Below are 72,089 nucleotides of genomic sequence, written 5' to 3'. Positions count from 1 at the left end.
GCTGCCTCCCCAGCACACCACCGCATAGAAGAGGGAGCTTGCCACAACCGTCTGGTAGAACATCTGCAGCCTCTTATTTCAGATGTTGAAGGACGCCAGCCTTCTAAGGAAGTACAATCGGCTCTGTCCTTTCTTACACAGAGCATCAGTATTGGCAGTCCAGTCCAATTTATCATCCAGCTGCACTCCCAGGTATTTATAGGTCTGCACCCTCTGCAAACAGTCACCTCTGATGATCACAGGGTCCATGAGGGGCCTGGGCCTCCTAAAATCCACCACCAGCTCCTTGGTTTTGCTGGTGTTCAGTTGTAGGTGGTTTGAGTCGCACCATTTAACAAAATCCTAGATTAGGTTCCAGTACTCCTCCTCCTGCCCACTCCTAATGCAGCCCACGATAGCAGTGTCGTCAGCGTACTTTTGCACGTGGCAGGACTCGGAGTTGTATTGGAAGTCCGATGTATATAGGCTGAACAGGACCGGAGAAAGTACAGTCCCCTGCGGCGCTCCTGTGTTGCTGACCACAATGTCAGACCTGCAGTTCCCAAGACAGACATACTGAGGTCTGTCTTTAAGATAGTCCACAATCCATGCTACCAGGTATGAATCTACTCCCATCTCTGTCAGCTTGACTCTAAGGAGCAGAGATTGTTTTGTTTTGTTACATTTGTTACATGTCTTGTACTATATAGTGTGAATTCTTTGCGTTCGGTCATCCACTTCTTTTGCAACCATATTCACCAACTGTCACCAGCACTAGTATGCTTGAGAATAGTGGCATACATAGACATACGTCAAAGTGGGCCTCACACGGCAGTCTCTTTTAGAAAAGACCTTTGTTCACTACCACGTGCTCTGTATCCCCAGAGGCCAGTATGCCAGGGTCAGTTGAGAGAGCATTACTGAATCACCACAGAAGTATCACATTGTCATTCTATGAATTAGCCCACATCAAGAACAAATATTCCTCTCATTGGAAAATGAAAGTTTTTACCCCAAGGCAAAAATGATGTAAATCTCAGAAAACCATTAATGTGGTATAAAATGGGATTTACTTGAAAATCAAGTGAAAGTAAAGGTTACTTTGAGGTATTATTTATTTTGAGGTAATTTTTTGAGCATTTGCACCAACTATGTTTAAGGATTCCCAGGTGTTTATCAGAGGTCACTCATAACTTTGTGCTCACCCAAATAACAAGGCCTGAATGAGTACTGTAGTGTCATCCTAGCAGAAACATGCAGAAAGAACGGTCACAGAATATAAGAGGAAAAATTAAGCAAATATCTAACAGCAGACAAATCCCTCAAGCAAAGCTGTATTATATAAAGGTGAAAAAGCATGTACATTTATGACTTGATGCCCCAGGGTGCTCATATCCCGAGTTGTGCATAGGAGAGCACAAGACTTGCATAACCACAGGCTTAACAAAGAGTTCCCTGTGTGTTAAGACAATATAACCATCAGCTAGCAGAGTATTCCTGACTAATATAACTGAAGGTCTAAGAATGGATGATGTTTGGGGATATTCAGATACAATTCCAAAGATAAAATGTAAAATAAGGTACAAATATACTTCTCTATGAAAATATAAACCCATTGAAAATACAAATACTACAAACCCAAAAGACAAACAACACAGAAACTCCTACCATTTCAGCAAAGATGCATCCCAGACTCCAGATATCGACGGCTGTGGAGTAGTATTTACAACCCAACAGGATCTCAGGGGGTCGGTACCATAGTGTCACCACCTGTGCAGAGAAGGAACAACAGATGTGTATTTCATACAAGGAGGTCGGGTGCAGTGTGAGTTGGGTGGTGGCCGAAGGCGGGGACCTTGGCGGTCCGATCCTCGGCTACAGAAACTGGCTCTTGGGACGTGGAATGTCACCTCTCTGAAGGGGAAGGAGCCTGAGCTAGTGCGCGAAGTTGAGAGGTTCCGGCTAGATATAGTCGGGCTCACCTCGACGCACAGCTTGGACTCTGGAACCAATCTCCTTGAGAGGGGCTGGACTCTCTACCACTCTGGAGTTGCCCCCGGTGAGAGGCGCCGAGCAGGTGTGGGTATACTTATTGCCCCCCAACTTGGAGCCTGTACATTGGGGTTTACCCCGGTGGACGAGAGGGTAGCCTCCCTTCGCCTTCGGGTGGGGGGACGGGTCCTAACTGTTGTTTGTGCGTATGCACCGAACAGCAGTTCGGAGTACCCACCCTTTTTGGAGTCCCTGGAGGGGGTGCTAGAGGGCATACCTTCTGGGGACTCCCTCGTTCTGCTGGGAGACTTCAATGCTCACGTGGGCAATGACAGTGAGACCTGGAAGGGCGTGATTGGGAGGAATGGCCCCCCTGATCTGAACCCGAGCGGTGTTTTGTTATTGGACTTCTGTGCTCGTCACGGATTGTCCATAACGAACACCATGTTCAAGCATAGGGGTGTTCATATGTGCACTTGGCACCAGGACACCCTAGGCCTCAGTTCGATGATCGACTTTGTGGTCGTGTCGTCGGACTTGCGGCCACATGTCTTGGACACTCGGGTGAAGAGAGGGGCGGAGCTGTCAACTGATCACCACCCGGTGGTGAGTTGGCTTCGATGGTGGGGGAGGATGCCGGTCAGGCGTGGTAGGCCCAAACGTGTTGTGAGGGTCTGCTGGGAACGTCTGGCAGAGCCCCCTGTCAGAAGTAGCTTCAACTCCCACCTCCGGCAGAACTTCGACCACATCCCGAGGGAGGTGGGGGACATTGAGTCCGAATGGGCCATGTTCCGTGCCTCTATTGTTGAGGCAGCTGACCGGAGCTGTGGCCGTAAGGTGGTCGGTGCCTGTCGTGGCGGCAATCCCCGAACCCGCTGGTGGACACCGGCGGTGAAGGATGCCGTCAAGCTGAAGAAGGAGTCCTACAGGACCCTTTTGTCCTGTGGGACCCCGGAGGCAGCTGATAGGTACCGGCAGGCCAAGCGGAATGCGGCTTTGGTGGTTGCTGAGGCAAAAACTCGGGCGTGGGAGGAGTTTGGGGAGGCCATGGAGAATGACTTTCGGACGGCTTCGAGGAGATTCTGGTCCACCATCCGGCGTCTCAGGAAGGGGAAGCAGTGCAGTGTCAACACTGTATATGGTGGGGATGGTGCGCTGCTGACCTCGACTCGGGACGTTGTGGGTCGGTGGGGGGAATACTTCGAAGACCTCCTCAATCCCATTAACATGCCTTCCAATGAGGAAGCAGAGCCTGGGGACTCAGAGGTGGGCTCCCCCATCTCTGGGACTGAGGTCACCGAGGTGGTCAAAAAACTCCTTGGTGGCAGGGCCCCGGGGGTGGATGAGATACGCCCGGAGTTCCTCAAGGCTCTGGATGTTGTAGGACTGTCTTGGCTGACACGCCTCTGCAACATCGCATGGACATCAGGGACAGTGCCTCTGGATTGGCAGACCGGGGTGGTGGTCCCCCTCTTTAAGAAGGGGGACCGGAGGGTGTGTTCCAACTACAGAGGGATCACACTCCTCAGCCTCCCTGGAAAAGTCTATTCAGGGGTCCTGGAGAGGAGGGTCCGTCGGATAGTCGAGCCTCGGATTCAGGAGGAACAGTGTGGTTTTCGTCCTGATCGCGGAACAGTGGACCAGCTCTATACCCTTAGCAGGGTCCTGGAGGGTGCATGGGAGTTTGCCCAACCAGTCTACATGTGTTTTGTGGACTTAGAAAAGACATTCGACCGTGTCCCTCGGGGAATCCTGTGGGGGGTACTCCGAGAGTATGGGGTACCGGCCTCCCTGATAAGGGCTGTTCAGTCCCTGTACGATCAGTGCCAGAGCTTGGTCCGCATTGCCGGCAGTAAGTCGAACCCGTTTCCAGTGAGAGTTGGACTCCGCCAAGGCTGCCCTTTGTCACCGATTCTGTTCATAACTTTTATGGACAGAATTTCTAGGCGCAGCCAGGGTGTTGAGGGGGTCCGGTTTGGTGGGCTCAGGATTGGGTCACTGCTTTTTGCAGATGATGTTGTCCTGTTTGCTTCATCAGGCCGTGATCTTCAGCTCTCTCTGGATCGGTTCGCAGCCGAGTGTTAAGCGGCTGGGATGAGAATCAGCACCTCCAAATCCGAGACCATGGTCCTCAACCGGAAAAGGGTGGAGTGCCCTCTCAGGGTTGGTAGCGAGATCCTGCCCCAAGTGGAGGAGTTCAAGTATCTCGGGGTCTTGTTCACGAGTGAGGGAAGAATGGAGCGTGAGATCGACAGGCGGATCGGTGCGGCATCCGCAGTAATGCGGGCGTTGCATCGGTCTGTCGTGGTGAAAAAGGAGCTGAGCCGCAAGGCGAAGCTCTCAATTTACCAGTCGATCTATGTTCCTACCCTCACCTATGGTCATGAGCTATGGGTAGTGACCGAAAGAATGAGATCGCGAATACAAGCGGCTGAAATGAGTTTCCTCCGCAGGGTGTCTGGGCTTTCCCTTAAAGATAGGGTGAGAAGCTCAGTCATCCGGGAGGGGCTCAGAGTAGAGCCGCTGCTCCTCCGCATCGAGAGGAGTCAGATGAGGTGGCTCGGGCATCTGATCAGGATGCCTCCTGGACGCCTCCCTGGTGAGGTGTTCCAGGCACGTCCAACCGGGAGGAGGCCCCGGGGAAGACCCAGGACACGCTGGAGGGACTATGTCTCTCGACTGGCCTGGGAACGCCTTGGGATTCTCCCGGAAGAGCTAGAAGAAGTGGCCGGGGAGAGGGAAGTCTGGGCATCTCTGCTCAAGCTGCTGCCCCCGCGACCCGACCTCGGATAAGCGGGAGACAATGGATGGATGGATGGATGGAGTTTTACTATTTGCCATAGTTTTCTATTTTATATTTTCCATCATCTGAACTAGTCAAGTGATAAGAAGATCTACCTTGGATGGCCCCTTACGAGTGTAGGTGTGTGTTTGAAAGTGGCCTGGGATGGTCATTATTCTATGCTGGATTGATTTAAGGCTTGCGCCTAGTTTTTAAACTGACTGGTCTGAATACACAATGATTAAATTAATGAAATCAAAGTCATTATCAACTATACACATCACAGGTTTAAACACTTCTAATACCACATTTGTAGACTCCCAAACTTGCATTATGAGCCACCCCAACCAAAACTGCAACATATTCCTAAGTATCTAATACCACAGTTGCCTACAGTAAACATTATCCAACTAACACTGAATACATCAGGAAATATTATCAAACTGGCATGGAATACAGCATATTGTAGATTCAATAAATAATAACTGGTCTGGTATAGAGAGGCGTTCACATCTAAAAGTCCTTAGCTGAGAAATTGAAGCTAAGTTGCTACAGTAAAAAACTTTGCTAGAAACAGCAGTTCTCAGATGCATACCCTTTACTACTATATACTGTAGCTCTTTGAACAGGCACTGCTGAAGTACCTAACAATGCACAACTGTCACACTTTGTGAGGGAGGGTTTTTCTGTTCAGCCACATATGGGCTACAGTTAGTTTATAAAACTGTCTTGTACCATTTTCATGCTGCCATCAACTTTCCCTGTCTTGCAGTAAAGCCACACACTACTGGCGACTACTCATTAAATTTTCCTTACCTCATGGGTGTAGGTGCGAACAGGAACTCCAAATGCCCTGGCCAAGCCGAAATCCGCCAGCTTGATGGCACCTTCAGCATTGATAAGTAAATTTTGTGGTTTGAGATCACGATGCAAGACACGATGAGAGTGGCAAAAGGCAAGACCCTGCAACAGCTGCCACAGGTAACTCTGCAGACAGAAGACAGTGTTGAGAAAATGTTATAAACAGACAATAAGCTGGAGCCTTGGGGCTAGAGAATAGCTCCACCATGGCATAATATTATAAGCCCAGAATTAGGAGAACAGAAAAAAAAATCATGACTGTTAAATATCCTCACATAAATTGTTATGTAGCACAGTGATCTCTCTCCTTAGTGATATCTTTTTTACACAGTGCCCCTTCTCACAGTTAAAATGCTAACAAAATTTTTAAATATCCAATTATACAAAAAAGGAGTAAAACCATGTGGTTAAATTAATGAGTGTGGACAAAAATAGCATAACACATCTCATCTGGGCAAAAATAAATAAATAACATTACGGTGTCACTAATATACAGATATTATATTATATATATATATATATATAAAAAAAAAAATTATATATATATATATATATATATATATATATATATATATATATATATATATCTTTGGTCAATCCATCTGTTTGTGACATTTATGAAAAATTTTAGGGAGGAGAGAGAGAGAGAGAGAAACTTTCATTCTTTTTAGTCTCCTTAGTATTACAATGGCATAGTTAAGATGTTAAGACTTGCACTGGGTGTGACCAGGATGGACAGTATTAGAAATGAGTACATTAGAGGGTCAGCTTAGGTTGGACAGTTTGGGGACCAAGTCAGAGGGGCAATATTGCGTTGGTTTGAGCACGTACAGAGGACAGATGCTGGGTATATTGAAAACAGAATTCTAAGGATGGAGCTGCCAGGCAATAGGAAAAGAGGAAGGCCTAAGAAAAGGTTTATGGATGTGGTGAGAGAGGACATGCAGGTGATGGGTGTAACAGAGCAGGATGCAGAAGACAGGAAGATATGGAAAAAGATGATCTGCTGTGGCAACCCTTAATGGAAGCAGCTGAAAGAAGAAGTATTACAATGCGTGTGAACTCTTCTGAATAGAATGATTCAGCTAAATGATTTCCACAACCACATCAATGCAATATTCCCTGCAATCCAGTTTGCTATGGAAAAAGAAATAAACTGACGTATCAATTTCCTCGACATATCCACTGAAAGAGATAACGACGCAAACCTGATTACAGATGTTTATCGTAAGGAATGTTATGCAGACAAAATATTACGCTTTGCTAGCATTCACCCATCATTGCATAAATAGAGCTATGTTAAGACTATATTCAGAAAAGTTCACTCCCATTCTAATACTAATGAGACTAAAAAGAATGAAAGGAGCTATCTTTTCCAACTGTTCACATCAAACAGCTACCCAAAGACATTCATCAGACAATGCTTACATAGGAAGTGCCAGAGACCACAACAATCAACACCAACCTGACCCCTCATCCCACCTGGCACACATATACCGGCACTTAGTATCACAGGGTATCAGAAGGTACAGCACGTATCCTGTCCAGATCAGGCATCAAAACAGCACACAAGCCTACAAACACTCTGTGCACAGTCCTTTTTAATGCTAAAAGCAAGAAATCGGCAACAGAGACACACAACGTGGTTTACAGCATACCATCTCATTCATGCCTGGCTGTATACGTGGAACAAACATCCAAAACACTCGCCACACGAATATTGGAAAATCGCAATGCAGTCAGAAGAAAGGACTCATGGTCACTGATTTACACATATACAAGTTCGACCAAGCACATATATAAATGGGACTAAGAGAAAATAAAATTCAAGGCTAATACTAAAAGTGCCAGAGAACTGGCTGAAACATGGCAATACAATGAAAATGCCATTAACAGACATTTGACATGAGCCCAGCATATGCAGGCTTGAAAAGAAGAACATGTGTATAATAAATAAGACTTTAATACCAACACCCAATGAACCCTACTTCATGAATCATACCCCCCCCCCCCCCCCCCCCCCCCCCCCCCCCCCCCCCCCCCCCCCCCCCCCCCCCCAGCCCCAATCCATCTACCATCCCATCCTTGTTATAAATTGCCTTGAATTCCTGTAAGTCTAATCACATTCCTCTGATGTTATTCCTGAGAAGAGTCGAAAGCTTAGGAATAAAAAACTATTTTAAGATACATGATTCATTTTCTCCCTTTGCGGATTTCCAACTACAAATATGCAAACTGCATCACAGGCCTTCACTTACTCTCACACACACACAAATATTATATACTGTATATATTATATATATATATATTCATAGCATTTGAAGTCTGAAACACAATCTGGTGGTTTTTATTATATATATATACACACACACGTATATAGTGGTCTGCAGGGGGCATCTCAAAACCTCAAACCCCAAACAGTCCTGGGTTAAACTCACCTTTTATTGAAGAGAATGCCTTACAACAGCTTCTGACTAATCTTGAGGGTTACATTAATACACCTATCAATAACTAACAATAAGCTTTTCTTAATATCTTCCATACTTCTATTACCACCTCTGGCTCTTCTTCCATTTAGCAGTTAAGCAGTTGCTACCACTGGACCACCCAGCTCCAAGCTCACAGGCATTATATCCTACAGTTGCTTTTAGACACCACCCTGTAACCACTTCTAGTTACCCCAGAAGCACTTCCAGGCATGGAGCCAGTCTTTCAATTGATGAAAGGCACCTCTGCCTACTGGAACTTCCTGTCCCTGCCTATCCACAGGGGTCTCCCTATAATGTAAATCATTACTTGCATGTAAAATTCAGGTCCTTGGGTTGCTTCCCCCAACCATGCTGAATTTCTCACTGTACTACCAGCAAAACTGCACAATTTAAATTTTTTGACCAGCTCTTGAACTCTAACTTTTGTCACGTTGCCCAAAGTGTCTAGATTTTCGTTGCAGCTACATTATACCTATCTGTATAACACTGGCATCCAATTTCAACTTATTCATATAGTTGTAGGGTGTTATACCATATTAGCCATTAATGGAAGCAATGAGAAGTAAAACGAAATTACACCTTTTTTGGCTAACTGAACAGATTACAATATGCAAGTTTTCGAAGCAGTTCAGGCCCGTGTAGCCAATAAATGGTATCATTTTGCTTTGACTTAAGGGTGGGCGGTATGGCCAAAATTCTGTATCACGGTATTTATCTAAATTATCCCGGTTTCACGGTATTCAACGGTATTTTTTTCCCCATGCATGAGTGGATGTTAACCACATTTTCCACTGCAATTACTGGCTAAGAATAACCTATTCCACTGTCAAGAGTATTGTACATTGTACAAAAAAAACATTTTAATGTGCACACAAGTATTAAGACAGGTTTGCATTGGCCCATAAAGTGATAGTTTTCAAGGGGGTGGCACTAATGGAGAAGGTATCACATTGCATGACAGATGCAGTCAAAATATAGAACCTTTTTATTGAACAAATTTTGCAAAAACAAACTATAATTTTGACAACATATTTTCAACCATACAAAGAGGCATTTAGACTTAGTAAAATATCCAGATGTGCTTGTCAAAAGTTTTATTGCACTGAATATGTCTTAGAAAAGGAATAAATAAAATATTTTTTGTAAACCAACTACACTTTCTGTTAATGTTAGCAATCTCTGTCCACTGACACGTTAAAGTGACTTTTTAAACAACTTTATCATCATTAAATTGCATAATATTTAAACTAATAAATAATAACAATAAAATAAATAATAGTATTATTACTGATATCCATCCATCCATCCATTTTCCAACCAGCTGAATCCGAACACAGGGTCACGGGGGTCTGCTGGAGCCAATCCCAGCCAACACAGGGCACAAGGCAGGGAACCAATCCCGGGCAGGGTGCCAACCCACCGCAGGACACATACAAACACACCAAGCACACACTAGGGCCAATTTAGAAATTATTACTGATAGTTGCACTATTACTTCAAGACTTCAAGCCCAGGTGCATTACACAGTATTCACCAAATTAAAATAAAATAAAACAAGTACAACTTGGTGATGACATCTTTACCAACTGAACCATCATTTAGGCAAACTGCATTAATATGGACCTTGCTTCAAGCTAAGCTATATGCATAAATAATAAACCTGCAACTTGCATTTATAATGCTATTTGTGGTATAGCCCTACGGAATCGTATTAGGGCCATGGTGAAGAACAATACGCACACAGGGAAGAAAAAAACAAACTATATGTCGAGAATAAAGTCAACATTTCCACTTTATTCTCGCCGTTTATGTCGAGATTAAAGTCAACATTTCCACTTTATTCTCGTCGTTTATGTTGAGATTAAAGTCGACATTTCCACTTTATTCTCATAGTTTACTTCATAATTAAAGTAGAATGTCGTAAACTAAACTTCTTCCTAAAATCAATGTTTAATTTACTAGATTTTGTCAAACCCTGTCATAAATTAATGCAGCACGTTAAATGCTTTGTGTTGCGTTCCCCGACCCAGTTGTTAATCACACACTTCTTAAACTGACTTCCTCCGCACTAAGAGGAGACAGCGATCACCATACAGAATCCATTCACTTCATGATATTCCTGCTTTCTGAAAATTTAGAATGCTACGATAAATACTTGATATCATTTTCATGATGAAATGCATTAAAGCAGGTATTACACATGCATGGTAGTGAGGCGGTAGTGCTGCTCCCTCGCAGTAAGGGGTCCCCAGGTGTATGTTCAGTGTAGAGAACTTTATGGCAGGTGTGACGAGGCTCCAAAAAACTGGATGTATGAATGGCTATTGCACAGGTTTAACTTAAATATTGTGTAAATGTTGGGTTTGTGATCTGGTGGTCCGAGACACGAACACAGAATTCAATGCATGTTCTTCTGAGCGGGCTATCTTTATTGCATGCATGCTGTCTCTATCTGACGTACCAAAACCCCAGTTCCTATCCTTCCTTTTTCATTTACCACATAACCAATCACCACACGATAAACGTCTTTGTGAAATTAAAACTAGTTACAAAATTAGCCCACGGAGTGTTCAGAACTTTATCTTTAACTTTATCTTAGCATTCTAAATGTTCAGAGAGCAGGAAGATCATGAAGTGAATGTATTCTGTGCAGCGATCGCTGCCGGCGCCTCCAAAAAGAAGTCAGTTTAAGAATCTCAGAGAACACTTAACACAAAGCATTTAATGTGCTATATAACTTATGACGGGGTTTGAGAAAATCTAGTAAATTAAATATTCATTTTACGATGAAGTTTAGTTTACGATGTTCTATTTTAATGACAAATTACGAGAATAAAGTCAACATGTCGACTTTATTCTCGTCATTTAACAGTTATTAAAGTGTGATAGTGATTAAAAGTTGAAGTAAATCTGACTATTATTATTTTGGAGAAAAACGCTTATGGAAATTAAGTAGATACACTAATTGACTTAACACTGTTTGATAAAGTGACATATGTGAAGCTGGAGAATTTTAAGTTTGAAAGTTTTAGCCAAGGTGTATGCAAACTTTGGGTCCAAACTACAGGCAAAATAGGCAATTAGCTTGGTTGTCAAAGTTTTGAGAAAGCAGCATTTTGTTGACACAAAATCCCCCTTACCCATACACACACTAATACATTTTTAATAGAATACCTGTGTAACATTGTGCTGCTGTAAACTCTAAAGAGGAAGCAAATTGAACGCCCCCACCCCTTCACTCTTCGATATAATTTGTGCGTACCAATGCATTCAGAACAACAAGGGGATTCCCTCCATTAACATCTGTACAGGAAAAACCTTCAGGACTATATTATTTGGGTGCAATATCTTCACCTTAGCCTAGGGCAGCAAGAAAGATAGAGCCGGCCCTACCTGCATACCTCCCAATCCTTGTCAGGACAGCGAGTCATAAAGGCAACAACAAAATGCATTTTAAACCCTCACATGCCTTTCACTACATTATTATTTTTACTTTTCTAATTGCATTGCATCTACAAAGCATGAACCACTTATGACAATGTTGCACAGGTCCTCTTTGTAGCACTCAGCTGGTGTCCTGCTACAAACGTATTGTGACATGTCTTGATGCTGCAAAGATGGCTGTGATGAAGCAGGGTTGAGAAAGAGCCAAGGGGAAACCACTTTTTGTTAAGGCACAGGGCACATAACATAGAAGAGTTAGTGACAGGGATCACTGATAAAGGTTTCTCACCAAACATGCTAAACAGATTTTGTTGGTGCTTCTATATTTAAATAACACTTGCCTGAGTACCACTAAGATTTTTTTTCCCCACTGTTGCTGTTTGATCTTGTTGTGGCTGCTACTGCAGTTGTTACCATAATAAGAAAGTATAGGAAAAGCAGGTATAAACATACTTGTAATGCACAGAATCATTAATCTGAGTTAAAGTGTATTTGAATACTTGTTTTTAATTTGAATATTCAGACCTTAGTTTTTGGCAAATTTGACAGCCCTACTATAGTGTTCATATGGAATTATTTTGGTGTAGAAACTTTGGCATCAGGCCTTAAAATCATGCCAAAACCTCTATTGGAGAACTCTAGTCAAAAACAAAAGTGCCCTGTGACCAGCTGAATTATTCACACTCACCTTGATGAGAGGCAGAGGGATACCTCTGACATTAGATGAATCCATGAATTTCTTCAAGTCCTGATGGAGGAACTCGAAGACAAGGTAAAGTTTATTCTCTGTGTGAATGACATCATGCAGCCTAGGGAGAGACACATGCAAACTATAATTAAAAGATTAACATTTAATGGGAGTGAAAAGGAGACATAATATCAGTCAGTACAGCACAGCAGACATCCTGAGCTGAGATAGGAAGATGCTGTATCAGAAGGCTATACATGCAGGTACAATACTTCTTAGACTTGCTGTATTAAAAAAAGAGCAGGCTGGACTTTCACCTGACAATATTGGGGTGATTCAGTTCCTTCAGTAGCGAGATTTCTCTGATAGCGGTACTTGGAACTCCCTCTGTCTCCCTGTGACAAAGAAAACAGCGTGGAGATTTAAGATAACCTATATAAAGATGAAGAACATGGTGGTCACTTCTGTTCTCTCTCTTATCAACCAGTTCGTATGATGTTTTTATGATAACCTGAACTTGTAAGTCTTTTAAAGTTTCTAACACCAATACCAACATAAGTCAAACCATTGCTTTGAGGTTCACAAACTTTGGCATATGCATTTAAGACACTGAAAGTAAGACTACTGTGAATTTTTAGTTTTATCCAAAGCTCAGGCTTTGATATTTTAAAGTAGAAAGTGTTCCAGTGCAATAATGATATTGAATCTTGCATACGCTTTAGCAAATTCACACCATACTTTACTCATGATGTAAATATGATACATGCTGGCCACATCAGGTTGTTTAAATAAATTTGTAGCAACTATGCATTCCATAAGTAAAAACTGCACTGGTCTAAATAAAATATAACATAATTGTAATACAAAGAAGTGCTTTTTTTGTCAAGTAATACTTAATATTTATTGAGGAAAAAACACAGGATAAATGAGATTTTGAGGATGATGTGTATTTTCTGATAACAGAAACATTTTCATAACTCTTGAAAGAAAAAATATTTGGAACTCTTTTACCAAAAATTGAATTTGCTTAATTTTTTTCTGGTCACCATGAGATGGTAGCACAGTATAAAAAGGCAGCAACAGTGTATGATGCTCCCTTACCAGATATGACATGCAGGGGGGCAGGTTGATTAGCAACTCTTAACTGATCCTCAAAATGTGCGTGAAAGGAAACTATACAACATTTATATAAAATTTAAATTGTAGTCCAAAGCTGTGTCCCGACCAACAACTGGAACATGCTGGCCTCGCTCAACGTTTCAAAGGGATGCCCCTCCCTCCCCAACAACATTGATGGACTGATGAATGAATACCACTCTCAAAAAGAGACAAACACCCCCTCCTTTCAAAAGACAAGTAGACAGATGTAATCTTTACAACAACGGAGGACAGAGGCAGATGGAAAACTCTTAACAGCAAGGACATATGTTCGCCCCCCTCTCCGCCGCCACCACCACCACCACCAACAACTGAAGCATATTCATACTAAGGCACATCCGCAATTCAAACACAAGAGCGAAGCGACACTGGCAGACACCGCTTAAACAGTGGAAAAACCGCGACATCAAAGGCAGAAAAGACCGTAGGCGCAGGTAGAAGGACACGCAAGCACAGAAGGCTGTCCGAAGTATTGCAGCAGCTCAAGTTTAGAGACAGGCGTCTGCTAAGCAGCGAGTAATGCAAGTGTTTACTGTGACGCGCTTGCGTGTTGTATTTTTTTTTTTTTTTTTGTCTAGAAAGCTCGCTCTCGCGGGCTTTCTAGCGCTAACTAAGAGGCACTCACGCGTCCAAGCGAATCTTCTTCAGCGCCACCGTCTCGCCCGTCACTTTGTTTTTGGCCTTGTACACCACTCCGTAAGTCCCCTCACCGATCTTCTCAACTTTATGAAAAGCCTCCATCACCCCCAGAGGTCGCCAGCTGACGGGCGGAGTTCTTACTCAAACTTTTCGTTTACGCCGGAGGCAGTGAGTGCGCAGCGGGATCTGACTCAAAACTTTTTACTTTGATAAACACAAGGCTGTCCCGCCGTAACAAAGTGGAAGCGTCCGTTTGTTCCCGCGTTCGCGAGACCACACCTCCCGGCGAGAATCTTCAAAAGCCACTCCCGATTAGTTTAGCGATTGGACAAAATCCGGCTGTAATTACAGGGGAAGACTGAAGAAGACCCTACCATTGGCCGTTGTTCCATAAACTCGCCTCTCGTAGGTCGTTTGACGTGTGGTATTTACATAGCTCCACCTTTATTGAGTCCTTATGTGCGGAGACCTCTGTCTGGATACATTCATAAGTGTTTCGATGCCAGCCTGGTCAATTTTATTAGAGTAAGCTAGCTAGCTAGAGCTACATACTTTATTAATCCCAAGGGGAAATTCGCATACTCCAGCAGCAGCATACTGATAAAAAAAACAATATTAAATTAAAGAGTGATAAAAATAATGACACCAGACAGAAGAAATTCGTTTAAATATGTATGGTCAAGTTATTCTTTCAGTCCCAAAGCAAGAACAGAATACCTGTTTTCCTTCAACGTGCAGTTTATTGGAAACACCATTATGATTTTTAATAGCGTGTTAATAAAAAAACGTCTTTAGGGTATTAACAGTATTGTAATGCATGGAATTGCAACACAAAGTCAGTGTTGATCGGGGCACTTTTAAACTGGTTATGTTACTTATATAACGGATGAAAATTTCCAGTGTGACTTAAAATTCTTTATTTAATAAATACTGTATTGTTGTATTATCAACATTTCTCACTACTCCTTTCTGACAAACGGCAGAGTACCATTGCCACTAGCACCAGTGATTCCTGATAAATGGCCACAAGCAGTAAGTTTGCTGAACAAATTTAAGCACAAACATAATAACATACCAAACTGTGTGTATATTTATAATACGTGCAAATACATATATATATAATTACAGTATATAAATATATGCTGCTCAAAAAAATTAAAGGAATACTTTTTAATCAGAGTATAGCATGAAGTCAATGAAACTTCTGGGATATTGATCTGGTCAGTTAAGTAGCAGAGGGAGTTGTTAATCAGTTTCAGCTACTCTGGCGTTAATGAAATTAACAACAGGTGTACTAAAGGGGCAACAATGAGACGACCCCCAAAACAGGAATGGTTTAACAGGTGGAGGCCACTGACATTTTTCCCCTCCTCATCTTTTCTGACTGTTTTTTCACTAGTTTTGCATTTGGCTACGGTCAGTGACACTACTGGTAGCATGAGGTGATACCTGGACCCTAACAGAGGTTACACAGGTAGTCCAACTTCTCCAGGATGGCAAATCAGTATGTGCCATTGCCAGAAGATTTGCTGTGTCTCCCAGCACTGTCTCAAGGGCATGGAGGAGATTCCAGGAGACAGGCAGTTACTCTAGGAGAGCTGGACAGGACCGTAGAAGGTCCTTAACCCATCAGCAGGACCAGTATCTGCTCCTTTGGGCAAGGAGGAACAGGATGAGCACTGCCAGAGCCCTACAAAATGATCTCCAGCAGGCCACTGGTGTGAATGTCTCTGACCAAACAATCAGAAACAGATTTCATGTGGGTGGCCTGAGGGCCTGACATCCTCTAGTGGGCCCTGTGCTCACTGCCTGGCACCATGGCGCTCAATTGGCATTTGCCATGGAATATCAGAATTGGCAGGTCCACCACTGGTGCGCTGTGCTTTTCACAGATGAGAGCAGGTTCACCCTTAGCACATGTGACAGACGTGAAAGTGTCTGAAGAAGCCGTGAAGAATGTTATGTTGCCTGTAACATCGTTCAGCATGACCAGTTTGGTGGTGGGTCAGTGATGGTCTGGGGAGGCATAACCATGGAGGGACGCACAGACCTCTACAGACTAGACAACAGCACCTTGACTAGCCATTAGGTATTGGGATGAAATCCTTGGATCCATTGTCAGACCCTATGCTGGTGCAGTGGATCCTGGGTTCCTCTGGGTGAACGAAAATGCCCAGCCTCATGTGGCGAGAGTATGAAGGCAGTTCATGGAGGATGAAGGAATTGATACCATTGACTGACCCCCACACTCGCCTGACCTAAATCCAATAGAACACCTCTGGGACATTATGTTTCAGTCCATCCGAAGCCTCCAGGTTGCACCTCAAACTGTCCAGGAACTCAGTGATGCCTTGGTACAGATTTGGGAGGAGATCCCCCAGGACACCATCCATCATCTTATTAGGAGCATGCCCTGACGTTGTCGGGCATGCATACAAGCACTTGGGGGCCATAAAAACTACTGCGTATGATTTTGAGTTGCTGCCATGAAGTTTTGGCAAAATGGACTAGCCTGCTGCATTATTTTTTTCACTTTGATTTTCAGGGTGTCTTTGAATTCAGCCCTCTGTAGGTTGATAATTTTCATTTCCATCAAACGATGTGGCATCCTTTCGTTCCTAACACATTACCCGATCCATATCAGTATAGATATCCAGCAGGATTTTTTTTTCCCATTGAGATCTGATGAACAAATCTGGGTTTGGCAAATGCGAGGAGAATACTTCCTCCTGGTCTGCATAGTACCTGCCATAAAATTTGATGGAGGAAAGATAATGGTCTGGGGCTGTTTTTCAGAGTTTGGACTAGGTCCTTTGGATCTAATGGAAAATAGTGTTAATGCCATAGCATACAGATACTTTTTAGAAAATTTTGAGATTCGAACTCATCCCTTTACAGAGCCCTGACCTCAAACCTATTGAACACCTTTGGGATGAATTGGATCAGTGATTGCAAGCTAGGTCTTCTTGTTCAGCATCAGTATCCGACCTTACAAATGCTCTTTTGGCTGAGTGGGCATGAATGTCCACAGACACACTCCAAAATCTTGTAGAAATGCCAGAACAGTGGAGGCTGTTATAGCTGCAAAGGGGGGTGAGGGCAGCTCTATATTAATGCATATTTAAGGAGCCGCCTCCCTGCAATCAAGGCGGGAGTCGGATGAGGAGGAAGACGAGGTCGGTGCAGATGAGGCGAGGAGAGGCCCGAGTGAGAGTGTTGTGTGAGAAGAAGAAAGTGGCTATTGAGAGCCTGGACTTTGGGAGACTGTGGGGCTTGGTGGCAGTGCATTTAGTGACTTGTAAATATTAGTAATTGTGAATAAACGTGTGGTGATGGCTGAATCGGTGTCCGCCTGTGAGTTTCCGGGCCGTCCAATTTCACATAGTATACACACACAGAGTATATACATATTATACATTAACTCACTTTTATTCAAGGCAGTGCACAAAAAGTTTGTTTTACATATTTCTGCAAATAGAACACTGACAAGGTAGTGATAGTGACTGAAATAAGAGCTGTCTATGCAAGTAAAAACAGTCCATCATTAGGCCGAGGAAACAAAATAAACCCTTTAGAGAGATAGCAGAAACATCATGATTGGTCGAATCAAACATCTAGTATATTCTTAAAAAGAGGAACTCACTGTTGAGCTCATTAACACCAGAAGGTATGGAAAGCCATTGAAGACAACTGTGCTGGATGCTTGCAGAATTCCTTAGTGGAGAAGAATCCCATCATGACATTTAGCTAAACCAAGAACACTCTCCAGGAGGTAGACCTATCATTACCAAAGTCTACAATGAAGATAAAACTTCATGAAAGTAAAGATAGAGGGTTTACCACAAAGTACAAACCACTAGTAAACCTCAAGCATAGAAAGGGCAGATTAGACCTTTCCAGACATCATTTTTTATAAGCCCATCCAGTTCTCGAACAGTTTTCTTTGGACAAAGGAAACTAAGATCAATAATGATGGATAGAGAAGAGAATGGGGAAGAAAAGGAATGGTACATTATCTGATACATTCCACATCACCTGTGAAACATTGTGAATGCAGTGTTATGACATGGTCATGCCTGACTCCCAATGGAAGTCGGACACTGGTGTTAACTAATGATATGACTGCTGGCAAAAGTAGCAGGATAAATTTTGGAGTGTAAAGGGCTACACCTCAGATTCAGCCAAACTGCTTCAAAACAGATAGGACAGTGCTTCATAGTACAGTTGGACAATGAGCCAAAACATACTGCAAAAAGTGCTTTTCAACACAAAGAATTGGAATATTCTTCAAAGGCCAAGTCAATCAATTGACTTCAACCCAAATGGACATGCATTTCACTTGATGAAGACAAAACCGATGACAGAAAGTGCAACAAACAAGCAGCAACTGCAGTAAAGGCCACACAAAGTATCAGTATTGTGAAAACCCAGCACTTGGAGATGGCCATGGGTTCCAGACTTCAGGCAGTCATTGACTGTAAAGGATTTTCAACCAAATATTGAAAATGATCATTATATTTATGATTATGTTAGTTTGTCCAAATCCTTTTGAGCCCCTGAAAATAGGGAGACCATGTATGAAAATATCCTAAACAGCTCACACAATATTTTTGGTAAATCCCTTAAATTAAAGCTGAAAGTCTACACTTCAATCACATGATGTTTGCTTTGTTTCAAATGTATTGTCTCACTGCAAAAGACCTGTGTGCACCAAATGCCACCACACAACAACAACGTCAAGCTAATGACGCAGATGAAGAGACATAATGTTGAAATGAAGCAAATGACGGGCACAATGACGTGCAAGTGAAACATCTCAGCAACGGAGGGCAAGGCTTAAAGTTTTCACTAAATCCATTGTCAATCTGGAGGTATTTTCTCAAGACAAACATTAATAAGACTCATATGCCAGTGATACCGCTAAGATATGATATTGCCAGTGTCTTCTTACAAAAGCCAGTGGGGCAGCAGGTACAAGAGGGTCCACGTCCTGTACACTGGGTAATTCTTAAGAGTTAGCTGACGCCTCTCCAAGTTCATTAATCTAGTTAAACTACTATGGAGTTTTCAGGTTGTTTTTTGTCCCGAAGACCACACGTAGCTAAGATCTTATATTGGTAGAACTTGTTCCGCATGCAGTTTTTTAACAGCAGTTTCATTCTAAACACTGATCAGATCATTTTTCCACATTGCAAAATATGAAATCTAAGCAAGTAAAAAGCAAGTATACATTTTTTATGCAGTGTATGTTCCTTGATAACATAGTCTGGATCTCCATTACTACAACTCTGCAACATTCTTGGTAATGATAAACATTTAATTCTATACTAATTTTTTTTCTCAGCATGTCTCTGTTGTTTTCATTGGCTTCTTCCATATTTTTACAAAAACACCTTTTTTTTCACCATCCTATACATTATTTTTCCAATACTACTTTTTGATTCTCATAATATTCCTTCATTTCTCACATACCCTTTCCCACATGCTCCTTGTATTTCAAAACTCTTACAATAAATATAATGTTAATTCTCTTCTCTTCTGAACATTCCCCTCTTGCATATTTAATCCCTTTTCACCAGATCCCTTTCATATAGCATTAACATAATTATTTTTGTCTTTCATGCCAGTATTATACAAGAACAAAAAACTAGCACTTTGATCTCACTTTTAGCACTTTTCCCACATAGGATGATTGATCAAAAAGTTTCGAGCTTGACCTATTAAAAGAAACACAAGTAAAATCAAATATGTTTTATATTTAACATAACCCTTGAGAAACTCTAATACCCTTGTTCTAATGCTCACAATGGTTTTGCATGCTATTAAGATAAAATGTTTTGTCTTGGTTGTACAATCACTCTTCTGCAGATATCTTGACGTCTTCAACATTGGTATAGCATGTCCTACAGTGGTAGCCCATTATATTATGAAACAGGTGGTATTCACACTGGGTCAGGTCTCAGGACAGGGTTGGGGGGGGGGGGGGGGGGGGGTATGGCATCTTTTCAAATCCACTTTTCTGCAGGACAGCCTTTGCAGTTTTGTGACCTGGGGTATTGTCAAGAAGCAGAGGGAAGCATTTGACAGTTTACCTCACTACTTTCCCCTTATTTCATACTACTGACACCAAAGCAGATTAATTACTAAGGGTTTTTGATGCTTTCAATCAATAGAATTAAACCTTCAGTATAATAAAAATTGTGCTGGACCAACTGGTATCTTGAATTTCTATGTAGTTGGAGCATCACCATGTTTTCATTGTTTGAACTGTTATTTGGACTCCGGGTCATGGTGATGTATTCAAGGTTCATCCCTTGTTATATAATACTTTGTAAATTCGTTAGCTTGAGATTCTCTTTGAAACATTAGATGTGGTGATGCTTCTTTTCAGGAATCAACATTCTGGTACCCGACATGTACTGACCTTACTCATGCTTAATTTTTCATGAATAACAGATTCAGCACACCCGTAACTATTCCCTATTATATCTGCCATCTCGTTCACAGTCACTGTTTGATTCACCATTATAATTCACTCCACTGTTGCAACATTTTCTTCTCTTTGACATCAAAAGTCAACCAAACCTTAGATCATATTTTAGATATGTACTGCTAGGACATAAATTCTCTCAAATGTGTCATACAAGTGGATTGATCCTAGTAGATGTTAAATAGGTGAGAATGAATCTCCAAAGACATGTTGTCCTCTAACATTAGAAATTCAGTGATAGCATAACACTTGATTTTGAGGTTTTTGGTACATATTGACTGACTTAGTTCTGAAACAAGAAACATACGCTATAAGCCATAGAAGCTGGAAACTTGTCATTTTCACATTATACTACACAATAGCTCATTTTTGGCCACTTACAAAATCCTGCTGAAAGAGGCTACTACCATCAGGGAATATTATTGCCATGTACGTGGTCTGCAACAATTTTTAGATAGGTGGTACATGTCAAAGTAACATCCATATGAAAGCCGGGATCCAAGGTTTCTCAGCAGAACATTTCCCAGAGCATCACAATACCTCTGCTGGCTTGCCTTCTTCCCATTCTGCTGCACCCTCTTCCCCAGGTGAACAATGCACACATAGCTGGCTATCCACGTTATCTAAAGGAAAACATGATTAATCAGATCAGGCCACCTTCTTCCATTGCCCCATAGTCCAGTTCCAACACTCACGTGTCTATTGTAGACACTTTGGACTGTGGACAGGATTCAGAATGGGCACTGAGACTGGCCTAAGGCTATGCAGCCCCATATTCAGCAATCTACAATGCACTGTGTGTTCAGGCACATTTCTTCATGGCCAGCATTAAGCTTTTCAACAATTTGTGCTAGAATAGCTCTTCTCTTGTATTGGACTTGATGGGCTTGCCCACACACATCAATGAGCCTCAGATCACTTTTGGTTGGTACTAACCACTGCATACCAGAGACACTGCACAAGACCTGCCATTTTGGAGATGCTCTGACCCAGTCATCTAGTCATCACAACTTGGTCTTTGTCAAAGTCGCTCAGGTCCTTACATTTGCCCATTTTCCCTGCTTCCAACTCATCGCTTTCAACAACTGGCTGTTCGCTTGCTGCCTAATATATCCCACCCCTTGACAGGTGCCATTGTAATAAGATAAACTATGTTATTCACTTCACCTTGAGAGTGATTTTAAAGTTGGGGCTGATCAGTATACAGTATGTGAATAGTAAGTTGCTATAGTAGTTAGGTTGGTTTCATTGTTTTATTTTTAGTGGAGTACAAATGTTGTGAAGATTATTGTGGCCTAGGCAGGAAGGCATTGAAGTAAATCCAAATAAAGGCTTGCAATCTCAAGATAAATGTTGAGACTTCAACACCTACATTTTCAATCATCAGGACATATGTTAATGCAGTATGCACAAAGACCAATGAAGATAGAACATGTTACTGTATATACTTATTTTATTAGTACTGCTGGCTTGTTCATGCTGCTTATCTAAAGCATATGCATCTTTCCACCCCATCATGTTATCCTTCCTCATCCATCATACATATTACAATGGCCCAAGCCCAGCACTTAAATACTTTGGCATGCTGTTTCCCACTTAATTGCTGCTCCAATTAGCAACACAATTTACCAATTCAATTATATCACAATACTACTAAGACACATACACTACTACTCATCCGTTTTAACAAACCAAACAATCCTCTCAGTTTTTGAACTCTTTTTATCTCCTACTCCAGTATTATTACCATATAAGCCATGTAGCTCGTGAGTCATATGTCCATAACTAGCCTTTCAAAGAATTCTGTTTATTTTGTTCACCTTAATTCATATTACATGACTTGAAGGTTGACAGAAAATCCACTGAAAGTCACAAGATCTTCTTTAATCCTGATTAACTTCAAATTCCTGACATACTACAGACCTAACTCTGCCTTAGTAGCTTCCAACATGCTGTTTTTGCTGCAATTTTGCAGCAGCTTACTCATACAACTTAACAAGGGTGTTGCTCTACTTTACTTAGAAAAAAACCCTGCTTTGTAACGTCCATGGACATTTGGTAATATAATTATATTTGTTTCTTGTTTTTATTATTTTTTTTTGTTGAATTAAACCACCATACTTTATAGTTTTTAATCTGTGGATAATTTAGGATTCAAGACAATATACAGTATATTTGTTGTGAAGAAATGCCTAATGGCCAAATTTGTTAGGGATGGCATAGAGCAGGATAAAGCGCCACCCACACAGGACCTCCACTGTAGATAAAGACTGACAAGTACAGAGCAACTGGACATATCTGCATGGTAAAGAAGGGGCCACTAGGAGGCCATAGACCTTATACATGTTCTAGTTTTCATTTTCCTTTTTATGCTGGGATTTTTTGCAGTACATGTTTACTACATTTTGTGTTATTATTTCTTTACTTCTTGTAAGTAAACTCAGGATCCAAAGACAAACCAAAAGTAATCAAAAACCCCAAAAAAATCAAAGAACAATACATACAGGAAACACAATCAACCACAATTAATGCACTTCTGAAGGACCTACACATCATCCTGAAAGGTACAGGCTGAGGGTGGTCCTTTAGAAGTGATGTCATGGTGGCCACGCGTCTTGGGATAACACCCACAAAACACAAGGAATGTATGAAAATAAACAGTAAATAAATACTAAATATTAGATAAACATATATATATATATATTTTAAGTTCAGCTTGATTGTATGTAATGTTATCTTCTTCGTTGTATAAGATAGACTTAATTATAAGGAATGTTACTTTCTTCAAATTAAATCTATTAATTAAAAAAATATATTCAAACACAAATAAACATAAAAATGTTAGCAAAATTTACATAAATACAGAAAACATGAAAACAAGAAAACAAAAATAGTTTGGAATGGTGCATATAGTACTTCCAGGTAAATTTCACTCAGTGGAAGATTTTACAATATAATGACATTAATTGTACTGTACAATAATATGTAATCAGGTGCATAAGATTATATTTATGTAAACAAATAATGGTGGAGTAAATGAACAGGAAATTAAATTAAATGAATAACAAATGATGGTTAAATTTAAAAGTTTCAAATTTAAAAGTAAACACAATGGGTAAAATGAAGTAAACAAGCTGCACAGCCAGACAGATTAGTACAGGAGAGCAGGGTTGTCAGGTCTTGCAAAAAAATTCCAGGAATAAAGACAACTTGAAACCCACCTAGTGGTGCTAGAAACCAGCCTATTACATGATGTCAACAAAATAACTCCAAAGTGTGATGGGGATAGTGGTTCCCCCTTAGAGTATTGAGGGCATTATTATACAGTACATATATACCATTAAAGAATGAAGTGGGGAGTACCCCCTTGGAGTTTAACACAATGATACAGGCATTTATGAAAGTAAAGTGGGGGTGAGGAGATCCCATTGGTATATCGAGCATGCTACAGTAAGAAAGATGGTTTTTATAATAGCTCAAAATACTGTATTATTTTTCAAAAGAAGCCTAAAGAAACACAACCCACGAAATCCCCTTTTTTCCCCTGCAGAAATCAATCAAAAATAACTTATTTGGGTGGAAAATTCACAGACCTGACAACACTACAGGAGATGCTTAATGCTTCTGTGCACATCAGTCTTTACAGATCTAGGAGCGTGTGTGTGTTAATTTTTTCTCTTCATCATACAGCATGTGTCCTACTACAGGAAACAAGCTTTCAGCTGTCTTCATTTATAAAGTTCTTTCAGCATGTGAACTTTTTTCTTCATTTTGATTATCATAGAATTTGTATCTGAACTTAATTTCTCAATAAGACATTTTCGCCCCATTACCAAATGTCCTTTTATGTAGAAATAATAACAAAAAACGAAGACAAACATAACTCAGGGAATTAACATCTGGCTGTAACTCAACAGCCTGACCCTTTATCTAAAGATAGAGTGAGGTAACAGAGGCTGCCATGAAACTACAACAACTCCTAGGTGTACTGCCTTGTAATGGCAAAGACAAAACCTAGAGGACAACAGAAGGGCCAGGAAATGAAAATGAAAATTAGGTCATAAATGAGTAAGGTCTGAAAGAAAGAAAGACAGAATTCACTCAACAGTAAACTACAATTGTTATCCAAAAAAAGGAAACAAGTAAAATTTCTTCACTGGGATAATATTAAGAAGGAAATTGACTCATTAGAATAATACAATTCCATCTAGTAAGTTTAAATACTGTCACCATAAAGATATATTACATGCGCAGTTTCCTGTAACTTCCCCCTAGCAACTCATCATTGCATCCAGACAACCGAGAAATAAAATGGCAACACCATCTAAAAACAAAGAATATATGTATTTATTCAAATTTGAAAGTAATAATTATGAATAAAACCCTACTGCAAATCTCAGAAAACAAGGAACACAGAAACAAATTAGAAAGCAGCAAGGTAAAATTTTTATGTTAACGAACGAGACTCCCTCCTGCTAAATAGTTACGCGACCCCCGAGCGCATATTGTAATCTTTCTAGTTAGCCAATAAAAGGTGTCATTTTGCTTGGCTTTTCTCTACGTTAAGACAAAAAGTTTCTTAACTAATCTTTCTAATACTCCCAATTCATGACTGATTATGTGGGGCCAAGATATCCATTCATGGGTGAGTTCAGGGATGACTGGCAGGGGGAATCTCTACCCAGTAGTGTGGCTCACGCATATGTGCTAATAGTTAAAACCACCAAAACATTTTTTCCAGCAGCCCTCTCTCTTTCTCTTGTTCTTATCATAGCGAAAAATGATCACCAGAAAGCTTTTTACCTGAAATGATGGCTATTAGGAGTCTCGGGATAGGCAAACAGAGTCTATAATTTTATTGCAATAAAATAACAATAAAATAACATGGACTCAACCCAATACAGCCAAATTGAACTGAGCCCCGAACAGTTCAAAACCCAAAACTTATATATCATTTCTTATCACTTTGTCCTTGCTCAACTCATTCTGCACCTGTTTTTACTGTCCATTGTTTCTCTCTACTTTCCGTTTTGGTCATTTTTGATTGGTCTGAGGCAAGGCAGATGGTTTCCTTTTACCATCTTTGGGCTTTCTTGTGTCATTTCCTTTCCTAAGCCTTACAGACTTTTTATAATGGTGGCCTGAAGCTTAAGCTTTAATTTAAAAAGAAATATAGCATGTGCCTTTATTTAATCATTTGCTTGGCATGCTTGATTTACATTTAATTTCTGTACTTAGGTTAAATGCTAGTATTACTAATTTTCTAAACTTATTTATGTTAGAACATATTTTGTCATTTTTCTTGCATTACATCATCTGACCTTGGCAGCAATGCATTTTTGCCATCTTTGCTGATTCAATATTCCAGCTAGCTTCATATGTGCCTACTAAAACCATTTTTCCTGCATTTTGTTACTGATATTGCTCTTGTTTTCTGGCCTCCATGAGAACAGATGTTCTCATGCCTTCTTACCTTGTCCTCGGTTAGTTTCTGTGCGTCATTCTTGTCCTGTTCTTATTCTTGCTTTCTTAATACTGGGAATTTTTCTTCAAGCTTAAAAAATAATGCAATATGACTGATTTTTTAGTTAACCATTTGCTTGACCTATCTTATTTGCTTAACATTCTAATTTATGCTTAATCTTAATGTTTTAGAAGCTATTACAATAATCACTTTTATGCCTATTTATGCTAATATGCTATTTATGCCTAATATATAAAATTTTCCCTTCTATACTCTCTGTACTCTAGCTTCTCTTTCACCAGCCAGTGAGCCATTGTCTCAACTCTCCTCCCAAGTACAAGCGTAATTACCCCTTCCTCAAGGTGGCTATAAAGGCACTTCCAGCATCACTCCCATGCACTTTACAGGATATTCAGAGTAAAATCCTCTCTAGTGATCACCTAGGAGTCTCAAATCATTTGTCAGCTGCCCTTTCCCTTAAAGGGGTAGCACAATCTGTCTTCTCTAAGACAAGGGTCTGTTACGATCTGTTCAGGAGGACCAAGAGAGACACAAGTTGTGTTTGGAATGATTTTGATTTGTACTGTGTGTATGGACTCTCTCTCTCTCCCTTGTGTGTTTTATTGATAATAAACACACTATTGCTTTTAATTCATTTGATCTCCTGGTATTATACTGGGTATGGAGTGATGCTACATTAGTGCCCTTTCCTGTAAAAAATACATATACATACACACACACACGCATACTTGCATAAACGTATGAAATTAATCATATCTAACAGTAAAACATGTAATTATAAAATTAATACATAAATCATGAAGTAAATACACACTGAATCATAAATTTAATGTAGAATTAACTCAAAGGAATTAATAAATATTGGCATACATTAAACTTACACGATGATGCTAAACCTGAACTTTTAACAAAATACTACTTGAGCAAGTGCAACCTGAATGTTAATGCCGTCGTATAAGGCAAGTTGAAAAGAAGACAATAAGAAAACTAGGGCAATGTATTAATTATTAAATTGGCATAGCATATGAGACACAGACGTGTCAAATTAAAAATGAAACTATCCATACAACTGTTGACTTTGAATGTACTGCTGAAAACTGTTTTAGTTGTGCCTCCTCTTCAGACAGTTTACCACATCTAAAAGATTTAATGCTTTTGTGGTTGGTAGAATTGTGGTGTATCTTTGGACTTTTTGAGCAGTTGGAAAACACTGCTATACATACACTTTTGCTCCTTGCATGCTAAAAAAATGATCTTCATAGCTTTTTTCCCATTTAAAAACTGACACCTTGCATTACTTGGATGGTTATGTTGTGTTCTTTGCATAAATTAGTAAAAGTACTGCAAACTTGAATAATGGGGAGGGATCATTATTACACTTCTATTTCATACAAGTTTGTCATTATATTAAGACAGTCAGCACTGTAAGCTGGTTGGCAGACTGGTAAGTTAAGTATAGAGTTACTAGAGACCTATTTTGGTTTTAGTGCCACTCAAAGATAGCCTGTTTTGCACTTATGTGATACAACATTGAATCGATCCTCTTATAGAAACATGAAATGGAAAAAGAAAAAAAGAGCTTAATTTTTACCTTCGCAACTTTTCTCTAGCATTGCACCAGGACTGCCATAGACCCCACTCCCCCCTTTCCTGACACTCCCCCGAATCTACTGTATGTCGTTATGTATTGTGGCAGATGACTGGGGATCCTACCCAGCTGGGACGCCTGGAAGGTCCACAATAGGGACAATACCTCCCCTGGGCCACGAAAGGGCAGCTGCCCTGGTCTGCATGGGGGCCATGGAAACAGAGCTGGGAAACTCATCCCTGTTGGGGTCCGTGGCCACTGCCAGGGGGTGCCTGAATGATTATGGAACCCTGGATGGCAGCATTTCTGCCACACTTGGAAGTGCTGCCGGAAGGAATTCCAGGGACACCCAGAGCACCTGGAGCACATCCGGGTTGTTATAAAAGAGGCCGCCTCCCTCTAGTAGACGAGCCGGAGTCGGGAGAGGAGGAGTAATGAAGGCATAAGCATTGAAAGAGACTGAAGAGACTGGTTGCTTTAGGCATTGTGGTGCTGTTTATTAAAATAAACATGTGTGTTTTAGGACATTCGGTGTCTGTCTGTCTGTGCCTGGGGGCTGTCTTTCCACAGTATAAATCAAGAAATTGAACACCAGTGCTACGTATTGACATGTAGCATATCATTGTGAACCACATAATACAAAATGTTAAACCTTTAAATGAAAATTAGATTTCCTAAAATATTTAAAGGTGTATATAAATATTGTACTGAATGACTATGTAATTCTTAAGGTATACACTTATTTGTACTATTGTTTCATAATGTTCAAAAAAGGGACCAGAACCGGAAATGATGTCAATAGAGGCGGGACCAGAAGTGCCATATTTAAAGTGGCTGGAACCAGAAGTGATGTCATCAGTGGCGGAAACAGAAGTGTTGTGATCATGGCCAGGCAGGATTTCCCGTAACTGGTCTGTAGAGAAGTGAGAAAAAGAGTCTAGGCACTCTGCCATCTCCCGGTCTGGCTCGGAATTACTCTCATTCAAGCCCTATAGCTGCCGCTCATGCGCACATGTGTGACAATATACAGTGGAACCTCGGGTCACGACCGTAATTCGTTCCAAAACTTTGGTCGCAACCCAATTTGGTCATGACCCAAAGTAATTTCCCCCATAGGATTGTATGTAAATACAATTAATCTGTTCCGGACCATATGAGCTGTATGTAAATATATATTTTTTAAGCACAAAAATAGTTAATTATACCATAGAATGCAAGTGTAATAGTAAACTAAATGTGTACTTACTTCTTCTGGTCACTCCAGCTCCTTGATCGCTCAGCTGGAGTGACCGCTTCCTTCTGCCCCACCAAGTGTCTGCCAAAACACCCCTGCTTGGGCTCTCTCTCTCTCTCTCTCTCTCTCGCTCGTTCGCTGCACAGGGAATACACAGGGAGAGACTGAACACGTGCAGAAATCATCAGTGTATACGAACCAGAAGGGAAACTGGCTTGTTCGTCACCCGAGTGTGTGGTTGTGAACAGATGCAAAAGTATGTCGAACTTTTTGGTCATAACTCGATTTGTACGTGGTTCAAGATGTTCGTGACCCGAGGTTCCACTGTATATATAGTATATAAAAATATACTAGGGGGCCCCCCCGCTTGCTTCGCTCACCAGCCCCCATGGCCTGCGCTATGTGCTAGCCACTTCGTGTCTCTGCTGCTTGCATTGTGAAGAGGGGGGCTGAACACACCCCAAAGAAATGCGCTCGCTCCTCTGAAACCCCCTCTTAAACGGTGATACAATGGGAAACAAATACAATTTTTTTTTACCTCCTCTTTGATCGAGCAGCTGCTGGCTTGCTGCTGCTGCTGTGCCACATGACCTACATCTTGCATGGCACTTTGAATATTTAAAAGCCTGTACAGCAGCTGTCCTACTCTTTGTCTTTTATTTCCGGCCCCGGACGTGGTTAAATCTTTTGGCACAAAGTCCCGTCTCGTGGGACGTGTGTTCTTGATATTTTTTAGTTTATAATTTAAAAACTGAATACGAATCTGAAAATCTAACAGCATCACATTAAAGTTTGATAAATTCTGAAAAGAATGATACCAAACATATATATGTAGGTTTTAAAATAAGCCCAATTTAAAGCGTGACAAAAAACGTCACATAAAAAAGTCACATAAAATCGTTGCACAAAATCGTTGCACTTTTAGGCTTAGGATTTTATATATATAGAGTAGATATATATATTGTGCTGGACCCCGGCCGGGACGCCCCTTTGGTATATGTTCAGGGGGAGTAGCCATGGACTTTGCAATACCTCTCCCTGGACACTAGATGGCAGCCCCCTGGGTTGGAGCGGTGCCTCGGTCTCCCGCAGGGCTCCATTGGAATTGGAGTTGGGTCCAGCCCTGTTGGGTCCCACAGGCGCCGCCAGGGTGTGCTGCAGCCCTTATGAGCAGTCTTTTCGCCACTCCCGGAAGTGCAGCTGGAACTTGGCAGTCAACCATCTAGAGCACTTCCGGGTGGACTAGAAAAGGGGCCAGCAGCCACAACTTAAAGAGCTTGAGTCGGGAGGAGGAGGACTATGCTTGCCGGGAGGAGTGGTGGTGCAAAGATGAAGAGTGTTTGTTCTTTTGGTGTGCTTTGGGACTGTGCTGTGCCTGTAGGACACGGGGAAGACGTGCCCCACAGGTGAAGAAAAATAAAAGTTTATTTGTTTTTATACGTGTCTCCGGTGTGAGTCTGTGTCAGGTCAGGTGCCAATATAGCGCCTTTTGTTACAATATATATATATATATGAAAATGCCACCCTGACCAAAGCACTGCCAGAGGTATGGATGGGACATTTTTTAACACATGCTAAACAGACAACATTAATCACAAAAATTAACACGTTAACGTTCCCTTATACATACATATATACTATATATATATAGTTGGGGTACCAACAATGCAATTCCTTTTAATAGCAAAGTGAAAGAAAACAAATATAGAATTAATAGCCTAAAAGTTATCCACTGTCTGGACTTCTCTTGAGGGCAGGCAGGACATCATCTTGTATAAGGCTTGGGTCTGAATGAGATACTTCCCTCCAAGGATGTCCCTTTATTTTGACTTCTCTGCCCAAAGGGGTAGAGCCTTCTCTGGGCACCAAAGGTGGGGTTAGATGACCTCACAGGGTGCTTTCTTGGAGCTGTGGTTGGAAGAGAAGAAACAGTCAGTGACAGTACCCTCTCTTGTCCTGGAATGGTATCCCTTACCTCAATCAAGCCAGGAAGATAATCCTTAGGCACAATTGTATGCCATTATATATATTGTTTACAGTATTATTGTCTATTGTCTTTGTTTAGAGGTGCCTTCAAGTAGAATTATTTAGTAACATTCCATTTCCCAAGAACAAATTTCAATTACCTAGATGTAATCCATCTAAATCTGTCCAAGATATGACTGTCACTTGACTGGCATTGCCCCCGAGTCCCAAATAAACTATGTGGTTTTGCTGGACACCGAGTGCTCAGTAACATATATCTTCAGGCAAGCCCCAGCTGTCACATTTGATTGAGGTTCACTTACAAATAGTGACAAATGTCATAGACATCAAATTTTATTTCTCTCTTTGCTTGGACCTCTGGATCTGTTTGCCAAGGAGAGAAAAGAGTTTCCAAAAACATATATCCAAGGTATGCAATCTCCTCTACAATGTCAAGAAGACAATCCAAGATTAAGTAGATAGAGTTTTAGGAGGAAGCAATGAGAATATTTAATAGCAGTGGAGCATATGATGTTGTACTTCCAAAAAGCCTTTGATGTGGTGCCTCACAAGGACTAAGGATTCAGAGCATGATTTGCACATGCAACAAAATGGACGTCACCATGAAAAACAATGGCCTTCAGTGCGATGAGCTGTTTGATATTATCTGATGTCAATGTGGAATCGTGCAGGGATTTGTGTGGACAACTGTAATCTTTCTACTTTTGATAAAGAGTGTATTGTAAATAAATAATTTAATTCAATGAATTTCAGTATAATGTTAATAAGTACACTTATGATCACAATGCGTTATAAAATAATTTTCCAACATGTATGAAAAAAAGGACTCCATAAACAAACACAAATATAATGCTGAAACATAAATGGAGAAATATCATGCATTAAATGCACAAGTACTGTACATAAATATACTTACAGTGTATGTCTGTATGTAGGGAGTGTCTTACAGAAATTGATTCCGCAGATGCACAGTCATTGACCCATTTTTTACTTTCACCCTAAGTCTGGAAGGGAATGTCCCAGAAGAAGACTGGCAATGGCACTGTTACTCACCTACAGCTACATCTCTTCCATGCTGTACCCCTTAAAAGTCCAGAAAAGCAGGAAGTCACATCAGTTGAAAGACCATCATTTTGAAAAGCATACCACTGTCCACAACCATGTGTTTCTTTGGTAGATGTTTTTCCCAAAAATTATTTGTCAACAGCAATTAAATTGGATTTGTCCTACCTGGGATTCCAGCCATTTTTTTGCGTCGCTCTCTTCTTTTCCTACAGGTTCATATTGAAACATTAGTTTCCTGGTTAGTGCTGAGTACATTGAGTGCTAAACGAAACCATGCTTTACAAATGCACATATTGTAGAGCAATAATGAACATTTATTCAGGAATAGGTGAAAATACAAATACAGGTATGAAAATTCTGGTTGAGCTACACCAGGATTTTTCTTTATGTGTGCAGACAGATGTCTATAATGTTAACATTAACTTACCTAACATATAAGTTGTGTCACAAAGAATCAAACAATGGGAAGATGGTGCCTGGTCTATCTTGATAGATCTCAGAGCGATGTAATAACCTCTAACATCATTATTTGAGAAAATACAGCAATATAGGTTTAAATGTTAAGTAATCTGAGAGCCTCACAACCACCTGCTACCCTTTAAAATCTACGAACTGTGACCTGCCTAAACAAAAACAGCAGTACCTCATGTTTAGAATTGAGTGGCTTTGGGATGAAAAAGGACAAATTGTAACAACACTGAATATGCACACTGAATGAATCGAATGTAAGACTCTAGAGCTGTCTGCTAGCAGTGGTAACCACAGTGTGGCCGGATGTTTCCTGGACAATGCAAGGCCATTTTGGGTTACTATCATCATGACAGAACATTGGTTGCTACAGAACACGGTCCTGGAAGTCATGCATTTGACATCATTAGCGTGATGGCATAAACAAAGGTGAGTCGGATTTGTCATCATCCGAGTTTACAGATTTTGCAAGAAAAGCCTTTCTGCGTGAGTGTACATGTGTGTTAATTAGTGCTCTTTAGATGTTATGAGTTGCATCAAAATTAGGTAAATGGTTATATAGGTATCTTTTGGTTCTTAGGTATATTTATGTAACCAAATTAGAGTGTATGTTAAGATATATTTCTCCAGCTGTCAGGCATGCAAGTCAGAGGATCAACTTCCAGGCTCATCAGAGGTATATAATACCATTCCAGGACAAGATAGGGCATTGTCGTTGATAGTATGGTCTCCTTCTTCCTCCTTGGTGGCAAGAAGGTACCCAATGAGGGAAACTCACCTCGACCCTTCTAGTACCAGCCCTATAAAGCCTGGACGTCCCTGGAAGGAGGTGTATACGAGTCAAATAGAAGATGGAACTCCTTCCAATCCAAACCCGCTTATCTGAGTTATTTAGTTAGAGCCAAGAAGGGCTAAACCCTCTGATTTTTGTTTTTTTTTCTTTTTGCGCCATTGTGCACTTGTTTTGTTTTTCATTACATTTGAATCAAATGGAGTAAACCATCTGGCGCCCCAATAATTGTTTGGATTTGATCTTTACTCTGACCCACTTACAGTATTCTGTCTCCATCTCAAACGGGACTGTAAAGACAATCACTAGACTGAATTTTAATTGTATTTGGAAAAGAGAGACTTACAGGAAAAGAAAGCAGCCTTGGTGCAAGATTATCAAGACGGTGGTCTACAGACATTGATTTTCATCATATTAACCCAAAATAGTTAAAATCTTTCATGATAAATAATGCTAGCTTTTTGGTATTGTGTTTCAAGAGAAATACTCAAAAAGCTGGGTGGTATTGAATTTTTTATTATGTTGTCAAAAATTACCTGTGTGACTGTCCTGTCTATCACAGACAAATTCTGATGTATTGGAAACTTTTAAATCAGTATAATTTCTCACTACACATTATTTCTGTCTCGTATTTCAGGCTTATTCTTTTTATAAATTTGTAGTGGTTGTATGGAGAGGAACTTTTGGCATGTTTCTCATCTGTTAGATGAATTGATCATTTCCTTTGATGAATTTTGTGTAGAATTTAATTTCTCCTATTCCTCTTCCTTCACACATCACTCTTCCAGTACAATGCCAGTGTTTGCCACCTACAGAAATATTCATATGACTCCTCCATCATAGGCTGCATTAATAATGGAGATGAGTCAGAATACAGTAGGCCTGAAACTCAACATCAGCAGAACAAAAGAGCTGGTGGTGGGCTTCCAGCATGCAAAAGAGCCTCTGAGACAAGTCACCATTCAGTGGGAAAACATGGAAGTGTTGCAAAGCTACAAGTACCTGGGGGTTCACATAAACAGCAAACTGAACTGTTCTGACAACACAGTACAAGAAGGGCCAGAGCGGACAATACTTCCTAAGGAGACTCAGGTATTTTGAAGTTTCCAGCAAGCTGCTGGAGAAGTTCTATCATTCTGTAGCAGCAAGTGTGGTGTTCTGGGCTGCAATCTCCTGGGGATACAAATTGAACTCAAAAGATACGCAAAGCCTGAACAAACTTATCAGGAAAGCCCACTCCATCACAGGGTGAACCCTGGACACACTGGAAGCTGCTATGGAAAACAGAATGGTGGCAAAATTGGATGTCATCATGAAAAATCCTCTCCATCCCCTCCAGGAGGTGCGCTCTTGGAGCACTTTTACTCACAGGCTCCTTTCACCATGGTATGTTAAGATGTGCCTCTAGGGGTCTTTTCTGCCCACTACTGTAAGGCAATTCTTTGCTTCCTTCCAATATCCCATACTAAATGCTTATACTTTAAGTTCATTTTACAACTTCTGCACAATCTGCATTTATCATTGTTTGCATTATTTGGTTTGCAAGTCTTTATTTTTGCTTTTTATGCCTCTGCTGCTGTATGCATCTAAATTTCCCCTTGGTATTTTATGTAAACTAATCTAACAATATGATAAGCTTATTAAAAGTATTCCATCTTCCTTTATTCAGATGTTTAAAAACATGATTCCTTATCTAGATACTCTTCTTCTTCCACCTTTACTGATTGATGATCAGGATTTTATAAATAATATTTTACTAAATAATGTAATTTGTGATCTTTACACAAAGTAATTACTTTGTGTAATGGCTGTTTAGACTATGGATCATCTGTTTTTCTCACACCTTTATCCCAATACATTTTGAAATGATTTGTTTAATTAGTTTCACCCAAAAATTGCCTCCCTCTTTCATTTGACCAGAAATTATATCATGTTTGGGATTCTAATGGAACATAAGAAAATTCAGGGTTTGTTGAGTTCACTGTTATTTTAGGGAAATTTTCTTTATAAATACAAGTTCATCCAAGTTAAACTTTAATTTGTGTGTGTGTGTGTTTTTTTTTTATTAAAGAATGGCCATTGCACTGTAAATCATTAAATTATATGAAAAAGAAAATCTGGAAAATTGCTGAACATTACTGATTTTAAATTAAGCGGAGACCCCTTGGCACACCCCTTTCTCCGCTGTGTGATTTGTTTTATATGTACGTTGTGATGGACGACCGGCTATGGACTCCGGTCGCCACCCCCAGGCCGCTAGGAGGAGCCCTCCAGACAGCATATTCGTGCCCCGAGTTCCAGCAGGGCCTCATGGACTTTGTAGTGTTGTGACACAGCCCTGCTGGATACCTTGGGGGCCGCCAGGATTCGCTGTAGGGGGGCTAGTGGGCTCTTGCATGCCCTATAACCCGGGAGTGCGTGTCAGTCACGTGACTGGAGGAAGCGACGTGCTCCCGGGATGAAGAAGAGGACTGTTTGCCCTGACCCGGAAGGAAATGGACTTGTGGGTTGTGCTTAGAACCACTTCCGGGTCAGGAGCTATAAAAGGACTAAAGAAAGCCCAGAACACTGAGCTGAGCTGGGAGGTAGGGTGGCGAAGTGTCTGGGAGTGGAGGATTGTGTTATTGGAGAAGTCTTTATTGTGTTTATGAGTGTGGGGAGGAGAGTGCTTGGTGCACTGGATTATAATAAAAAGAATTATTATTATACTTTCACCTGGTCTCAAGAGTGGTACCTGAGGGTTTGAGAGGTGGACAAACGCTACATCTGCTACAACGTAAATATGGACATTTACATCTGCATATTTATTTTGTTGTATTGTTGTGTTCTGGGCATGTATTTTATTTTATATTTCATAAATAATCAATTGAAGTATTCTTTAATTTTTTTTCTGGATTTACACTGCTGGATAAAATTCAAAATCATATCTTTGGAGAGGAAAGTCAGTACTAGCATTTTTTTGTTTCCTTTAAATGTTTTTTATTACTTTCTCGTATACAATTGTCCAGAAATTTGACCTAGAAATTTTGATGAATCTCGAATTTTTAGACCTCCCCGAGTCTGATTTACTTTCTCGTAGGGAAAGTATTGTAACCATCAAAAATTCAATTTTGAGATTTTAATGAATCTTGACGTTTTAGACCTCCCTGAGTCTGAAAATACCAGTTTTGGAATCATGTCTGTGTCTGTGTGTATGTAAACATGATAACTTGAGTACGCTTTCACTCAACCAAATTTTGCATACAAGTATTAGGTACAAAACGTAGATTTCTATCAACTTTTGAGCTATTTTCACTAACCGGAAGTGGTACTTTTTTTATTCATGCAGCTGCAGAGTTGGATTATTCAACTTTACTTTTATAATAATTGTTCAATGAATTATTAGTTTGATTTTATTTGTTGTTGATGGTTCTTTAATGTACATAATACAGTATAAAAATATAATTGTTGTCTTGCGGTTTACTTCTCAAATATCTATCCCCATATTTGAGTATACGAGAAAGTCAAGGTTAAACCACTCCCGATTTTTTTTCTTGGGGACGGCACCGTTATTGGGGATTGTTTTATGTTTTGTTGTTACGATAATCCTCCCCACAATCCCCTGGGAGTGCATGATAACTGATGTCATCATGTGCAGAGGTATGAAGATCACCATGTTCATCTCCAGCCTGTCCGAGATTTGAAACTAAAATAGCAACAAAGTACGACTTTCTTTTCAACTAAGTGACTGAATGCTGCTTGTTCTTCTGACTACAGTTTTTGGTTAGCATTTTGATTCTGTTCTTTTTTTTTTGGATCCATTTTTGAAAATTTGACCACCTTTATCCACTCAGTCTGCCTCATAATATGCCTTTTAGTAGTCAGTACATTAGAATTTCCCTTTTCCTCTTTTTTGTTTCTGAATTAAGACTACAAGTTATCAGGTGGCAGTTTAGTTCTGACAATCAGCAGGACTGACATGGCTCCACATTTCCCTTGCTGGTCACCTCCATTGATTCTGGTTCCTTTCCCTGAGTAAGGAACGAACAGGCGACTTTTTCAAATCATGCCGTCCTCCTCAGAGGTGGGTAAAGATTAAGATGTTGCTCATTCCCTTCAGCACTATTAAGGTCTTCTGTTTGACGCATTCCTGATATCAATTAGATTGTTTGTTTTCCATATCACCATGGATAACTTAAAGGTAATATTGTTACTGGAGTTTTTCAAGCTCTTCAGTGGCTTGCACTGCATAAACTTTACTGGGGAAAAAGCTTCAACCACTAGTGCAAATGTGATTGATATATATATATATATATATATATATATATATATATATATATATATATATATATATATAAATAAAAAAGCTGCTTTTATTTTTTTATGCTGCGACTAAGGGTCTATACCCTTCAAACTTCGCTAAATTGGAAGGTGCTGCTTGAAGATGAACATATACACTCCCTCAAGGGTAAACTAAGAACACTGTATAGGGCCAATTGGTCCACATGGTAATGGTCAGGAGAAACCCTGAAGCCAGTCCCATTAATATAACAACCTGATAAAAGCCAAATGTTATAACTACACATACTACATTCTCCTACACATAATGCAAATACATCCAAGGGCAAGAAGCAAAAACAAAAGTAAAGGAGGGATGTTGTAAAAGTTATTAGTTAAGTCATTTTCTATGGAGGATCCTGTAGAAATTAAGAAAATTCAAATCCATTATTCTAAAAGACAAATTTGTTTGTCTCCATGTTTATTGTACCCATTGAAGATAAGGAGTGGTCAAGCACATGCACACAAGGAGGCTAGGAGTTAATGGGAGGCAATGTAGCAGCAGTGTCCTCCAGAGAACATCTCTCTGTCAGCACTGTAAGCAGAAGTCAAGGAAGAAATGCAGTCTGGACTGATCAATTCCCAATTCATTTTAGACGAGATCAATATAAGCTCAAAGTTAGCCTCCATATTCCTATATTTAATTACAGAATATTGCTCAGGTTTTTCTTTATAATTTTAATCTCAGGAATTAGAATCATTTATAAGCGTCATAGGTACTTACTATGTCTAAGGCAAACAGGTAATTCACACAGAATATATTGTATGTTTTCCTTCAGAAACTCTTTTAAATAATTTCAAAAGGTATTGAGATACGAAAAAATGTTCTTGAAATAAATGTATTAAGCATAATTCTTAACATGTTATTGTAAAGCTAAATTATTTTTACTACTAACTAAATTAACACACATATTTCTACCTTAGGTTTTAGAATTTTAATAAAGTGTCTGGAATGTTTCATTAGAACATCAAATAAGAAAACTAAACCTTCCATCAGCTATGCGGTCATTCAGACATTAAACATTCTATCCTATTTCACATTCAAAATATACAAATCACAAGGAATGGATGGGAAAATGAAAATCAATATACAGTATCACATGCAGCAAATGTCTTATGATTCAGTCTGTTCTTAAAATGCCTTCAGGATAGTTAATGCATCACACTATTGCATACTGAGAAAAGAGATTTTGCTCCTTTTTGTTAGTTAGGGTTACAGTATTTTTATTCAAATTTTAAGAAAGTAATCCATCCATCCATCCATTTTCCAACCCGCTGAATCCGAACACAGGGTCACGGGGGTCTGCTGGAGCCAATCCCAGCCAACACAGGGCACAAGGCAGGGAACCAATCCCGGGCAGGGTGCCAACCCACCGCAGGACACACACAAACACACCCACACACCAAGCACACACTAGGGCCAATTTAGAATCGCCAATCCACCTAACCTGCATGTCTTTGGACTGTGGGAGGAAACCGGAGCGCCCGGAGGAAACCCACGCAGACACGGGGAGAACATGCAAACTCCACGCAGGGTGGACCCGGGAAGCGAACCCGGGTCTCCTAACTGCGAGGCAGCAGCGCTACCACTGCGCCACCGTGCCGCTCGAAAGTAATCCAATGACTAAATATTAAAATGTGCTTAATAAAATTGTTTTCTTTATCCATGACCTCCTCTGAAGGATAGTTTATACACACTGTGTCAATGATATCTTGAAGTTTTCCTTAGTTGCCCCCAAATAGTCTTGGATCTGCATAAAAAGCACAGTCTACCCTTTATGCTGATTAAAACGTTTGCTTTGCATTTATACACTATGCTAGACAGGATGCCTGCACGTCACAGGTTGAGCACACGCACAGACATATCAAAGCCAACCCATGACCTGGAGAACCCATGCAGAAACAGGGAGAACAATGCAAACTCCATTCAAAATATTCAAACACAAATCTTTTTCTTATTGCAAGGCAGCAGTGCTATTCACTGGGCCACCATACCATCTTTCCTTTCTAATTTTTAAAACACAAACTACTTGGCACCCAACAACTTACAGTGCATCCGGAAAGTATTCATAGCACATCCCTTTTTCCACATTTTGTTATGTTACAGCCTTATTCCAAAATGGATTAAATTCATTTTTTTCCTCAGAATTCTACACACAACACCCCATAATGACAAGGTGAAAAAAGTTTGAGATTTTTGCAAATTTATTAAAAATAAAAAAATTGAGAAAGCACATGTACAAAATTGAGCTCAGGTGCATCCTGTTTCCCCTGATCATCCTTGAGATGTTTCTGCAGCTTAATTGGAGTCCACCTGTGGTAAATTCAGTTGATTGGACATGATTTGGAAAGGCACACACCTGTCTATACAAGGTCCCACAGTTGACAGTTCTTGTCAGAGCACAAACCAAGCATGAAGTCAAAGGAATTGTCTGTAGACCTCCGACACAGGATTGTCTCGAGGCACAAATCTGGGGAAGGTTACAGAAAAATTTCTGCTGCTTTGAAGGTCCCAATGAGCACAGTGGCCTCCATCATCCGTAAGTGGAAGAAGTTCGAAACCACCAGGACTCTTCCTAGAGCTGGCCGGCCATCTAAACTGAGCGATCGGGGGAGAAGGGCCTTAGTCAGGGAGGTGACCAAGAACCCGATGGTCACTCTGTCAGAGTTCCAGAGGTCCTCTGTGGAGAGAGGAGAACCTTCCAGAAGGACAATCATCTCTGCAGCAATCCACCAATCAGGCCTGTATGGTAGAGTGGCCAGACGGAAGCCATTCCTTAGTAAAAGGCACATGTCAGCCCACCTTGAGTTTGCCAAAAGGCACCTGAAGGACTCTCAGACCATGACAAAGAAAATTCTCTGGTCTGATGAGACAAAGATTGAACTCTCTGGTGTGAATACCAGGCGTCACGTTTGGAGGAAACCTGGCACCATCCCTACAGTAAAACATGGTGGTGGCAGCATCATGCTGTGGGGATATTTTTCAGCAGCAGGAACTGGGAGACTAGTCAGGATAAAGGGAAAGATGACTGCAGCAATGTACAGAGATATCCTGGATGAAAACCTGCTCCAGAGTGTTCTTGACCTCAGACTCGGGCGACGGTTCATCGTTCAGCAGGACAACGACCCTAAGCACACAGCCAAGATATCAAAGGAGTGGCTTCAGGACAACTCTGTGAATGTCCTTGAGTGGCCCAGCCAGAGCCCAGACTTGAATTCGATTATAAGATTTCTCCAGAGATGTTCAATGGCCGTGCACCAATGCTTCCCATCGAACCTGCTGGAGCTTGAGAGGTGCTGCAAAGAGGAATGGGCGAAACTGGATAAGGAAAGGTGTACCAAGCTTGTGGCATCTCATTCAAAAAGACTGTAATTGCTGCCAAAGGTGCATCAACAAAAGTATTGAGCAAAGGCTGTGAATACTTATGTACATGTGATCTCAGTTTTTTATTTTTAATAAATTTGCAAAAACCTCAAGTAAACTTTTTTTCACGTTGTCATTATGGGGTGTTGTGTGTAGAATTCTGAGGAAAAAAATGAATTTAATCCATTTTGGAATAAGGCTGTAACATAACAAAATGTGGAAAAAAAGTGATGTGCTGTGAATACTTTCCGGATGCACTGTATGTATATATGTGTACTCTATAATGTCAGCTATTTTCTAACCCGGTCCTGAACAGGGTTGTGGTGGGTGCTGGAGCCTATCCTTGCTACCATAGGGCACAAGGCAGGAACAGCTCCCTGGACAGGGCACCAGTCCATCACAGGGCAAGCAAGCACACACACACACACACACACACACACACAATACTCACCAGCAGGTCCTATCTTAATCACCCATCCAGCCTGACCTTCATAACCCCTCTCTACCAGCTAGACAAAATTTAGCAGTAGTGAGGAATAATAACCAGGCTGGAAGTGTAAATGTCCAACTCAAGGACATTGATGGTCAGATGAAAGAATAAACAAGTCTGGTAGACTGAATGGTTTCCTCTCATTTCAATAGATTTATGTTCTAAATCATGATTCTTTTATGCTATGTTTTCAAATAACTTTAAAAGCAACAAGCGAAGGATTCAACATAAAAACAACCCTACTTAATATATGGTAAAACAAAAACAAATGGCCAGAGTCTATCCCAGCAGCGCACACAAAACAGAAAACCATCATGGACAAGGCTACACTCCATCACAGGGCCCAATCACATACACACTCGGGCCAGTTGAGATTGGAATGCCAGTTATTGTAAACTGCATGCCCATTGAGATGTGGCAGAAAAACTCCAATACCCAGAAGAAATCTTACAAAACGCACACTGTCAATGAGCAGACATGGGATTCAAATGTAGGATTCTGAACCCATAGAGTGGAAAGCACTGCCTATTGTCCCACCAACAAAAAATGAGTTACAAGAGTCATTTTTGCATGAGACAAATGCATTGAATCCACCTTAATTTTGTAATATTCCTAAACTGGAAAAAGCAAACTTTTATAAAGTACACCTATGCAAGGACTATAAATTTTGCATCACTTCTGCTGATCTAAAATTAGCATTTACAGAATCAATACCCACAAACAGAATTAGTTTTTTTCCCTCCTGGACTTTATGCACCAATAATTATCATTCATCTGTGATGGACTGCCTCTGTCCAGGCCAGTTTCCTACCTGGTGCCCAGTGCTGCTTGGACAGGCTTCAGTTTCAGACTACCCTGAATTAGACTGAAGTAGTTTGAGAAGGTATGTAATGTAACTATTGTTCATATACGGTGTAAAGAAATAAACACAGGAACAAAAAGGTCAAGAGTTGGGGGAATTTCCCATGTAATATTGAACTCGAGAAATATTAAATGACTGATACGGTGGTCAAAATTGCAGAAAATACACATTTGACATTGAGAAAATGCTTTGCGAGTCTTATGTAATGATGGCAGGAAATGATACAAAGACAGCAAACAGAAATGAGTCGGTGGAAGTGAAGTTGGTAGCGAAAGATGGAAATGACATTTTCATCGGTAGCCGAAAGTGAAGTCATCAATATGGGACCAGAAGTGAAGTCTTCAGAAGAGGAACCAGAAGTGTATTTATTGCATGGGTTTGAGGCAAGATTTGTTTACTAATCTTCAGTTTTTCTGTTGAGAAAAAGAGAAAAAGGCATTAGTACTCTGTTCCAATCCTCTATCTTTTGTTCTTTCATGCTCATTTGGGCCCTTTGGCTGCCCCCTAATCACACACGTGTGACACAAGCGCCCAGACCCATTGGGTTGGGCGGCCTAAACCGAGAGGTCAAAAACACAAGAAAGGGCATCAGTGTTAACCGGGAGAGTACTGCGGTGATAAATGACCATGAACCTATAAGGCTGCAAATCCAAGACCCGTGGAATCGACTCCCTATGAACGGCCATCCAGTGAAAAGAGCAGCAAGATCCGTAACCAAGGTGAATTCCTGACCCAAGAGGTAGTACCACAGCTGGGTCACAGCCCATTTAATCACCAAGGCTTCCCGTTCTCCGACGCATACCTGGTCTAGCAGTCACAGGTTCAGGTACATCATGGGCTGTTCAGCACCATTGATACTTTGGCTGAACATGGCACGGAGACCTGTATCAGGCTGTAGAATAAAAGAACAGAAATCAGATTCTCAATACAAGTGCTGAAGTAAGGGCCTCTTTCAAAATCATGAAATGCAAGTGCAGCTTTCTCACCCCCATACCATATTGAAAGGGGCCCTTTTCTTTGCAAGATCAGTCAAGGGCATAACCCTTTCTGAAAGCAAAGTATAAATTGGCAGTATGAGCATGCTAATCCAAGAAAAGCTTGCATCTGTTGCTTGGTAATTGGACGGGGCCATTTTAAAATGGCATCAACCTTTGAACACTGGTCCAACAGTTCCCCCGTCCACTAAATAACCCAGATATTTGGCTTCGTTCAACCTGAACAAAACACTTCTTCTGATTGATACACAGTCTGGCTTTAGCTAATTTGAGCTAAACAGTATAGACCTGCAGAAAATGTTCCTCCCAGGTGCCAGAATAAAATGAATGTCAACCAAGTAGGCAGCACTATATGAACGGTGAGGTTTTAGCACTCTTACCAGACATCAGAAAGTCACTGGGGCCCCATGCAGTCCAATTGGGAGTACTTTATACTGCCAGTGTCCTCTAGGGGTGCTGAATACCGTTTTTTCTTTTGTGGAGTCTGTTAAGGGAATTTGCCAGTACCCCTTTGTCATGTCAAGAGTATTTAAATATTGTGCATTTCCTAGCCTCTCATGGAGCTCATCTACTTGGGGCATCAGATATGCATCAAATTTGTAGACTTGATTGAGACGTCAGAAGTCATTACAGAACTTCCAACTCCCATCAGGTTTAGGGATCAAGACTGGACCAAGGACTGTGGCTCTCTTCAATCACATCCAGATCCAGCATCCGCCTGATCTCTAACTCCACTTCAGCTTGTTCTGCCTCCGAGAGAAGAGAAGAACCTTCCCCAACGATCACCCCTGGTTCCGGAACAATGTCATGCTGAATAATTAAAGTTCAGCCAGGTTGCTTGCTAACCACTTCTGGGACAGACAGGATAACAGATTCCAGCTCCCGCATTTGTTGTTGGGTCAAAATCAGGTCAGAGATTAAGGGAAGGTTTCTGCAAGAAAAGGGAGCATTGTTGACCGGAGGGGAGATCAGTCTCCCTGTCCTTCCACAGTTTCAACAAGTTAACATGGTAAACACACTGTTGATTATTTGATGGTTTAACCAAATAAATCAACAAGTCCTTTTCTCTCATAAGGGCCTTGCCAAAGAGCCAGCAATTTTGAATGGGACATTTGTACAAGCACCGTGTGTTTTAAAATAGGCAGAATTTTCCAAAATCTATCTCATAATTGCGTGAACTATTCTAAAATATTGGTAGATGGAACAGCCTCTCCTTCTCATGCTTCTTTTAGTATGTCCAAAATACCCTGGGGTGGTCATCCATATAATAATTTAAAAAGGGGAAAAATCCCATTGAGGCTTGCAGCACTTCCTGGTAAGCAAAAAGGATGAAAGGGAGTAGTTGATTCCAGTTCCTTCAATCCTCACTAACTGCCTTGCAAAGCATCCGTTTAAGGGTTTGATTGAATCTTTCTACGGATCTGTCAGTTTGAGGGTGATAGACAGAAGTTTTAAAATGCTTAATACGGAGTAACTTGGCAACCTTCCAGAACGTTTCTGATGTGAAAGGAATCCTCTGGTCAGTTAGGACCTCTTTTAGGACTCCTAATTGCTCAAAAGACCCCTACTAGCTCCTGTGCAAAATTTTTAGAATTAGCCATGTGCAGGGGAACAACCTCTGGATATCAAGTAGCATAATCCACAATGACATATTTATGACCTATTGCTGAGGGTTCCAAGGGACCTATGAGATTAATACCAATTTGGTCAAAGGGGACGTCAATCAGTGGGAGTGGAATGAGAGGAGCACAGTCCTTACGGGGAATCTAATGAAGTTGACATTCCGAACAGGAAGAGCAAAAAAAAAAAAAAAAAAAAAAAAAAAAAAACTGACCTAGTTTATTCTTGGCCAAAAGAATCAGTTTGATCCTCTCCAAAAAGTTTGTTCGGCTCCCAAACGGGCAAGTGATATTTCAGAAACCTCCCGCCGGAAGGTATGCGTCACCAACAGCAGTGACCTCACCCTCGTGCTCTGCTCCTCAATACAAGGTTTGTTTGTTTTTTTTTTTTGTTTTTTTTAAAAAAAACCACACACCATAGTGGGTCCTTTGGGGAATGGGATTCTGTGTGGGTTGTCCATCAACTGAAACTACTGCATTTCTTGCAAATTTCAGGGAATCATCATTCCACTGTTGCCATTTAAAATGAGGAGAGTGTGTGTTTAAATTGAAAATGAAGGGCACACAAAGGATCATCATCGACCTCAGGAGGGGTGGGGTTTCAACCCCCTCGACCTCTCCAGAGGTGGACTCCACTTCCATGTTGGCCATTGGAGCTTCCACCACATCACAGTGGGTGGCGGCATCATTCTGTGCTACACACTGTGAGAGGGCAGCCGAGTGCGAAGAAACCCCGTCCACTACAAGTCCCAACTTTCCCCTAGGAGTTGTTAGGTTCATATGGCTATTACTATTAGACCAGTCCCGCCCCAATAACACTGGGAAAGGAGGATCAGGCAATACAACGACTAATAGTTTTTTGGGATTGCCCACCTAGGTTATAATACACATGGTAGATTTGTAATGTGTCTCTCCATGAACACAAGTTAGACTGATCTTCATTTTAAGGAACTGTAGAACAAAATAGCAAGCAACAATAGAAATGTTACTACTGGAATCAAAACATAGCCACAAGCCAATGTCCATTTACTAAAACCACTTATGTATGAGGGACAGATAGAGGACTAGACAGAGCACAATACCTTTCCCCACATGCCCAGGAACAATCCATCAGCTTGGCCCCAAGAGGGCAGGAGGTGATGATATGTCCCAGCTCCCCACACTTGTAACAGCGGGGAAGACTGGGAAGTTTTTCTTTAGGCTTAACCAGAGGCTCAGTACTGCAATGGGAGGGCTCAGGTTGAATGACACATCCCTGACGGGCTAGGCGAGCGGTCCGTTCTGACCTCTCCATCTTGGAAACCAGCCAGTGTCGCTCGATTACCTCTATAAGGGCATCCATATTTCTATAGGGATGTCTACGGACCTGCTGAGCGAGATGGTCAGGCAGGGCATTAACCAAGGCCTCACAGGCAAACTGCTCTACGACCTGTCTGGCATTGTTGACATCTGGTCGTAACCAGCACCGCGTTTTCCTCCAGAATTCAAAAGCCTGGGTCTTTATGGGCTTATCAGGGTCAAATTTCCACTGCCTCCATTCCCTCGCCTGCTGGTCCACAGTGATGCCATAGTACTTGAAAATCTCGTCTTTAAGAGTGTCGTAATCGGCAGCCTCCTCCTCCGAGAGATTGCAGTAAGCCCGCTGTGCGTCACCCTTCAGGTACGGCGCGAGTATGTATGCCCACTCCGTCTTTGGCCAAAGATTAAGTGTAGCGGTGCGCTCAAAAATTAGCATATATGACTCAATATCGTCCTCCTCCGAAAGGGTCAGTAATGGAGGAGGGAGAGGTACAGCAGCCTCCGGTTTTCCCACTTCTGCCACAGCGAGCGGAGCCTCCATCTCTGCGAGTTGGGTCCTAGTTTCTTCCAGGTGCACTTTCTGGTGGTCTGTCAGTATGGTCTCCTGCTCTGTATTTGGGTCTCGTTCTTCAGACATTGCAAACAACGAATCCTGCCGGCTATGCCAATCTGAAGAAATAAACACATGAACAAAAAGGTCAAGAGTTTGGGGAATTCCCTGTATAGTATTGTCAAACTTGAGAAGTCTTATGACCGATACTGTGGTCAAAATTGCAGAAAAACAGACATTTGACATTGAGAAAATGTTTTGCAGGTCTTTTATGTAATGATGGCAGGAAGTGATAGAGACAGGAAATGGAGGAGAGTCGGGAGGAAGCGATGTAATTTCTGTCCCTCATTAAAAACATGTTCATCGGTAGTTGGAAGGGACGTCATCAAGGAAAGTCAGAAGTGAGGTCTTCGGAATAGGAACCGGAAGAGGGTTTAATCGCATTAGTTTGACCCAGGCAAAAAATAAATAATAAATAAAAATGCACTAATACACACTTAATTTAAGTGCACTTACTGTGTTAAGTGTGGTATTTTCAAGCACTAATTTTGTATTAAGTGTGCTAATGTAATATTAGTGTGACTATACTTAAATACAACTAAGTGTACTTGAATGTGCTATTTTGAGACACCTTTAAGATGTGCTTAAATCTGCTTCAGTACACTTATTTCTGTACTTTCATAAATGAACTTTTTTTCTACTTGAAGTATATTTGAATCCACATTTTAGAGACTTAATACACAGGATTTATATTAGAATTAAAAGGATAATTGAAAAAAATTGTAATATATTTCAAATGCATTTAAATACATCTCAGATATAGTATACTTTTTGTATATTATATCCCAGAAGTGCAGTAAAACACACGTGTATGAAAGTACACCAAAACTGAACTTCTATTTAAAGCACACATAGCACAGTATTAAGTAATGCACTAAGAACACATTTATACTTTAGGTGTAGTATACTTGGAGTGCAAATTAGCAGATTTAGATTACATACACTGAAGTACTCAGTGTATTATTAATTAGTACATTATATTTTTTCTTTGCACGGTTTGTGTGCTAAAAATAAATGTGTTAGAAATGTACTTTGATATTAAAGTATATTTTTAGTACATTTTATTTTTACCTGGGGAGGCAAGATTCGTTTACTAGTCTGGAGAAAAGTCATTAGTACTCTGTTCCAGTCCTCTGCCTTTTGTTCTTTCATGCTCATTTGCGCCCTTTAGATGCCCCCTAAACAGTTGTCACACTCCTGTGCTTAACTCTTCTATTGAAGTATATTATGTAATAGGAAAAGTAGTATCTAGTTTAAATCAGTCGTAAGCAACATCAGTTCTAGAGAGCTGGGGTGACTGAAGGTTTTTATTCCACCCCAACTGTTTCTAGCAAAGTCAATTATTGCTCAAGTGACATTTTTTTACTTCATATTACTGGTCTTGCATGTTAAGATTTTGAATCCTTACTTGCTAATTATAGATTTAAACAGCAGCATTCACGGTTTTTAATTTCTCCTTATTAGCAACAATATGCTATTGATAAAGGAACCAGCACTTCTCCAACTAGCTCGTTTCCATTTACGCCTTTGTGTAATCATCATGCACGACTTGGTTTAATAAAACACTTAGAAGGAAACGGAAGTGAAAAAAGTGAAGGACTGAAAATTACTCATCCATTTTAGGATTCAAGTCATTTGGATGATATCCTTAGAAAGGAAAAGATCTACAAGAAAAGCATGACCAAAAAACACACTAACAGGTCAGGATACTAAATATGATTGGTTATTAGTAGGCATGGTTTTCTAATTAAAGCAGCTGGGTTGGAACAAAACCTGCGGCCACTGTGGCCTTCCAAGACAGACGTTACTCTTCCCTGGTTTAAAAGATGACTACAACAGAGTGTCAGCATATGAAAAAAAGTTAATGTTTCTTAACACACTATACATGCACACAACCCAATTCCAACATATCCACTGAAAGTGACAATTGCTCTTAGCCGTAGATCCGGAGATATTCCCTTGTTTTTGGGGACAGTGATGAGGGAGTACAGTCTATGGTAGGGGTCTCCAACTCCAGTCCCGAGTGCTACTATGGCCACAGGTTTTCATTCTAACCCTTTTGTTAATTAGTAGCTAGGTTTTTGCTAATTAACTTCTTTTTCATTAAGTCCAAGATTAAGTGCTCTGAATTAGTTAAATTTTTTTTTCTCCAAATGGGACCCAAACATAAATGAGATGTTGAGTGAGCCAACAGAAGACCATCTAAGTGTTATGAATCAGAGGGAGTTCCAAAAGCACTAATTCAGAAAAAACACTTTGTAGGGTTGCCTACTAGTGGGGGGAATAGTACCATCAAAAAACCCAGAATAGAAACCCAAAAGGCCAAGAACAAGTCTTTATAAAATAAAAAAGGTTTATTTCTACAAAGGCTCTATAATATACCAAGTCTCCATAGAGCACAAGAAATACACAAGATAATACACAGTGAACAAAAGTCCCAATACAGAATCCAGAATTGCATGGTCAAAAACAGAGCAGAGGTTTAAAAATGTCAAACACAGGCCAAAGATAAAATCAAAAAGGCAATAGCAAAGACACAGATACTCACAAAAACTCTCCATTCACTTGTGCATTCAATGAACTGCAAGGAACTATGGGAGGACCGTCCTTAAATAGGGTGGAGGGCCGTTCCTGACGGTGATGGGCACCCACAAAACACATGGGACATAACCAAGGCCATTCCCCTTTCTTAAAATACACTTAGAAACATGTACATAATACATGAAATAAACATCAATACAAATAAATGGCATACAATAACACCAAATAAACAAGAAACAACACTTTGAACCCCAGCCAGAGGAGACATGATGGCTAAAGCATGACATTAAGTCGAGGCCCCAAACTCTAATTAATTTCACTTCAGCCAGTTTCTTAATTAGAAACCATTTCTTGCTGTTAATTAAACCTGTTATTTAATTCCATGGCTTGTTGATGTTCTCTTTCTCATTCCAAAATTGCTGATTTTCTTTTTTCTAAGAACATTGTCAAAATGTTTTGTGGACCCAAGCAGATCAATATTACTGAGACCTTCACCTTTCTTTATTTTCAGATATCGAATGATGGACACATGTTGCTGGTCATGTGTAGGCTCGTTTTGTACCTCATTATTGTTTGGCTGCTAATTAAGGATAAAATGAAACAATTAAGGGATCTGAGTTTTAAATAGTGAGTTAATTAAAATGAAGGGAAAATAAGTTAATTAGCAGCAAACTCTGGTCACTTATTAAGAAAGGGTTAGAAGAAAAAACCTGAATCCACAGTTAAGGATTTGGAGACCCCTAGTTTATGGTCTTCTGAACATATTACAAGCATTCAGATGACTATAGACTAAACCAAATACGGACACCACCTGGCATGTGTAGAAGAACGCTATCCGTCAATAAAAGCTTGATTACTTCTAAAGACATAATAATGATGGAGTGTCATGCACTGACGAAGGTTAGAATATCATTCACAAGATGAGTTAAAGCAGCTTCTATGCAGTGAGGAGAGTGAAAGCCCGACTGAAATGTTCAATAAAGAGTGTCGTTTTTAATGAAAGATTCAAATTGAACATTTAGAAGTTTCACTGGAACTTTACAATAGGAAGCTGGTGTGTGACTCTTAGTCTGGCTTCTTTAATTGATGTCTAACTGTGGCTAGTTTGAAGGAATCATGGACAATGCCATTTAATAACACTTTATGAATTAAGTGCAATATTGGCTGTGCAACTACTGCAAGTAGGATTTGTTTAAAATTGGGTAGTAGGTATCATTGTGTCTGATCTTCCAAGAGAGAGGCTCTGATTCTCCATGACTGTGTATGGGAATGAGCACATTTACACAATGGATGGCAGACGTGTCTATGAATAGATGAGAGATGGATTCAAAATGAGCAGGGGATTCATTAAATTAGTAACCTTTATGATCCATATTACTAACCGAGAATGCTAAACCGGATGGACGCAGGGACATCCATCCATGGGCCGTAGCCGCAAAAAGACATACTGTGCAAGCGCCCCAAGAAATGAGGGGCTGCGAGAGGCGGATGAGGGGCCGCGAGAGGCGGACAAAACCACAGAAAAAAGGAGTCAAAGAAATGAGGCGCCGCGAGCACAGAATAAAGTAGTCAAACGCAGGCACCGCACAGCGCCGCACGAAACCCATTGCACACGAAACTAGCACACAAAAAAAAAGAAGACGCTCGCGCACAACAGCAAGGAACCCCCCCCCCCTACAGGCACCGGACGGGACACACACCAAGAGGGGGATTCAACAAGCCCCTGGAACACAAAAAAAAAGAACACAAAACCACCCCACACACCCTACAAGCAACGGACGGGACACACACAAAGAGGGGGATTCAACAAGCCCCTGGAGCACAAAAAGAAAGAAGACGCTCGCGCAACAACAATCCTCACCCCCTCACACATCAATAAGAAGTGACACCCAAAGCCACATTTCTAAAGGAAACGTCCATATTAAACATACGTCATCTCAACACCTTCACACTAGGCAGCATAGGTGTCAGCATAGGTGGATCTCCTTACAATGAGGCACTATTAACCGTTCAACTGCAGAAAAGGCTACATATTAACAGTGAGTGCGATCCTCCTTATTACTTATCCATATTTTGCATGCTGAGGAACAAACAAGTCATGAATACACGGTCACGGGTACAAAACGATTCGGATCGGATAATGGGACCAAACACACGAACACGAATGAAACAACAAAATACACGGCGGCGCATACAACGCGCTTCGGAAACTCCGGGAGAAAAAATGTCTCGGATCAAAAAACGCAAAGCTCAAGTAACCCCGTTACAGAGACGTGCCCAAATGGACACACACAATGAACGTAGACGCATACAGCGCGCGTCTCGAAGTGCTGCATCGAAACAAGCACGATTTCAAACCGAAAGAGCTCACGTCTCAGACATACAAAAAAGGGAGCGAAGAGACAGAATAAATAAATGCAGACATGTACAACGCGCATATGAACTGCCAGAAAACAAGCAAGCAAGACTCCAAAAGCAGAAAGCTCAACTGACCGACATACAAAAACGGACAAGGCACGATACAAACAATGCACGACGTAGACTGAAATGGACTTTTCGCAAAGCGGAGGCGAATCAATTAAATCTGAATTTCCCCTTAGAATATTTGAAGACTATTAACCCGGCCGGAATACCACAACACAACCTTACCCTTAAAAACAGAACAATAATCATGCTATTAAGAAACCTTAACACTAAACAGGGTTTATGCAATGGCACACGGTTAGTCGTCAACACCATGACACACAATGTTATTCAAGCAACACTTCTTACAGGATCACATGCTAACAATACTGTTCTCATTCCTAGAATTGACCTTACGAGTTCTGACCTAGAATTACCTTTTACATTGAAACGCCGACAGTTCCCCATTAAACCTGCATTTGCCATGACCATCAACAAATCACAAGGACAAACCATGGACAAGGTTGGCATCTACCTCTCTGAACCCGTTTTTGGACATGGACAACTTTATGTTGCCTTCTCACGTGTTCGACGTTCATCTGACGTTAAAGTTAAAGTTATAAATAATCCATGCCAAGGAAGACTCATTCAAGGACAAGACACCATCTTTACTACTAATGTTGTATACAAAGAAATATTCCAATAAAACATTACTCTATGCCAAACACTCTATTTGTTATTTCTATAGGCATCATCCAAACCTGCACACTATTCTATATCTAATTCATACGTCTCACTCTTTGTCATGCCCCAATGCCAGGGGTTGGCGAGCGAAGCGAGCAGGGGGCGGAGCCCCCTAGTTATTAAATAAATTCTTCTTTTAAGAATGCAGAAGCACAGGGTAAATGTTCATATGTTCATTGCTCACTAAGATATTAGGATGGATGTCTTCACGCATAGAATACAAGGAGTTGGGAGCAATTACTCATGAGTTTGGATGAAATGTCATTTATGTTTCATCTCAGTTTTATACACAAGAATTGTCACAATGTGAAAGTGTTTGGCTCTATTTATTTGTAATAAGGATGAAATTATTCGCATTTCTTAAAGTAAAAGGCATGTTTTCTGACATAACATCGTTTTCTTTCTTTTTAGCCATTTAAGGGTGTATCTGAGAGGAGGGTCGTTTTTTGTCATGATATAATAATAGTAGCTGTGCTACCTGATTAAGCTGGGTTGAAATCTAAGCAATCAACGTAGACCTCGTATTGTTTTATTTCACGTATGGGTTGTCCATTTGATCTGGTATAGTAATAAGCACCTGATCCTCCTCAAACACAGCCAACCATTTTTATCGCTTCCTCTCGACTTTGCTCATCCAACTGACTGCTCTTATAGTCAAGGTGTTTTGCTGCAAAAATGCAACAGTGGTTGTTACTGCATTGGCCTGGCTTAGTAACTCTGGTCTAGTCGTGTTAGGATTTTGGTGTTCCGATATGAGTATTGATGTACCATTATTTTCATTCATCCATTACCTATTACACAAAGTTATTATTCATTAGCATATCAGCTATAAACCTCATTCACGTGGTCCAAGCGGGTGCAAGAAAGTTGCTACCATGCTGTTGTTGTCAATATATAACGTTGGACAACAGAATAGGCCAACAAGACCAACTTCCTGAGTTTTAGACTAGTTTTTTGATATTTTAATTATCATTTTTGATTTTTTTTTACCCTCCTTCTAGATGTTTTGCCTATTTTAATTTTTTTTCCTAACCCTAGCAACCAGACAAACACACAAATGCACATACACACACACAGACACTTGTCATTTTATTAAAGTGGATTTGTTTAATTATTTATGGTGCCTCCGTAAAAGCCAAAAATACCACTGGGGACAAACAGAAGAACTTAAAGAAAAAACATAAGAAATGTGACAAACGAGAGGAGACCATTCAATTCATCATGATCGTTTGTTTAGCTAATAGCTAAGCTGTCCCAATCTCTCATTCAGATATTTCTTAAAGGTTGTCAAAGCTTCTGCTTTAACTACATGACTCACTAGTTTGTTCCAGATTCTCACAAGTCTCCATAAAGCAATGCTTCCTACTTGAGTCTCAAATACTCTTCCCCTTAATTTCCCCTGGTGTCCTTGAGTATGTCATTCACCATTGAGTTGAAGGAAATCTGCCTGATCTATTTTATCAGTGCCTTTGTGGATTTTGAAGACCAGGATAAGGTTCCCACTGAGTCATCTCTGCTTGAAAGTAAATATGTTTGTCTAAATCTGTAAGAATAGGATACGTCTTCAAGCCCTGGGATGCACCTGGTATCTGTTCACTTATCAGCTAAAGTACTATCTATCTATCTATCTATCTATCTATCTATCTATCTATCTATCTATCTATCTATCTATCTATCTATCACATAATAAAATGACATTACACCAAATTCTCAAATCTAAAAACATTCAGGATTGCAAAGAGCCAGGGTATGCTAGGATCAGCATCACTGGGACAAGGCAGTACCAAACACTGGATGATGAACCAATCTGACATTTCACATTTTAGCATAACATTCCCAAACTCACCTAATCCAGTTCTGCATCATAAAGGGCCAAATATTTCCAGCAGCATCAGTGAAAAGCCAGGATTCATCCCTGAATGAGAGACAAGTCCATCACTGACTGTGTTTTTATGATTCTGGTAGTCAAAAGCTTTTGGCAGGTTTGAAAATCAATGGTTTTCTGAGATAAATCCATAAACTCATTAAAAACACCAAAGATTAGGCAGCAATCAGTTGCAGCCTTTTAAAACTATGTGACACAGATCTTCATAAACCACTGTGTTTGTGTATTGTGGACTAACAGTGCTGACTTCATAGTAAAGTGCAGGGCTGAAAGCGTTAATAAAAATGTGTATTCCACATAAAAAACACTCATACAAACATTTCGTTCATTTTCTGATCTCTAATATTTATCTACTGCCTGGTGGAACATAATCATACAACCCAGTGTATTATGGACGTTTTAGCACATTTCTGGCCAGTCTGCAAAGGTTATGCTCGTAGGTCCCAGTTAACTCTGAGTAGCTTCTTTCTTCTGAAACTTTCCAAATGGTTGGAGGCTAAGATTGTGACTTGGTGCGTGTTTTAAAAGGCAGCATACCCTGGATGCTTGCGTTTGGCTGTGACCTTTGTTCTTTTGGCTTCTATCGTACAACTCCAGGATGTGAGACATTCTTCAGAAGGGGATGACCTGTGACTGGAGGGTCCAGGCGTGTCCACGCTGATTACGGCGGGAGGGAGGGAGTGGGTGAGAGAAGGTGGCGTCCCGCTTATTTAAAGGAGCTCGCGGAGAACTCAACGCTCTTTTAAATTATACTGGCGACACCTGCATACTGGGAGATGGTGTCTCCACTTTTGTTGGTGCTACTGGGCGCGGCTCTGGCGGACTGTAAGTATTCTTTTCTGCTGGACAGACAGTTCGGTGATGTTCGGTTGCTCCTAGCGTTTCGGCACGGAGAAGTACGACAAAGCGTATGGCGCATTTTGTAATGACGCGGCTTGCTAACGATCCTCATTAGGCTGTCTTGATTAGAGGGAGCAGGTAGCAGAGGACTGAGGCAGAAAGACCGCATTTTACTCGGCAGTAAGTTCAGTTTTAATTTGCGACTTTTGGTAACGCATGATCGTGTACTTTATTTACGATTGTGGGAAATTTTCACTTTCTTTTTTTTTTCTTCGTGTAACAAGCGCTTAATAATCAAAGTTGTGACACTCCGCTTTAGAAACGCACTTGCGAAGTTTTCCACTGCGGCGCTTCTGGATGCGTGAGGCGCACCACCGCGCGCTAGTCTTCTTGGTCCAAGCGTTTGGATCATGCTTCTGTTCTGTGTGGTGTTAATTTCACCTTAAAAGCATGGATAATCCGTTTGGTTGCTTCAATTAATGAAATCAAACTTTTCGTCTGGTGTGGCTGATAAATGAAGTGTTCTTTCCCTTCCAGGTCTTCTACAGCTGGCACCCTTCAAGGTATTAAGCTGCACTCTAAAGCAGCTGCTGCTCTTGGATTGTAAGATGGGCTAGGGCACATTCATGCAGATCATTGATACCGTGTAATTCTATTCATTTTTATTTAGTTAGAATTTTTAGGCTTTTTACGTTACATTTTAAAATGTTTGAGTACACAGCTCTAAATATTTCACTGTGACTTGAGACTGAAGTCCAAATGCACCCACAGGACACAGCATAGACCCAGCAAGTCCAGAATTGGCCCTGGATGGACTGTCTACAAAAGCAAGATCTGCTCCAAAATACCATAATTTGGGGCTGCCAATCGACTGAATGTGTTATCTTTGGGTTTTGGAAGAAATGCGAACCCCTTGAACAGCCTTACTCCATACTGTAAGAATGCTGGGATTCAAACCCAGTCCTCACCAGCTGAGAGGCAGCAGCTCCCCAATCATACTGCCCCTTCTCTGGGGATACTTTTTTGAAAGGGTGGACCCTATTCTAGGTTGAAAGGTCAAGTGTTTTGTATGATTTTTCTTTCAGCTGCTTCAATGATCTTTTCCCCCAAATATACATACACATATATATATATATATATATATATATATATATATATATATATATATATATATATATATATATATATATATGACAGGCATTTATTTTATTATAAAGACCCCACTTATGGGATGCCAATCTGCCCTGTGGTTTTGGGATCCTGTCCAATACTTCAGGTCACCCTGAGCTGAATCTAGATTTACTAAAAGGTGTTCTTGTACTTAAAAAGTGCAATTCTGATAATCCTGGTAATTCTCAACCCCAAAACACACATTATGGAATTCAGTAGTTTATAATGTTAGAAGCTGAGCCCCTTAATGAACAACACTCATTTAATAGGCTGCATTGTTTCCTAATCGGCTTTTCCCACCTCCACTTCCATTTCTTGAGATGTGATTACTTCCAAAAATTAGCAGTCCACTGACCAAAACTTTGGACTTCCTTATATGAAATTTCAACCTTGCCTTGAAGATAATATAGTTGTTGCGGGAGACCTGCCATGTGTTTTTTGCAGCACAGGCACCAACCCTGTATTGGAAGAGAGCCTGTTGGTGGATAAATCTGCATTTGTCCACTTGGTGTTTTTTTTTTTTTTAAATTATTATTATATAAGCCATCTTTGGATTTTAATGGAGAAAGAATGGTGGTGTATGACTTGGTGGTAATAATAATAAAAATGCATTTTATTTATTGGGGCACTTTACATTAGCAGTAAATCTCAAAGTGCAACATAAAAAGATTAAACAAAGGCAAGATAAAAACGGAGATAAAACAACAATTATAGTGTTCTTGTTGTTAAGCTTTCCTAAATAGAAAAGTCTTTAGCTGTTTTTTAAAACCGACCACAATCTGCTGTGTTCTTACCCTCTCTGTTAGGGCATTCCAGAGCCGTGGAGCAGCGGCTGCAAAGGTTCGGTCACCCAATGTATGAAGTTTGGTCACAGGGGGGCGAAGGCGGTAGGGATTTGTAAAACGGAGGTTTCTTGTAGTGGTAATGGTAAGTCATTGAGCTTTCATGGCCAGGCACAATTCCTGTGTAAGCCTTGGATAAAGCTGTTAACCTGACGGATTGCTTGGATGTGATTTATTACATAAATATGGTTTGCTATGTTAAGCATGTAATATGCCATTAAATAGGGTTTGCCTGAGAGTGGTTAGTTATCATCGGTAGCATCATTATTTCTCACGTTTTTTGTGTGACTTTATTTACATAACTTAGAGCATTTTAATTGATTTTTTCAGAACTACAAATTGTTCTCATCCTCTGCTTATACCGTTCCTGTCATGAGTTGGCTTTTGACTGAAGCCATATTTGGGCAGAGCAACACTATTGGGGTGTATGTGTGTGACTGTACACGAAGGAGCTCTTGTGCCCTCCTCTTCTATACTGACTTGTAAATTAGGGTCAAGTGTATGGTAAAGCTACAGTGAATTAGTGTCCCATCCAGGAATAATTCTTACCTAATTGTGCTGGGATCAATAATGCACTGTACCTCTTGACCTTGAAATTTTTTTACCAAGAGAATACTGATTGTGGATGCTTGGATAGCAACATTTATTAATCCACTGGTGGTAATCGGTGTCTGGGCAGTAGGCTACCTATTCTATATGATGAAGCATTCGAAACTAAGAAGTGTTGAGGTGGATTTGGGGGTGCTGATGTATAATCCTGCAATTTTTGTAGTTCCAGTATTTGCAGAATCTGATTCCAGTCAGATTTGACACCCTCACTTTACAAGTGCACTAAAGAGGACCCTAACTCTCCACAGTAATCAAATGTGAGAGGTGTTGTGAGTAGAGATGTAACAAATGTATCTGACACTTTTTTTTTCTAGCGGAAGCGTACAGAATTTCTAAATCTCCTCTTCAAGGTAACCCGTTTGTGAATTGCCAGACTTGCTGGCTGACTAGTCTGTGTTGCCCCACAGGATTAGGGTTAGTCAGATGAGAGTCACATGAAGAGGATTGGCTTTTTTAGATTTGAAGGGTCCTGTGATTTCCAGCTTCCTTAAACCCTCCTTTTTTGGGAGTGTAGTCATGTGGCACTCAATCATGTGGATGCCCCAGATGCTGCCCCCCTCTCAATACTTTCATTAGTTCATTTGCATATATATATTTTTTTCTTTCCCTTCACAGCTTTAGGGGCTCCTCGAGGATTCTCTAGATATGGATCTTGGAATTCCGGTCGGTATCCCGTTTGGAGAGATGGAGATCCAAGAAACAAAAATGTTTGGAGAGGTAAACTTTAGCATTTTCATATGGGATTACAGTATATTAGCCACACTCTTACAAATATGGATTCTTTATTAGTACTTTAGGTTTTTTTTTTTTTTTTTTAAATTGTGTTGTGTAGTCCCTCAAGTAGCCATTGCTTGACAAAGCACCATTTCATCTGGGAAGGGTTCTTTGCATAAGAAGACCTGAACTTGGCCTGTGTTGTATGCAGCAAGAATCCTTTTAAAATCATGACCCATTGGTATTTAACAAATCAGTTACCAAGTATTCATGGCTGTTTGATGGTAGATCCCCCTCCCTAGGCTCCATACAGTAAAGGTGTTGTGGGTGTGTGCCCCGGGGCTCTTGAAAGTAAGTTGCATTTTAAGCTTACCACCCCCAATAATGGTTAGCCCCCCTCCAGCTAGTGGAAAGAACCTAGAGTAGGAACTATTTCACTACATGAATTGAAACCAGGAGTTGTTGGAAGGAAATTCAACTTTGTTAGAGTATAATTCATTAAATCACCCATGGGACATGGGGGAAATCTTAATCCAACCTTGGTGGAGCCTACTGCAGATCTAAAAAATCCTTCTGGAACCTCCCTATGGATGTGTCTTTGGGGAACCAAAAAATTGGTCTGCTATAGCTTCACTCTGAAGAACCACTCTGGCACACTTTTATAAGAATTCTATCGGGTTCATGTAATCCTTGATATACTTCCACCATTAGGAATGGAAAACTATCCTGGTGATTGAGTGCTAATAGACCTACCTTTGTTACAGAAGCAGTAATTCAGATTTATTTTCCCCAGGAGGAGGTGTATCTTTCAGAATAGGAAATGATGGCCCCACGCTGACTGGTGCCAAGGTGACTTTTTCCATTCAGATCAAGTTTCCCCATAACCAGAATGTAACAGAGGACGGAGACGTGGTTTGGACCCACAACTGTACAGTAAATGGTAAGCTTAATCTCTCATCTTTTTGACAAGTATAGTGACACAGAATTAGAACTCCTGGAATCTTGCTGTGCATAGCCACCGTAAGAGGCAATCAGTCAGAAGTGTGGTATACTGGCATCGGGTAACAAACTTGAAAGGCTGACTTTAGTTCTGAAAAGGTAAAACTGAAGGAGCCCTGCATCCAGTGGAATGGAATGTTGGGAAGAGTTGCAGAATACATCTATAGCTTTCAAATGGTCCTCTATTTACGAAACCGTAAAATGTATACTTGTATGTCTTTTCCAAGTAGAGACTGTGATACAATAACACAAAAAAAATGCATAGAATACAACGTATAAACCAACAGGAGCACACACATGTATAGTGTTTATATAACATTAAAATGTTTTGACTGGCTGTTCACCAACCTTATCGGTCAACAGAAATTGAGTGCTAATGTCCCTGTGCCATCAGCCAGACGGGTGAAATGAGAAAAGCTAACTGTTCCATGGTTAAGGTCTTTAGCAATGCTGTTTGCTTTCTAATACAGCATGATTTTTGTCCTAACTCTGGTCCGATTTCCAGTAACCAGTTCTGTAGCTTAAGCTTTGCATGTCGCTGTAAAGACTAAAATTTAATGTCCCATAGACATGGTCACTTGGCCTAGCCTCTCCCAGATGTTTGTTTCTCTCAGTTTTTAAGGGAGAGCCCAGCTTATTTTGGCTGCTTATATCTGTGACCTTGCCCTTTTTGCTTATTACACCAAGTTTGTGACCTTCGGTGATGGTACAGACATAAATCAAGAACTTTGCCTGTGGATCGGCACCACCTTCACTACTATGGATCAGTATAGTGACCACATAACTGCTCGTCTCCCTGTTCCGTCTGATCTCTCCATCCCTTTCCTCTCACTTGTGAACAACACCCCAAGGTATCTGAACTCCTCCACTTGAGGCAGTAACTCCTCTCTCCGGCAGAGGACTGGGCCCTTTTTTCCTGCTGATTTTATTATCCTCAAGTATATTTAAACTTCGCCATATTAAAGTAAAACCTTTTTTTACTTTAAGTATGAATAGCAGTCATTGCACTCTTCCCTTCTATCACACTAGTGAGTTGAGATATCCTTGGCCTCACTTATGTTGGTTCCTCAGTTAATTCTCTGATACTTTTGGCGATTTTTGTCATGGAGATGCAGTGGTCGATCACGCAACAAGGAGATTGGGGGTTTCCTGTGCCAACATGGTTTTCCTCTGGGTGCTTGGGTTTCCTCCCACAATCCAAAAAAATGCAGGTTAGATGGATTGGTGTGGCAAAATGACCACATTGGGGCTAACTTAACAATGGACTGGGACCCTGCTCAGGATATGTGGATTAAGAAATGGATGGATGATGCACTTGAATTGGGGCTGCCCCAGTCTCCTCTTCACAACAGTCCTGTGGATAAAGTTGAAGTAGACCTATAGAAGCTTAAGTAGGGTACCATGAAGTCTATGCATTAGACTTAAAATAAGGAGATGGTCAACTTGAGACTCTCGTTATACTGGCTTATCCTGCATAAGGAATGTAGTAGGTGCCCTGGATTTTTTTTTTTTTATTATATTTTATTAAATTAATCAGTTAGGAGTAAGATCTTCGCATGCTCTTGACTCTCTTGGAAGTTCCTAAAGGGTTACAATTTCATGATGTTTTGATCCACTATATTGCCAAAAGTATTGGGACACCTGCCTTTACATACACATGAAATTTAATAACATCCAATTTTTAATACATAGACTTTAATATGGAGTTGGCCCACCCTTTGCAGCAATAAAAACTTTATTCTTCTGGGAAGGTTCTACACTAGGCTTAGGAGTGGGTTTATGGGAGTTTTTCTTCATTCTTCCAGGAGAGCATTTGTGAGGTCAGGCACTGCTGTTGGACGAGAAGGCCTGTCTCACAGTCTCCACTCCAATTCATCCCAACGGTGTTCTATCGGGTTGAGGTCAGAGCTCTGTGCAGGCCAGTCAACTTCAACTCGCTTATCCATTTCTTTATAGACCTAGCTTTGTTCACTGGTGCACAGTCATGTTGGAAAAGGAAGGGGCCATCCCCAAACTATTCCCACAAAGTTGGGAGTATGAAATAGTTCCAGTGAAAGGAACTTAATGCTTCAGCATACAAAGCCATTTTGGACAAAGAGGCCAAGCCCAACCCCTGGAAAAACTGTCCCACACCATAATCCCCCTACACCAAACTTTTTACACTTGGCACAGTGAAGTCAGGCAAGTACCGTTCTCCTGGCAAATGCCAAACCCAGACTCGTCCATTGGAATACCAGACAGAAGCGTGATTCGTCACTCCAGAGGACATATCTCCACTGCGCTAGTCCAGTGGCGGTGTGCTTTACACCACTGCATCCAACGTTTTGCATTGACTTGATGTAAGGGTTGGATGCAGCTGCTTGGCCATGGCAACCCATTCCAGGAAGCTCTCTATGCACTGTTCTTGAGCTTTTGGAGGTCTATAGCTATTGACTCTGTAGAAAGTTGGCAACTTCTGCACACTGCACTTCAGCATGCTGTCCCTGCACTGATTTCACGTGGCCTACCATTTTGAGACTGAGTTGCTGTTCCCACTTGCTTCCACTTTGTTATAATACCACTAACAGTTGACTGTGGAATATTGTAGCGAGGAAATTTCACAAATGGACTTATGGTACCGTAATATGATGCCACCTATACAATGTTTGAATTCATTGAGCTCCTGGGAGCGACCCATTCTTTCACAAATGTTTGTAGCAGCAGTCTGCATGCGTAGGTGCTTGATGTTATACACCTGTGGCCATGAAAGTGATTGGGACACCTGAATTCAATGATTTGGAGGGGTGTCCCAATACTTTTGGCAATATGGAGTATGTTTGTATTCTGGCAGCAATTTTCAATTTAATTGAATTAAATTTAAAGAAATTATTCTTGCATCCAAACTGGCATTTATGGGTTAATTGAATGGAGATGTCAACCCTCTGCAAATGAAAGCTTGGCCTATTAATGTTGACTTTGCACCCAAAAGCACGTGTAGGCAGGATCAAAGCCAAGTTCTGTGAGGTCTGCCATAAGAGGTTGGTACTGGTATGATGGCAATGCCATGTTTTATTTCCCAATAGCCCTAGACCTTTCAAGGATGTTTTCTTGTGGTCTGTGCTTTGAGGTGCATCCTGTTTCCCCTGATCATCCTTGAGATGTTTCTGCAGCTTAATTGGAGTCCACCTGTGGTAAATTCAGTTGACTGGACATGATTTGGAAAGGCACACACCTGTCTATAAGGTCCCACAGTTGACCGTTCATGTCCGAGCACAAACCAAGCATGAAGTCAAAGGAATTGTCTGTAGACCTCCAACACAGGATTGTCTCGAGGCACAAATCTGGGGAAGGTTACAGAAACATTTCTGCTGCTTTGAAGGTCCCAATAAGCACAGTGGCCTCCATCTTCCATAAGTGGAAGAAGTTCAAAACCACCAGGACTCTTTCTAGAGTTGGCTGGCCATCTAAACTGAGCGGTCGGGGGAGAAGGGCCTTAGTCAGGGAGGTGACCAAGAACCCGACGGTCACTCTGTCAGAGCTCCAGAGGTCCTCTGTGGAGAGAAAACCTTCCAGAAGGACAACCATCTCTGCAGCAATCCACCAATCAGGCCTGTATGGTAGAGTGGCCAGACGGAAGCCACTCCTTAGTAAAAGGCACATGTCAGCCCACCTTGAGTTTGCCAAAAGGCACCTGAAGGACTCTCAGACCATGAGAAAGAGAAAATTCTCTGGTCTGATGAGACAAAGATTGAACTCTTTGGTGTGAATGCCAGGCGTCACGTTTGGAGGAAACCTGGCACCATCCCTACAATGAAGCATGGTGGTGGCAGCATCATGCTGTGGGGATGTTTTTCAGCGGAAGGGACTGGGAGACTAGTCAGGGTAAAGGGAAAGATGACTGCAGCAATGTACAGAGACATCCTGGATGAAAACCTGCTCCAGAGCGCTCTTGACCTCAGACTGGGGCGACGGTTCATTTTTCAGCAGGACAACGACCCTAAGCACACAGCCAAGATATCAAAGGAGTGGCTTCAGGGCAACTCTGTGAATGTCCTTGAGTGGCCCAGACTTGAATCCGATTGAACATCTCTGGAGAGATCTTAAAATGGCTGTGCACCGACACTTCCCATCCAACCTGATGGAGCTTGAGAGGTGCTGCAAAGAGGAATGGGCGAAACTGGCCAAGGATAGGTGTGCCAAGCTTGTGGCATCATACTCAAAAAGACTTGAGACTGTAATTTCTGCCAAAGGTGCATTAACAAAGTATTGAGCAAAGGCTGTGAATACGAGTGCACATGTGATTTCTCAGTTTTTTTTATTTTTAATAAATTTGCAAAAACCTCAAACTCTTCACATTGTCATTATGAGGTTTTGTGTGTAGAATTCCGAGGGAAAAAAATGAATTTCCACATTTTTGTTACAGCCTAAGTCCAAAATGGACTAAAGTGATGCGCTGTGAATACTTTCTGGATGCACTGTATGTACAGCCAACGCTGGGAGCTCTGCCATTGGCTGACACTAAGGAGCTACGTCACAGGACCTTTTAATTCGGACACTATGGGTTTGGTGGTGGTCACCAGTGTGCAAAATGTGCTATCTGGGATGGATTGTGCTGGGATTTTATGAAAAATACATGTTAATGTAGTTTATGGGAAAATACTTGTTTGAACTAGTGCAATATACTTGTTTGTTTACATTAACTGAGGGCAATGGCTCTTTGACTTGGAATTATAGTCCCTAGTATGTAGTACAAGAAACCAGTTTTCTGGTGGCTTCAGCAGGAACTTGTGATCTCCTTTTCCCAAAGGTGGACCATAAAGGACATTGCAACTTCTAAGTTGTTTACCCCAAAACCTCCCCACCCTGATGCCCCTCAAAAGCACAGTCCTAGTGAAAAGCTTAATCCTTGGCTCGGTGTGTAGGCACATAATCTAATCAAGCCACGAGTAGTAAATGAATGGATGACACCCCATAAACTAAACTCTGCTCCAGTTTTCTCAAACTTCTTATCCCACCTCTTGATGCAGGCACACAGTATCAGGGTGGAGATCCAATTTATCCCAGTGAAGGCTCTTCAGCAGGATGGAGTGGCTTCTTCCCAAATGGAGCACCTTTCCCTAGGACCTTCAATCGAAGAAAGCCCAGATTTGTGTTTGTCTGGCAGACCCGCGGTAAGAAATGCCTTAGAGTTGTGGTTGACACCTTCAAACAAATTAACATAAGGGGGAGTGGAGTTTTGCATTAAAGTTAGTCCCATCTTTCAGACTCAAGTCATTTGACTTTCCCTTTCTCCATTTGTTGCTCCTCCTAGATCTCTTTGGGTTTCTAAATTTTTATTTATTGCCTACAACTAGGGAAATTCTGGCAGGTGGCAGATGGACCATCCTCATCTCTAACAATTGACACAGATGATATTCCCCTGGGATCCTATTCTATGGAAGTTGTCGTGTATCATTCTCGTGGAAAGGATAAGTTTGTCCCACTTGGTCAAGCTGCAACTCAATTCACTGTTACAGGTAGGGGTCTCCAGTGGTGAATTTCTAAACTTACTATTTTTCATAACTAACTGGAATTTCCAAGTTTCTTATTTTTCTGTCTTTTGCAGATCAGATCCCATTCTCTTTGTTAATCTCTCAGATCAGTGATGTCAACCGAGCAGACCAAAGCTTCATCCAGAACAAAGCAATCTCTTTCGTGATTCACCTACATGACCCAAGTCAGTATTTGCAGGATGCAGATATAGCATTCAACTGGGACTTTGGAGACAACAGTGGAACACTGATTTCTCGCAGCTTACAAGTCACTCACACCTACCTGAGTGCTGGTGCTTTTAGGCCTCAAGTCACCTTGCAAGCCTCCATTCCGTCAGCCAGCTGTGGTACTTCTGGGGACATACCCACACCTGGAGCCACCACAGAAGGCTCTGGATTAGTTACTTCAGACCCACCTACAACTCCTCAACTAGCTTCTACAGGTAAGCAGTGTGTGTAAGTAGTTTTTGCTTTATGAACACTTACTTCCAATGTTTATTCTGAAAATTACAAAATCCCTAGTACTAACGGACTGACACAATTTTCCCAAAACCCACACAAATAATTCTCCAGTGTCCTTGAATTAACCTCATTTCCTTACACCCTTGTCTACCTTGTTTTGCCAGCTCCAGCCGAAGTTTCTGTTGTCCCAGTTCAGCCATCTACCCCTAGTCCCATCCTGACCACTAATCCTACTGTCCCTTCCAACTTGGATCTGGCTGTTCCTGCTTCAGTGGAGGTTCCAGCTAATGATGCCACACCGTTGAATGAAATGGCAAATGTGGCTTCTCAGACTCCTGAGGAGGCTGCTGTAGTTCCTGTTAGTACAACTGCTACAGAGGTTGCTGAGGAAGCAGGTATTATCGAGGATGAGGTGAATGTTGATACTGCAGCGGAAGATCCAGAAGTTGCAGTATTGGATGGAACCCAAGGCACTCCTGAAAATATAGCAGAGTCTGTGACAGTGGCTGCTTCCTTAGATTTGGCCAGTGAAGCTACCACTGTGCTTGGGGATGTAGCGGAGGAAGTAGAATCGGACACTGCTGCTGAAGTGGTAGAGGAGGATGCCACACAAGTTGCCCCTGCTGATGATGATGCTGCTGCTGAGCTGGTGACTGTAGCTACTCCTGCAAGTGTAGTGGAAAATGTGGTTGCTGCAGTGGATGCAGTCACCCCTCTGACAGATGCTGCAGCAGGAGAGATCAGCAATGAAATTGTGGAGACTGCAGGTGAGGTAATAGTTATCCTCTCCTAGAAGTGTAGTACGGAGAAGATTATATACTCTTTTGGCAATGATGGCCTTTAAGATTTAAGATCCTGATTGCTTGAACTTTAGTGAGTTGTTTGATGTGATGCTCTAAGATTTGTTTTAGGAAATATCTTTCATTGCTTCCTGTTTTGGATGTCTGCACCATGAAAGCCACTGACTTTTTTTTTTTGTTTCCACAGATGTTCTACTTCCCGAAGATCAGATTGAGGCAACTGCCAATGTACCCCTGTTAGTAGCCAAGAGACAAGTACTGGAGAACTCTGGTGAGACCTGCCTGATCTACCGCTATGGGTCCTTCTCCACAGACCTGGACATTGTTCGTAAGTGATGTCCTTGCACATAAGGTTTCTACAAAAATTTGCAGAGTGGTTAGGTGAAAATGATGCACATACAGTTACTAAGTATGATTAGAGTGAAATTCTGTATGGTAATGATTTTACATTTTATGGGTAATGGTATATCCATGATTGTTAGATCACCTGTGACCTTGGGTTCTTAATGTGGGTATGTGAAAATCCGCTACACGATAAACTTGTCTTTGTCCATATTGTACCCAGGGTATTCACCCTTCAGGACCTCTAATAGCAGGCTGCTTACGGACTGCAACTATTTTACTTCTTCAACCCAGTTTACCACCAACAGAGGTGCTTCCGGAAGTGTCCTTAAGGGACCTCTGCTAGACAAGGAATGGGCAATCTAGCTGTTGGCTTGCTAAGTAACAATCAGACCTTTTTATACTTTCAGTTAAATGGTATTGCAGCAAATAGGCAATACAAAATTATGCAACCTCAGTGGAATCGGGCAGTCTTTCTTCAGTCTTGGATGATTCTACAATTTACAAAAAAAAAAAAAAAAAAATTCCTGCCTGAGACAAAGCTCATTGGTAATGTCTAGCAATGTTGATGGGGGATAGAACTCCATCTTAGCTAAGAAAGGACACTAAGAGGAGCTGATCTAGCGGCAGCAACTGAATGGAAGACTTTACAAAAAGTGTCGAGTAACTGAAGTGAGACCCTTTTATGTATTTTTTGAAAGCCTAATAAGCCAACTGTGCTGTCCTCATCCTCCTCCTCCTCCTCGCCCAAAATAAGCTCTCACACCTAGCTTTGTTTCTAGTAGAGGAGTCCACCATTTTTCCAAAAACAAATTGTATTCAGTCATTATCGTATAAGTGCAAGGTTTGAATCCCAAAGGCAACCAAAAGCTACTCAAAGCTTGTTTGGCTATACAGAACATTCAAAGGTCACTCTTCACTTTCTAACCATGCAAAATACTCCATTCTATCTTGACTTTTACTCTTTCACAGAAAAAAATCGCACTTCTGTTCAGCATGACACAACTTTCAGGCTAACACCTTTACCTGAAATATATCCGTTGATAACTTAGTGTCTACCATACATCCTGTCGGTATAAGCCAATAAATGTAGACTGAGAAGTGAACCAGCTCTTTTGTGAATTGAGAATGCCACCGGTCTTCAGCATGGTGGCACTTATTGCAGTGGAGTGGTGTATACTGGTTTTATGTGCCTTTTATTCATTAAGTGTAGATTTACTTTCAGCTCAGTGTGTAAGGTTTATTTTAAGTTGGATTCTCCTTTCAAAGACTCCAATTTCATTCTGTAGTGGTTAGCCATTCCAGCTATGGCTGGAAACGTCTGTGCACTGCTTTGTGGGGTGTTTATCAATTAAAAGGTTTCATACTGCTAAGGGAGAATGCAAAATATAATTAATGAAATACTGAAGTCAAAACGTTTTGTGCTTGTCTCCTCAGAGGGAATTGAGGCTGTGCAGATCATTCAGGTGGCTAACGTGAACACGGCAGAATCTTCGAATGTGGTGGATCTGACTGTGGCCTGTCAGGGCAGGTAATTTGCAAGGGGCGTGTGGGGTTTATGACTGGGGTCTCCTATATAAGGAGGGCTTGGAGTTTGAGGTTTGTGAGTTGCATGAGTGACTTTGGTAGCCTGTGAGAAAGTTGGTTGGGCAATTTGTTTTTCAAGATTTGTGTATTGCAGAGTTGTTGTGGCGTTTCCCTTATTTATGTATTTTCTTTCCTCTCCCCACAAGCTTGCCCAATGAAGTGTGCACCATAATATCAGATGAGAACTGTGAAGTGCCACTTCAGACGACTTGTAGCGAGGTGCTGCCTACTCCTGAATGCCAGCTTGTCCTCCGGCAGATCTTCAATGACACTGGAGTATTCTGTGTCAATGTGTCCTTGACCAACGGTGTGAGCCTGGCAGCAGCCAGTGCCCACGTCAACATCAATGCAGGTTTGTGAGACTTGAGAATTATGTTTTGGTATAACTGGCGCAAGAAGTTGTATGTATGAAGGAAGTCAGTTTGCACTGACAAATAGTGGATTTTATTTTAAATTTAATGCTGTCATTTTATATAATGAATTGGAAATTGTGCATTTGGTATGTGTCCTCTGTCTGGACGGAGGGCTTTGATGGGCAGGGTAATGATGTAAGTAATTGGGAGATTAAACTGTAAATATATTCTTATGAGCAAATTGGGTACCCCTGCTTATCCATGCTATTGTGTGGACACTCCTGTGGCAGAAGGACAATGCATAAAATCCTGCAGATACAATGAGCGGATGAGACACAGTAGGGTCAGAAGTTTGCATCGATTCTTTGCACCCAGCCTTCCTTATGACCACAGTCCAGACTGGTATATTGGTGGGTGGAATGTTCTCTTGGCATGTTTTGGGTCTTTTTTTTTTTTTTTTTTTTTTAATACCTGTCATCACTTGAATGCCACAGCCTACTTGAGTATTGTTGCTGACAATGTGCATCCTTTCATGGCCACAAATTAGCCATCTTCTGACAACAACTTCCACCATGATGAAAGCACCAAGTCACAAAACAAGCTTCCTCTCAAACTGGTTTCATGAACATGTGTTAAGTGGCCTTCCCAGTCGCCAGATCTGAATATAAAAACACCTCAGAGATGTGGTAGAAAAGGAGATTCACAGCATGGATGTGTAGCTCACAAATCTGGAGATGCAATCCTGTCTCTATGGAATGTTTGTTTCCAGCATCTTGTGGAATCCGTGCCACAAAGAGCTGAGGCTGTTTTGAGGGCAAAAGGAGGCCCTTGCATCTCTCAGCATAATGTTCCTAATTTGCTCAGTGAGTAGATTTTCGTTATATTAAAAAAAAAAAAAAACCTTTATTGAGGTTCAGCACTTCAGTCCATGTGTCCTGACCTGACTTGTGATATGGTGAAGCATGGCCTATACACTTGCTAGGGTTGTGCCTACCAAAGTATACTTCATCCATTATCCAACCTGCTAAATCCTAACTACAGGGTCATGGTGGTCCGCTGGAGCCAATCCCAGCCAACAAGGAAACAAACCCCGGGCAGGGCGCCAGCCCACCACAGGGTGCACACACATACACACGGGCCATTTTAGAATCTCCAATGCACCTAACCCGCATGTCTTTTGGACTGTAGGAAGAAACCCACGCAGACATGGGGAGAACATGCAAACTCCATGCTGGAAGGACCTGGGAAGCAAACCCAGGTCTCCTAGCTGCGAGGCATCAGCGCTACCCACTGCGCCACCGTGCTGCCAGTATACTTTATGCTTATCCAAATGTATATAATAATTCATTATTTATATAGCACTTTTCTCAGTACTCAAAGTGCTATCCACACAGGGAGGAACCGGGAAGTGAACCCACAATCTTCCAGTCTCCTTACTGCAAAGCAGGACTACATATTAGGATGAATGATAAATTGAATGAAAGAGATTATCAACTTTTTAGTCTTGGGTTTGTTTTAGTATAATTTTGTAATCAATATTTTAACACTTTATTTCTATCCGTTACTAGCACCATCTATTGGTGAAATCTTGAACTATTATGAAAATTTCATTTAATTTGCATGGATTAACTGATAGATTTTTAGTGAGACAGATTGATTCATATATTGTCCATCGGAAGTAAGTGTACAAAATTTCAAGTCATTTGGACAATAGGAAGTGGGTTAAATATCGATCACCAGTTTGTCGGCTACAAATCTTGTAAAGTTAAAATAAGTGTGGTAATAAGAGTGCATTACAACTGTAAGCATATGGGCATGATGTAACAAGCCTGCTAGATCCATCCATTATGGGGGTCTGGCCTGTTAAACTGAAATGCTGCTGCTGTAATAGGTGCACATGTTTAATTTGTGCCTACTCCTAGATGCTGGTTCTAGTTGGTCCATATTAATATGAAGACCACTGTTTTTTGATTTCTGCATGGGCCAGTCACAGGACTGGTGGTGGTGGTGGTGGTTGGGTGAGGAGTATTCTCTAGCACAGTAGATTCGTCCCCTAATCAGATAAGGCTGAATCAAGGTATGAATATCATTCTTCAATCCATATACCCCATTTGTCCGTTACCCTTTTATTTTTTTTCTTATTTAGTAAAATCTCATCTACCTGTTAGCAGAGTTAAAAAAAAAACACATTTGCGCAGTGGCGTTTTACTACAATTGCAAAGACTGACATTTCTTTTAATGGGTTCAGGAATAATTGGGTGTTTACTTGTAAGGTGATTAACTTAAACAAGTTTTATTTCTTTGAGTGTGGTGGAAAATATAGGGTATTTGTGACCTATGGGGGGGGGGGGGGCACTAAAAGTGTGCTGGCAGTACAGGAAGGGGGATATTTAAGAAAAATCCCTTTTTCCTTTGGATCTAGTGGCGGCTATATTAGATATTGATGCTGACTACACAGTAGAACAGGCCAGCCAATGTGACCAGATAGTTTGTGTTCTGCTAGTGGGCTTGGTCATTAATACTGAAGCCTCTAACAGGATTTTTCTTTTATCCCCCCCAGCATCAAGTTCCTCGACAACTACCATTACACTTCTGGTTCTAGGGCTGCTTCTGGTTGCCGGCGCAGTTGGTGCTGTAGCTTTTACCTACAGGTGAGGAGATTAGCTTCATGGGTGGCTTGGCTTTCTGCCTCGTGATTAATTTTTTAGTATTTAAGATTGCTGGAGCGTGCACGTCATAAGTGTGCTTAAGGCTGACTCGTGATGATCAGACTGTGATCCTCAAAGCTTAAACTGCCTAGTGATATACAACGCATTCAGAAAGCATTTAGACCCCCTTGCCTTTTTTTTTGTTTGCAGCCTTCTGCTAAAAATCCTTCAATTTTTTTCTCTCATTAAGCAACACTCCTACCCCAGAATGACAGGTAAAACAAGATTATATAGATTTTCATGTATTTAAACTAAATTTCTCAATGAAAATCGATGTTTGTCTGGAGTCCCAATGTGGTCGATTCAATTGATCACAAATGATTGGGGAAAGTGCACACCTGTCTGAGGTCCCACAGCTGACAATGTGTATCGGAGCAAAAAACAAGTCCTGAAGTTGAAGGAACTGGCAGCAGAGCTTAGACAGCATTCTGTTGAGGCACAGATTTGTGGAAAAACTAAAATTCGGCAGCATTGAAGATTCCCAAAAGCACAGCAGTCTTCTGAATTGAACTCTGGAACAAACCTAACTCTTCTACAGCCTGTCACTCAGCCAAACCGTTCAATCCGGGGAGAAGAGCCAAGGTAAGGGGTGACCGAAAATCAGTTACTCTGGCTAAGCTTTGGACAACCTTCAATGCAACAGTCCACACTGAGCTTCAATGCAGTGGCCAGATGGAAGTCTCTGCCATAAGATACAAGAAAGGCACCTCTAGGACTCCTGGACTGAGAAATAAAGTTCTCTGGTCTGAAATTTTGGGGTATTCAGTGTTGCTTGAATAGGGGTGTTGGATGGTTTGTTATATTTAAATTTAGCACAGCACTGCAATATAAACGAACGTGATGGGGTCTACATACTTTGTGAAGGCATTGTATGTACAAATGTATA

At 41.0% G+C, this 72,089-nt stretch overlaps 3 protein-coding genes across 3 annotated transcripts in view; 1 reads left to right on the top strand and 2 right to left on the bottom strand.

Moving 5' to 3' along the window:
* Positions 1-14,310, bottom strand: part of cdk2 (cyclin-dependent kinase 2) — a 20,044-nt gene extending 5,734 nt beyond the window's left edge. Inside the window, exons 1-5 of the mRNA XM_028798073.2 lie at positions 14,019-14,310; positions 12,553-12,630; positions 12,236-12,356; positions 5,570-5,740; positions 1,648-1,749 (exon numbers count right to left, since the gene is read on the bottom strand). Of these exons, the coding sequence (XP_028653906.1) occupies positions 1,648-1,749; positions 5,570-5,740; positions 12,236-12,356; positions 12,553-12,630; positions 14,019-14,134 (588 nt within the window). The 5' untranslated portion in view covers positions 14,135-14,310. The remainder of the gene's footprint in view (positions 1-1,647; positions 1,750-5,569; positions 5,741-12,235; positions 12,357-12,552; positions 12,631-14,018) is intronic.
* Positions 14,311-42,152: 27,842 nt separating this feature from the next.
* On the bottom strand, positions 42,153-49,504 carry LOC114647585 (uncharacterized). Its single transcript, XM_028796196.2, has 3 exons — positions 49,243-49,504; positions 45,868-46,753; positions 42,153-42,584 (listed from the first exon to the last, which is right to left on the bottom strand). Exons 1-3 carry the CDS (start codon positions 49,253-49,255, stop codon positions 42,569-42,571), a joined length of 915 nt encoding a protein of 304 aa, XP_028652029.1. The 5' UTR covers positions 49,256-49,504; the 3' UTR covers positions 42,153-42,568.
* A 5,427-nt stretch (positions 49,505-54,931) lies between these two features.
* Positions 54,932-72,089, top strand: part of pmela (premelanosome protein a) — a 17,472-nt gene continuing 314 nt past the window's right edge. Inside the window, exons 1-11 of the mRNA XM_028798071.2 lie at positions 54,932-55,092; positions 58,344-58,445; positions 59,236-59,382; positions 64,448-64,591; positions 64,775-64,936; positions 65,026-65,394; positions 65,578-66,180; positions 66,401-66,541; positions 67,993-68,086; positions 68,289-68,494; positions 71,056-71,146. Coding sequence (XP_028653904.1) covers positions 55,044-55,092; positions 58,344-58,445; positions 59,236-59,382; positions 64,448-64,591; positions 64,775-64,936; positions 65,026-65,394; positions 65,578-66,180; positions 66,401-66,541; positions 67,993-68,086; positions 68,289-68,494; positions 71,056-71,146 — 2,108 coding nt within the window. The 5' untranslated portion in view covers positions 54,932-55,043. The remainder of the gene's footprint in view (positions 55,093-58,343; positions 58,446-59,235; positions 59,383-64,447; positions 64,592-64,774; positions 64,937-65,025; positions 65,395-65,577; positions 66,181-66,400; positions 66,542-67,992; positions 68,087-68,288; positions 68,495-71,055; positions 71,147-72,089) is intronic.

This window comes from Erpetoichthys calabaricus, chromosome 3 (assembly GCF_900747795.2).
Source record: "Erpetoichthys calabaricus chromosome 3, fErpCal1.3, whole genome shotgun sequence".
Lineage (NCBI taxonomy): Eukaryota > Metazoa > Chordata > Cladistia > Polypteriformes > Polypteridae > Erpetoichthys > Erpetoichthys calabaricus.
The sequence above is the reverse complement of the archived record's forward strand: the minus strand, read 5'-3'. Positions and strand labels throughout refer to the sequence as shown.